Genomic DNA, 60948 nt, shown 5'->3' with positions numbered 1-60948 from the left:
TGCTCTACAGGACATGCAGCCTGCAGGAGGCCTTCCTTCCCCTACACCATCCTCCCTCCCCATGTGTGTACCCCACGTACCCAGAGGCAGCCTTGTGCCAACCCATCTGGCACAGGATCTGGCTTTCATTTCTCAGTGCAAGACAGAGGCCTCTCCCATATATTCCTCACCTTTAACAATCATTAGCTCCCGAGTTCTGAAGGTTTAATAAACTTCTCACCTGGAATATGCATTATTCCATTTGCTCTTCCATCTCTGGGCATGCAGGATCTGCTGCTGCTGGTTCTCCTGCTGTTGGGGTCTGCAGTCAGGGGACTTCTTGAGGCACTTCCCCCAAAGAAATTCCCCTGAAACAGCACAGACGAGGAAGAGGAAAGGAAGTTCTGTCCTTACCATGAGTCCCCACCTTGGGAAAGACCCTTATATCAGTGATCAACCTTGGTAGCAAAGTGATGGGCCCATCTCCCTCCATCCTAACCCTCCGTGGACAGGCTTTTTGGTAAAACCTCCAAGCCTCAGAACTCCCAGGGATCATCCTCCTTGGTGGCTCCTAAAAGTCATCAAAACCATTAGGAGACACGTGCTGCCCATTGCTACTCTTACGAAACAACCAGACCGATGGTGCTTCCCAAGTGAAAACAAGAGCAGGCCCAGTACCCCAAGTCCTGCTTTAATCTTGATTTGCTTCACTTTTGTCATTCTGAATGGGATGTTTGGTATGAACCACGGGTTAAGTTTTGGAGACTTTCATCGCTTAGTTGCTGGGTCAAGTGAGCTTTGCTAGAGAAGCAGCTTACCAGCCCTTCACAGCCAGCATTCACTGTACATAAATGGCATTACTTACTAGAGGGTACATATTTGTCAAAGCCTTACATTTTCTGGTATAATTGCTATTCTTGAATGCCTCCATTTTTTGACAAGGGGTGTTTTTATCCTTTTTAAAGTCCTTGCTTGAACCCTGGTTGATGTTTGTACTGCAAAAGCAAGCATGCTGTGTACTCCCCTAGTGCTGTTCTGACTGCATTGCAGCAGCTGTGTGAGATGGTGGTTTCTGGACCGTACTCATGGGTAGGAAACCAGCACAGTTCCTCGCTTGTGCTCCTCTGCTTTCTCCCTCGCAGCAGCCAAGAAGTCATTGATTGTGATGAGCTCTGCAGTTGTGCCTCTGTAAAGAAGGGGAGTGCTCTCTAAATGAGAAAAGACCTCATCTTAGGTTTCAGCAGCCCGTGTGTGTGAAGCCGAGGAGGAGGTTATGAGATCATAGTCTGTACAGAACACCACATAATGTGGCTGTGAGAAAAGTCTTTATTAATTTTTAAAGCTGCACTCCAGCAGGACAGCTCCCAGCACACACTGGAACTTCACACTGGAATAACAAAGCTGCTCTGCACTGTGAAGCTCCTCTCCCCCAGCCTGTTGTTGAAACAAGTCCTTTGGCCAAATTAATCCTAGGATAGCACCGCTGTCTGCTTGCAGGTTACAGCCAGGCCAGGATGAGGCCCGTTAATTCCACATTCCTTCCTCTTCTCCCTTAGGATTATTTTCAGTAGTTAAAAAAATGTGGAATGGGACCAAGCCTCCTGCCATACACTTCCATGTGCCCAGGAGAGGCATCACCCAAACCAGTGAGTTGTCAGTGGGGAGGAGTGAGAAGCCCATCATGCCTCTGGTTCAGGCATACAGAAGTGGCCCTGATTCAGCTAAGCCCCATACTAAAGCAGTTTCCTTAAATCAGAAACACCCGTTCAATCAGTTTAATCTGATTTGGGAATTTACTCTGTTTCTGTATCATGCTAAAATGATGAGAGACTTAAATCCATTGCAGAACCAGAAGCAGCTCCTTTGACGGAAATGGATTACAATCCCTTTTGGTCAACCTGAGGCAGTTTTGATGTGCACACGAGCTGTGGGATCAGGCACTTTTCCCTGCTGCCTTGTAAGATGAAACTGTTTGGTCCTGCAGGCTGAGCAGGCAGAGGAGGATCACACAGGTGACAGGGGAATGGCAAATGGGGAAGCCCAACTGAAGGAGATCTTTCCCTTCTGCACAGCTGCACTGCCATGTACACAATGGTGAGGACAGAACAGGGCTTCTACCTTAACATTCAATGTTAATTTTCCTGCACGTGGTTTTAAAACATCTGTGATCTTGGCGGACATCTAAGATACGTGCAACAAACTGCCTGTGGCTCCACATTAATCCCAGACCCATGTTTTTTTGTCCATGTCAAAACCTGGCTATATCCTACCTCCACACAGGTGACCAGGATCATCACATCTTCCCTTAGAGCAGATTTGCATTCTATGAAAACACGGGGGTGTCAGCTGGTCTGCGTGGAGGAGAAGAGTCCTCATGCGCTGCTCCTACCTTGGCCTTCTAGTTCTGCCCTGGTCAGAAGGTGCAAGCCCTTTCACTCCAAAGGCCCTCTCTGCTCTGTACAGGTGTATATCCCTGTTCCCAGCAGGAGACGCTTTGGTGCTTCTTCCCTCTGCCAGACCCACTGGCTTGACTCACGCTCCATCTGTGTAACGTGGATCTCAGTCAGCACATACCCCAGTGCACTCCCTCACTTGGGCCTTCCAAACCACAGCTCTGCCTGTGGCAGTGTGACTGTTCCAGGCAAAGCTGCAGGATTTCCACTCCCCATCTGCAAAAGAAAGTTATAAAACACAAAACAAGTGATTTTCTTCCCCCCAATAATATTTATTTGAATCCAAGAGTGAATTTTGGTGTTATTCCCATCAGAGTCCTTCAGAGTTCACCCTACTCAATACTTGAGGAATTCAACAGGTTTTTCTAATATTTACAGAAAGTGACTTTGGAGCTTGATAAATATTCACTGAAAGCATCTGGGTATTGAACTGCAATTACTAGTTACAGCTATTAGCTTCAGATGCCACCCAAGTAGAGAGCAAGGCCAACTGCAGTGGGATTTGGTTTTCATGGGTATTCACATTTCCCATCAATGTGAAGTCCAAACTTGATCACAAGAAAACAATGTTCCCCTCACCTCTGGTCCACAGGATGTTGGCAGAGTCTCCAGCCTGCAGCCAGGCTCCAGGAGGTGAAGTGCAGTGAACACACAATACTTTGAGCATGGCTGGTTTGGATTTAAACCCTGGCAGAGTCACTGTGCACGTTTCCACCCTTACCAAAGCAAGAGCAAAGCGAAGCTCACTGCTGAGCCGAGTTCAGGAAGGCTCCTCTTTGTGATTGGATGGGGCTTCTCTCTTTTGTAAAAGGAATTTCTTATGCTGAGACTCTTTGTACATATTTATAATGACTTTATTAAAAAAAAAAAAAACAAAAGAAAAATGACTGTTCAATGGTGAAAAAGGCTCCGGGTTTTCATTTCCTCTCTGAAACTGGACAGAATAATTCCTTTCTGCAGCCATGGAACTCTACTGTGGTTCCTCATCAGCTGTTGCTAGAGCTGAAGCTTCCCCTGGATGTTCTCTGGTCCAAATGTCCTATTTGAGGGTGGAAGCATCCTGCCTCCCAAAGCCACCACATAACAGGCCATGAGCAGCACCAGCTGTTCCCTCCCCAGAACAGGGACTGAAGGGGGTTGTTACAATTTAATAGCTCTATAATAGCGGTCTGTGGTAAATTCCTCATCTTGCAGGAATTAAGGTGATCTCTGTAATGCTTCCAGTAGAATAAACATCCACCATATAAAATTTCACCTTCTATTTAGCACTAATTCACCTTAATTCACTTTAGGGAAGTGGAGCACTGGGTGGCCCAGCACCCGAACCTGGTCAGAGGGAGGCACCTCCTGGAATGAAGGTCACCCATCGGATCGTAGTGCTCCATCTTGTCACTGAGGTACCTGAACAGCAACTCTGCTGCCAACTGGTAAAGAACATTCAATAACATAAGAAAAAAGACTGTAAGAGTGCAAAAACTATTCCTCACCTGTCCCTTTGATCGCCTTCATTATCACCAAAGGAAAACAAAAACTACTGGAAATGGGATCAACCGCTATCTGTCGTGTTAGGCTCATACCGACCTTTCCATACACTCATCCAAATACATTTTCCAGGAGCACGTAGGAAAAAGATCAGAGTTAGAAGTGGCTTTTCAAACATTTTCAGGGCAGGTATCACCAGCCCTGTAACAAATGGGCATTGCCCTGCAAACTGGTGCTCAAACCTTTGTAAATCCCTTGCTAGAGAACCAGTCATTTTCCCTTTTCCCAGTGACCATACCTCACTACCACACTATCATACACAACGTTTCTGTGCCCACTGAAAACCTTCCTTCCTGAAATCTTTTCCCCATCCCAAAAAAGGCTGTTCCCATTAGAGACGGCCACTGGATTGCTTGGCTTGATTCCCCACTTTCATGGGATCCATTTGACAACAATCAACTCACTCTCTTTTGGCAAGTGAAGCTTTTCCTCGTCTACTTTCCTGTACCTCTCAAGCCAGATCTGGACCATCTTCCCCACTCAAGCTCTGTCTCTCCTGTTTCTCCTCTGGCTGTACTGAACTACTATTTCCATAGAAATGTTGAGCCCTAATCCTGTTACCATTAGCTCCTGTTTGCTTTAATTCTCCCTGGGGAGTTTCACAGCAGGAGGGGAAGGCAGCAGCCTGTACACACACAGAGGCTCATTTCCCTCAGGTACAGCTCTTCGTGATGATCCACTCAAGTGGATTGTAACCTTACAGCCATTTCCATAGTAATGAGCAGGGAAGATGCCACAGTTGCCTAATGAGGAGCTTTCTCTGGGCATGCAGCACAAAGCAGAGGTTGTTCAGTGAATGAGAAAGCTCCATCCCACGAACAACAACTCCATTTGTGTGGCAATGCCACTGCAGCAGCCTCAGCAGAGATGGGAACTGCAAAGACATGAAATGCGGTCATTCTCCTGTTAACAGCACAAGGTATCCCCTCAAAGAGCTTCTCCTTTCCACCACCACAGGTGGATTATCCAGCTTGTGTTTAAACCAGGCTGGCTCCTGAAGCTGCTGTGTAATTCTGCCCTCAGGGCAGGAAGTCTCAGGAAACTCAGCCTCCCTGATGCCCCAGTGCTTGTGGTACCACTGGTGCTGTCATGCTTCCTGGGTTTGGACCCAGGCAGACTCTGGATGAAGCCACTGAGCCTTCCTCAGGGGCTGCACTGAGAAGCATGTTGCAGAGATCTGGATCTATGAGATGCTCTGGGTTAGGAGCTTGACTTTAACCTCTCTCTGCCTCCCTCTGTTCTCCACATATGCTAAGAAACCAGAAAGTCTGATCATGAAAAGTAAAGAGGAAAAACATTCCAAGTGTCATTTCCAGTGTCACTGGCATGGTCTTTCCCAAGTTCCTTGAGATTTCCAACCCATACCATTTGTGGAATCAATTCCAAAACGTGGCTGCTGGGAAAGACAACACGAAATGAAGTTGAGGCAGGAGGTTCTGAAGAACTTATTTGGAGGAGTTCTCAAGGGAAGTGTAACAGCAACAGTATAATTCTATGAGGTCAAAGATTCAGGGATGCTAGAGCCAATTCATGTGAAAAATCTCACAGTGGTTTGAGCCAGAGGGCAGCTTTTTCTCCGTATATCAGTTATACACATGCAATTCACAGCACTCTTGCCTTATACATGCAATATTTAGCTACACTAAAAGGAGAGAAATAAAGGAAACATCCTAGGCAGTTTACAACCACTTAAGTTCAAGACAAAATCTTGGCTGTAGCTTAGCCATGGAGTTTGCCATAACACAAACCACCTCTTCCTTGCCTAAGAGGATAAAGCTTCTGGATAGTAACAGTTGTTCTGTGGCTCCTGGAGAAACAGAGCTGGAAGAAAGACTAAGATAAATCCATGGGCTACTAAACAGGGGCCTTGGGATCACCAGATTTTCCAGCTTTGTCTTCTCTCCACACGTTATTCCATTTGTAATGGTTTTAATACACCTGGAAATGAGCAGAGGTGGTGCCATCCTTCCAGCAACGCAGGGTTTCAACTGTGACAGAACGACAAAGAGGACAGGTCTTCTCCCGGTCAAACCAGAGGCAGAGGCATTCTTCACAGAACACATGCTGTGGAGACAAAAGGGCATTGTCAGGATGAGGCCAGGAGGTCCAGTCTTGTCACACTCAATAGGACAGCCACAGGAGAAAGGAAAATTCAGGTTCAAGTGGACAGTGGAGCTGGTTAGCAGCACTCACATGATAAGAAATATAAATCCAAGCATTACTACTATTTCAGTTGGCCAAAGCTAGTGATATATTTACTGTTTCTTACTATAGCAGTAGAAACATTAAAAAGGCAAACATTAAAACAACATCTGGGCTAACAAAGCGGTTGAGAAGGGTTTTCTCTACCATTTTTCCATCCTCAGTTCCCTGTCTGTACTTAGCTCAAGCAACTCCTTCCCTCCCCCTACTCATTGCATTTGCTTTTTTGTACTCACATAGAATGATAGAATGGTTTGGGCTGGAAAGGACCTTAAGATCATCCAGTTCCAACCCCCTACCGCAAGGCAGGGATGCCTCACACTAGACCATGTTGCCCAAGGCTCTGTCCAACCTGGCTTTGAACGCTGCCAGGGATGGGGCAGCCGCAGCTTCTCTGGGCACCCTGTGCCAGCGCCTCAGCACCCTCAGTTCCAGTTTCCCCTTCTCTATAAATGTAATTTTTCACTCCTCCTCTCATTTTAACACTGATCCACAACAGGACTCTCCCTCCAGCCTGCCTTGGGTACAAACAGGGATCAGGAGGGATGGCTGCCCAGCACACACCACCATCTAGCCCCAGGCTGTAAGAGCAGGAACAAGGCAAGAAGAGAGCACTGAGAAGCTGTAAGAAGCTGAGACCTCCTCAGCACATGTGGAGCCAGCAGAAATGTTACTCATTGGAATCTCAACTCTGATAAACACGTACCAAGACAGAATCTCTGGGGCTGACAGCTTGATAACATCTGCACAGATGTTCACACGAATAGTAAGAGGCACTTTTGATTCACTGTGACCTACTTGCTTTAATTTGATAAGCCTGTTACAAAGCAGATAAAAATGTCTTGTAGTCTAGATCCAAGATCTGTACTGCCAACAGCAGTCTCTGGACTACAAGGCCAGCCTTTTCCATCTCAATAGCTGTGATCAGCCCCTAAAGAGTGGCTCAGCAATCTCCAATCACTGCCTGTCTGGAAGAGGGCAATAAATATCCACAAAGACGTAGATTGAGTCCCAGTAAATTACTTTAGAAGTACCCAGGCTGACTGTGTCTCTCCCCAGCTGCAGAAGGTGAATGCCAATGGGGAAACCTGGCATGGGAAGTTGGGGTCTTACCTGGCATATCAGGATCAAAGGCTCCCTGAATTCTGCTTGGCAAATGGCACAGATGTCACCGGCCTCAGTGCACTGCTGGCTGGTGGCACGAACTCCATAGGTCTGTTACAGAGAGGTGGGAAAAAATTCCAGTGTCAAAGGGTTTGAAGATAATCTGGGTTTGGCTGCATATATATATAGACACTGTTTTTCACACCCAGACTCTCTGCATGACCTGGGCAAGACACCTGTGTTACATCACTGTGTATGAGGAAGAGAGATTTGGGCACCAGCACACGGGACAGAAGGAGTCTGGAGCTCTGTGTTCCCTGTTTTGTTTTCCCCTCGAGCTGACTCCATCTTTTAGTGCCTCCACTTGGAGCAATGATAATGGAATGTAATGAGCTCAACAGGGAGCTGAAAGGATTAATTCAGCATCATTTACAGAGGTGTTTAGATAGTAGGAGGTATTATTATTAGCAAGTTAAACAATAGAGGAAAGAACAACAGTAGCAGCACCCACAGGCTTCCCACTTGTCTTTCTAAATAAGGGGAAGGTATATGTTGCTTCTCCTATTGGAACAGTAACAGGGGAAATGGAAATATGCTCAGGAAAACTGCCCAGCCCAAGCCCACAGAATAAGCAAGGCAGCTCCAACAAACATCAGTGATGTTCTATGTTCCTTTCCTCTACAGTCTTTGATTTTACCACTTTAAAATATGCCACAGTATTTCACTGCACGGATCTAAATATCAGGACTGTATAATGTGAAACTTAAACAGGGGAAGTTTAGATTGGATCTAAGGAAGAAATTCTTTACTGAGAGGGTGGTGAGGCACTGGAATGGGTTGCCCAGGGAGGTTGTGAATGCTCCATCCTTGGCGGTGTTCAAGGCCAGGTTGGACAGAGCCTTGGGTGACATGGTTTAGTGTGGGGTGTCCCTGCCCATGGCAGGGGGGTTGGAACTGGATGATCTTAAGGTCCTTTCCAACCCTGACTATTCTGTGATTCTATGATTCTATGCCTGGGATCATTTCTGTGCACTGTAGCATCTCTTTTAAAGTCACTGCACATCAGGAGCTACATCCTCCTATTTGAAGTCTTTCTCACACTCTGCACTGCAAAGTTTTGTCAGCTTCTTGCACTTTTGGCCTCAAAAAATCCGTGTTTCACAGTGTTTCCAATCAAACAGGCCAGACTAGCAACAATCTCTTACCATAGCTGGGACAGGGCAGATACCAGAAAAGGCCCCTAACACCCCTCACAAGAGATACAGCTTATCCAGCCATGGGACAACAAATGACTTCATTCTGTGATCCTGATACACTGAGCAATTTTCAACTCCATCATTCAACAGTAACAAAGTTCCACCTATGAAACTGCTCTAATGTGTGTGACTACTTACCTGTGGGGTGCAGAGGACCTTCAGTGCCTTCCTGACGCTTCCCAGACGACCACAGATGTCAAAAGACTGCAATAAAGACATTCCAGTTTAGATACTTTTCACAGTGTGTGTGTGCACTTGTGTGGGCAGTCCAGAAACTCGGGAAACAGTGGCTCCAAATGGATACTCAAAGGGAACAAACATCTTAAGTAACAATGGGGCCAAAAAAGATCTCATGGTGATCATGAAATATGTGATAAATGTGAATTGACTGTGGAGAACGGTGGCCAAAAAAGCTCTAGTAACAATGGACAGCAGAGCAGAGACTTTACCAACAGAAAGAGGAGCAGACACCAGGGGGTTGTGGTGGGGTAAACTGTCCAGCCCTACTAAGTAGGAAAGAGCTAAAATGGACCCATTCCCACCATGAGAACTGAGGACCTGAGAAGCCCAGAAGTGAGGTTAGAAAACACTGCAGCTAGCTTGGGAAAGAGGAAAGGGAAAGCAGCCTTTTCACATGGAAGAAGAAGAAAGCAGCTTTCCTCAGCCTCTTGGAAAAGGGAACTGCCACACAGCTTGACACTTGAGGGCTCAGATGGTACTCTGCCTGTCCTGCTGCTGAGAGTGATTTAGGGGAGAGCAGCAATTAGATGCTATGAAGAGAAGAATGACCTGAGGAATGAGGAGCAGGACTGAGGCTGGGTTGCTCCCACCCACCTAAAGAGTGAGAAACTTCAATTGCCAGGAAGGCGGTGAGTGTCCAGCACGTTGGTACTTTGCAGATGCCCAAAGATGGCCAAAAGCAGGGGCAACACCAGGCCCTGTTCTTTCCCCGTCCCTCCATTGCCCAGCAAACATGATGTAACTACATGTGGTAAGCAGCCTTCATTCTGGGCTCCTCATTAAACACTGAAAGCAGTTCAGAGAAGGGCAGAAAATGAGTCTGCAGAAAATGATTGCTGAAGAGACTAAAGGACATAAATATGTACAGCTTGGCAGAATACAAAAGTGGGGGGAGAAGATGATAAACTGCCTGCAAGTATCAAGGGGCTGAGCAAGAGAGGAGACACTCAACATTCCTAAAGTGAAGACATGGTGAGAAGCTTCAGCTTCCCTATCTGCTGGCAGAACACAGGGAAGAAGACACTATGAACTAGAGAAGATAAGAAGAAATGACTGCAAGGAACAGCCCTGCATTAATCGGGAGAAGGGACAGATGATATAACAGGACCTTTCCATTTCGAACCTGCCTTTGTGAGAAGCAGGTATAAGGGCAGCGCTGATGTGAAGCAGCTGGTGCAGCTCTGCATGTACAAAGGCTCACCAGTACAAAGGCACCAGAATGCCTTGAGTTGGCTTTCTATTGTTTTCCCTTTTTGGTCAGCATGATTAAGTGGGCTCACTGCAGGGAATGCCAATGAGATCATCAGGCAAGAGATGTGGAATCAAATGAAGGCACCAATAATGCTTCCAGTCAGCACGTAAAAAGGCTCCCATGGTCCTTGTAGTAATGCTTCCAGTCAGCAACTAGCACTTGAGGCTGCCCACTACTACATTTTGTATCATCTAACAAGGCTAAGGATCAGCTCTTCTCTACAGTCCAATTCAGAGCTTTTTCTGGTTGCTTTGCTTACAGCATGGCTTCTAACATCCCTGCTCTGGCTCTGATGTCTCCTCCCAGCCCATTTATCTCCCTTCAGTTTCTTTTCCTCTCGAGTTTTCTGTAACCCCAAAAGATGCATCTTGCAGTTGTCTAACATCCATTTTTCACGCCATGCACTGAAGCTGCATCAGTCACCTTTCTAGCAATACGATTGCAGCAATTGGGTTCACAAGCAGTGAGTGTTTCTGTACAGGACAGGGAAGAAATAAGACCTGATGTCCCTCCTGATGAACATCTGGGATTTCCTTGTCAAAATCACAGATCCATGTTTATACAGTCCAGACAGGGACACCAAGGCAGCTCTCATCAGCTGTGCTATATACACCCTTCTCCAAGTTGAGCCTGCCCTTTGTGTAGGGAAAGGGGATGCTGAGCCCTGGATTTCTGCCAGCAGCACAGAAGCTCTGAGTGCCAAATTGGCTTCTGTGGTTTTTCTAATGTGGTTTGTGGCTTTGCTAATGTGGACTCCTTTGGGTATACTTTCAGTGTCTCAGACAAAGAATTAGACCTGCAACTCCTGTGATTGTAGATGGGATGCACACACCTAACGTTTCATGATCCGTATGGGAAGCATGCTCCCACTTTTCTTCCACTTCCAAGCAAAGTCTCTTATGTGCAGAGGTCTAATCCTAACCTGGACACTCAGCAGCTGCAACGTAATGACCTGGGACATGTTCCTGGACCTATCACCTTCAGCTGGCCTATGCTTCCATGGACATCTTTGATGAACTAGATGAATTAAAGGAAAAAACCATGAATGTCAAAGGCACAGGCTGTAGCCAAAGCACTTTCACAAAGTGTGCACCTCAGTCCTATCCTAAGGTGTAGCCAAGGCTGGTAAACAGCTGCCCTCTTCTAAACAACTGATCAGCAAGACTTTCCAAAATGGGGTTGCTTTTTCAATCTCGATTATCACACCACCACCTGTAAAGGCTTCATAGCACAGAAACATCAAGTTAAACCATAAAGAACTGCTGGCACCTATGTGTCAGGGCCCTGAGTGCATTAATAGGCCTGCATGGCCCTGACAAGCCTCACCTGGGCGCCCACCCACAATCCCTGCCCATGGGGGAAGGAGCTCTATTTAAGCTCAGCCTGGAGGAAGCAGCTCATGTTTGAGCTATGCTATGCAAGTGTTGGTTTCCAGTTCAGTCACAGCCATACTACATAGCTACATACTACATAGCCTAGCTACAGATTCCACTGATCTGGACACCCCAGCATGTGGACTGACTTCCTACCCTCACCTTGAGCCAAGGAACTGATGGCCCCAACTGCTTCTTCACACTGTAAGGGCTTCTCCAAATATCAGAAATGGCATGCAGAACTGCAGGTAAGAATCTCTTTTCCAGGTGTTGAGTAACTCTTGCAAGAAGGGACACCAGATCTGTCTTTGTAATTGTCATCTGTGTACCTGACCTCGCAAGCTGGAAGGACTGGATATTGTCCAAAATGGAGCCAGGCAATGACATCTATGAAAGGGGCAACTAAAATCTCCAGAAGGACAGAGTAAAGAGCAGGAAATATACAGCTGAGAGAATGAATGGGTGTGTAGGGAATTCCACTGGTCTTAGGTTCTTTTTGTTCTGGCATAGTTTGCTGTGCTCCTGGCTTAATCACAGACCTGCTGTGACCAAATCACTTCACTTCTCACAACTTCCTCTGCCTATCTTGCTTACAAAAACTGTATGTTTCTTGGCAGCAGGGCTTGCAATGCTCCATTCCTATACAACATATAGCTGCAACTGCAGGCACATCTTGCATAAGATCTCTTTTATGGTTTTGTTATGACTCAGCAATCCATTAGCCCCTTTGAGCTGTTTTCAGCTCAGCTGTCTTCTGTTCTTCAGTCTGCTTCTGCAAAGCCATAGTCCCTTTTTCCTAGGCATAAACAAGTATCAGGGCTGCAGCAAGCTTGAATTGCTTGGCCTTTCTCAGAGATGGACAACACAGAGATATATCCTTTATTCAGCTACTGCTTTGCCTTTAGGCAGGGTTCAATGCACACAATTAGACATACAACTATTTCTAGACCTCAGACTTGGGACTCTAAGTAAGTCACACCTATTAATTTCCAATTGTACAGAGAGACTTTGTGCTCTTAACTCTTGTAAGGAAACATTACTCTTGTCCACTGCTGAGATCCTGGACTTGTATCAGCCAGAACGGGGCCAGAACTGGTTTACTTCATCAGGATTTGGATGACTGTGATACTGTGACTCTTTCTCTCCCTACTCCATTGAGTATTGAGTATTGTGACTAACAGAGTACCTACCCTGCCTTGAAAGGCTTTGAGAGAAACATTTAACTGCCTGCAATCTTCCTTCTGATGTTGTATCTAGAAGTTTAGTGACAGTTAACATCTCTTCCAGTCCTGGTCCCCAAGACTCCACTCCCATTCTCTTCTAGCTTTTACAGAAGGGCATTAGAAAGCAGCAATGACTTCATCAGTCTGATGCAATGCTACATGAGGACTCACAGATTTTCCTCTAGCTCATCAATGCCCACATACTGGTGAAGCAAAAGGCTTTTGGCAACTAAAGCACATGGTGTTCCCATCTGCTGCAGCTTCCCTTCCTGCATAGTGCTAGCAACAATCAAGAGGTACATTTGCTCCCTTCAGCTGTGCTTCTCTCTCTGCTCTTGCTACAGCTCCCATAGAGGTTATTAGGGAGGTGGTACTTACCTTGCAGAGGCTGTACAGGATAATCAGGATCCCACCAAGGAAGTAGCTGCTGGATGGATCATCTCCCATGATGTATTTATACCATAGCTGGATGGGGACAAGGGAGCGGAAGAGCTGGCTTAGCTCCTCTATAATCAGGTAAAACTTCCCCTGTAAAACCCAACCAAACAAGGGGCACATCATTACTATCAGCAAGGCAAAACAGCATCCCTTAGTTGATGTAGGGCTTATATTCACTGTCCACCTGCACACTGCTAAATGGTGGAGAGACCAGTATTCATGACATGCAGCTTTCTTTGCAGCCATTTAACTTGGGGCATAGAAAGGATAACTCACTTCATTGTTTCATAGTGTTCTTGCTCTGCCACTTACCCAGCTATTCTACACTGTTGCATCTTAAACTCTTAGAGCAAGTTATGGATAGAAGCCTTATTGCTGATCTGGACAATGCTAAAGAATGCTAAAAGCAGGGGCTAAGACTTACAGAAATTATTACGGCATAAGCTGTAGATACTGTTAATGATGAGAAAAGGAATGCAAGGTAGGTGTCTCTGATCCTGTATTCCTTCTGAAGCTACAGCGTTTAAGTGGAAGGTGGCACGGCTCTTCCTGACAACTTTCTAGATCATCCCAAAGAATCAAGTTCATTATCTATTTGCCGGCATCCTTCCACTCAGGTGTGTGTTGGCTCTTGTGTATTGTACAGTACACAGATAAGACTGGTGCTGAAAGAAAACCCAAAGACAAACCCTCAATGCATTTTAAACTGAAAGATAACAAACCTGCCTGAGGGCGTTAAGGAAGAAAAGGGGGGGGAGGGGGAGTTGAACCACTTATCTCTCAAAAGAGACTCAAAGAACGGGCGCCGTCCTTTGTAAACCTGTGCCAAAGCTGTCCTTGCCCTTCTGGTGTTTACTCCAATAGAAAGCTTTCCTTTCTTGAAGGACACCTCCAGGGTAACAAACTCCCTCCTGGCTTACACAGCCATGAGATGCAGCAACTGAAATGGCTCTTTCTTACCACATAATTTCTATTAAAAGCACATACGATTAGGAAAGCTGGCTAAGTAAGGTTCTAATTCAAACTCACTCCAACCCCCTACTCCTTCCTCAGTCTTAATGAGGACCCTTTATGTTCTGTCCCACACTGTTTAAATGGGAGAACTGGTGACAGGGCCCCAGGTCAGGGCAAGCTGTGAACACAGAACTAGGCTTAACCTCCACTGACATTATCAGGACTGAAAGATTTGGTTTTAACATGTCCAAATTCTCTTCTTTAAGATCATGGAGCAGGGGAAATTCCCCTGGAATTCTGCTGCGCTGTTCCAGTCAGCTCTGTCATCAGTGATGTCATCACAGGGCAGTTGTTAACTGGGGAGATTTGGAGTGGGGATTAAATCCTGTGCAGCCCCTAAGCAGCAGCGAGTGCTCTTCCCCAGGGGCTCAGAGATGAGCTCACTCCTCAGGCTGTCCTGCTGCACTGAGCAAATCGAATCCTTCAGAGGGCTCTGGCATGCTCATGATCTCATATCCCCCTGGGGACAGGGAGTGAGGTCACACCAGCGGTTGCTAACGGACCTGGGCTGCTTTCTTCTTCTCCCCCGTCCAATCCCCTCCTCCTTGTTAATCCCAGGTGGCATCACATAGCAAAAATGGAATAGCAACAATCTGGAGTCCTAAATGCAAGCAATTTATTAAATTAGCACAGAGGTCTCTATCCAGCCTCATGCTTCAATGCAATCATCGTTTATTTCGGGTGCCCTTGTGACAGAGGGTCGCAGTTTGCTAATGACTATGCTGTCACTTCCTTCCCTTCACACAGGCAGTTCTCTGCCTGCCCCTCCTCAGCCAGCTCTGATGAAAGCTACAGCAAGCTAAAGGCAGCAAACTGCTTTCTCTGACTTGTTCCTCCCATCAGGCTTGCACTCATCTGCTTTTATTCAGCCTTGCTTCCCTGGCAGGCTGGGCTGGGACAGGTCACTGCTTACTTTCTCATTGCATCAGACAGAGCTTCTGGATCCACCATTTGGGGCATCAAAGCTGAAATTCTTCTACAACAGAAGCTTTTGAGGCAAGTAAACACCAGAACCCACAGCAAAGCATAAGGAAAGATGGGTCACAGGCAGCCCTAGAGGTCCGGACAAGCTGCACAATTGGAAATGGCAGTGTGGCTCTAAAATGAACATGCAACAAGTGACACACTTCAATTTTCTAACCACAAAATCTCCACCCTTTACAATGCTTTCAAAATCCCTTTATCTAATGCAAGCCTGCAGTTCTCAGTGGTAACTGCAGGGTATCAGGATTTTTTGGCAGCTAGGTACTTATTTACACTGTCACAAGAGTGAAGTCAAGCTTTAAATGGGTGCATCTCTCCATCCAGCCCCTTAACATCAGCCACCTGACCATTGATAAACTTGGAGTGATTACACCTAGGAGGAGGGAAGTAGTACAAGGGAGCTGAGCATCATTTAGAGAAGCAGTGCTACAGTAAATACTTACAGAAATGTACTGTCCTGCATCTCAGTCCTCAGGGCAACACACCAGCCCTTTTTAAACTAGGAAAGGTGCCTAGAAAATCAGCATTAATTCTACAAAGGACTGCAGCAGAAATGGAGTTTTCCTTCTGAACCTGAAGCTTAGAGAACAGGGATTGTCCCCTACAATTCCAGCAGTAAAATCTAGCCTTCTGATAGCAATAACTTAAAGCAGATGGCACCCATCACTGGGTGTAAGCACACCCAATCTACTGTTATATCTTGGATATCTAGGTTGAAGCTTTCAAAGTCAAATCTTTGTCTCAAGCTGGTTTTTGTCTGAAAACCTCAGCTAGAAGTACTTCAGCTATTTCTCATTAAGATTAGGAAGAGCTGTCTATTATATTAAGCAGAAATACAACTATTCCTCCCATGCATCTGACTGTGAATGAAGCTTGAAATAAGGCAAGGCCTGCTTCTGCTAGCTGACTTCCTATTTCATAAAAAAATCCATGTAAATTTGGGAATCTTCTCTTGAATACACCCTGGAGAGGTTGAACAGCTCTCCAAGATCAGGAAAAGCTCTTTGGTGAGCCTGTGAACCAGCCCCAGTGCATGACTGGGCTGTGCAGGAGCACACCTACCTTGCTGGACTACAGAGATTAAATAGGATGTTACCTGGAAGTATACCTGGATAGAGTAAAGCCATGTACCAGAGAAGTCTCTGTTCTGCTCTCATCAAGCTCTTGCAATGGGCTGGAGTTAAGCCTGGCTAAAAAGGTAGTACACTTCTTACCCTGCTTCCTGAGTTACTATAAAAGCTGACAGTCATCTGCTACTGTTAGCAAACACTTCATTAGCACAAGTGGCAAAGGACTGTACTTTGGATCCAGTTACAGCAACTCTGATGGGCCTTATGATACCATGTGGTGAAACGGATTTCTCTTTTTTCCCCCATTACAAACTAAGCCAACGACTTCTGTACAACCCTCTATTTTTCTCTATATCCTTCAGCACATAAAGACCATTTCTAGCCTTTAAAGCAAGCACTTATTTTGAGAGCAGAATTCAGGATTTTCATACAATTGTGATTTTTCTCTCTGTACAGGCAATACATTATGGTCTGTAAGGATGTGATCACTCTATTTTTTCAGAGAGGGTGAGTGGTACTAATTAAACATGTAACTTGTGAGTATGGTTTCCTCACTACTTGAAGGCAGATCTGCATCCTATCACTTCATGCTATCTGAGCATTACTCAGAGTAGCCTATCACTAAAATGTCTTCACTCTCTTTATGATACCACTACAGTAAAAGATGTTTTAAACCCCCATTACTTTCACATTGTTGGCTGACATAAGGAACAGCTATTTTCTCTATTTTTCTAAATGAGAGCTCAAGACACAAAGACTAAGGTTAAGGTAAGTTTTTTTTGGTGTCTAAGTTGAGATGTCTGGGAGTAGACTTTTTATAAAGCACTTAATTTTATAGCTCACATTACCATTAAAAGCTAAAGCACTGACTTCAGTTTGCAGCTGTACACGACTCTTCTAGAATCACACAGGAATTATTTGGCAAAGGAAGGATGGAATTGAATTCTCCAGTGTAGCACTCAACTTTAGCTTGTAGAATATTCCTCTTCTTCCAATGGTCTCTTTGTTCTCTATGCTTTCCAGTTTCTACAACAGCTTCTTTCAATACCTCACCTTGCTTTCACTGGTGATGGATGGAAGAAGTCTTACAGAAAAATAACATGGAATCACATAACTAAAACTTGAATCACAATTTAGAAACATCAAAGGGGGCAAATTACAGCTGCAGAAGCAATGCTAATTCCCACATAGTCTGAGCACTGACTTAGTGGTCCCTTTTGACATAAGGCTTTGCATACATGTGCTCCACAGAAGGAAACAGGCATGCTAAGGTTTTACACAGCGGAATTAAAATGGGATGTAAGAGAAGTGAGAGAAGTTGCAATGAGGCAACTGTAAGTTGTGATTAGCACTCAAGGGAAGTTCCAAGTCTCACTTGTTCTGTTGCCAGCAGCATTAGGACATATTCTGAAACAGGAAGATGCTAGAAAAACAACTTTTGAGACCTGCTGGCAATTTGGATGAGAGGAAAGCAGGCTCTGCTGAGATTTCAGGTCATATTGCCAATATAAGGAAGTGTTTGGTAGGAGCAGTAAACAGGATTGTGGCACAGAGGATGCTGGTGAAAATCCATGCAAGACTAATGAGGAGTAATTCCAAGGTGGGATTAGAGGAGAAAATGAGATTTTTACGTGGTGTACAGCATGTCTGAAAGTCACATCTTGGCTATCTTAAACTGGAAAGTCAAACTTGGCACATAGGAGCAATGATTCCTTTAGAAACTTAGTAGCAGTGACTTTCAAAGCATGTCAGGGAGAGGGACAGAAAAGAGTCCCAGTTCCCCAGTACCTAATCCTATGCTTTAGTTAGTATTTTTCTTTCAGAAGTAATAAATTTCCCACTTCTGACTCTGAGACATCACATCTGTCCCAGGCTGCAATAGGGAAAAGTCTCTTCAGAACCATCACATAGTTCCTGAGGCTCCAGAGGATCAAAGCTCAGGTTGTTGCCCAAGAAGAGGGAATCTATTTGAGTGAGTTCCCCTAAGTAGCATCCAAGATCACCAAGAAGAGGGTACAGAGAGGACAGACATTGCCTAGCTGGAAATGCCACTTTAGCCACACTATTAGAGAAGACTAGGATTAATTTGCATATCACTCGATACAAGAGAGAACAGACATGGAGCAGGAAGATCTTTACCCAGATATTCTGTAGTACATCTATGTGCCTGCTCCCATTGCTTGTTTTAATATTTCTGGGTTTTTTGATCAGCATCTACAGGACTCCAATGCTTCAAGAGACCTTGTTTTTCTCAGGATGGAACAGAAGTACACAAACTTCATGTAAAATGAGTGGTAACTATCTGGCTGCATGATGAAAGAGGCTGCAGGGACATTAGAAGGCTGCTGCCATCATCGCAGTTAATATAACTTTCCTCTGGCACCTTCATTCCTCATGTGAGCCGCCTGTAGCAGGCTGTGGCCTAGAGAAAATGCTTTGGCAGGAGCAAACTGCTCCAACTTGCTCTTCTTGTGATGCAGAACAATCATACAGAATCATAGGAAGGCTTGGGTTGGAAGGGACCTTAAAGCTTCTCCAGCTCCAACCCCTGCCATGGGCAGGGACACCTTCCACTGGAGCAGCTTGCTCCAAGCCTCTGTGTCCAACCTGGCCTTGAACACTGCCAGGGATGGGGCAGCCACAGCTTCTCTGGGCACCCTGTGCCAGCGCCTCAGCACCCTCACAGGGAAGAGCTTCTGCCTAAGAGCTCATCTCAGTCTCCCCTCGGGCAAAACTATCTATGCTAGGGAACATGGTACGCACCTAGAGAAGGTGTCTGGTCCAAAGTCCAAGTGCAAAGCCATATAAAGAATGGGTGCCTCATATAAATAAGTTTTCTCCCACTAGACTTGATGAGATGGTACTTTAAAGAAAAAAGCATCAAGAACACCCAATCAACCAAGAGTCAGTCTTTTCAAAGAGGCAGTGAGGAGTCCACAGTGCTAGTGTGGATGAGTATTTGTACATTGCCACTATTTATATAGCACCAAAAAATCTTCACATGAGTAATGCCAGTCTTGCCACAAAGAAACCTCATTTGTTATGTCTAGATCCAGCTTTCAAACACAACTGACAAGTCAAAATACTGCAGGATATGCTTGGGAGGAGTCTCTGCCAGATCTCAGAGGAAAGATGTTTCTCCAAAGGAAAAAAATCATGTCATGTAGTTTCCTTGGAGGAGTCTGGGGCTGCTTCCCTGGATCTCAGGTCCCTAAACCAGACATCAGAAGACTCCAGGATCCCACAGCAGAGAGCTTCTGTCATAGGAAAAAAACATTTTGGGTACCTTCCTTGGAGGAGTCTGGGGCTGCTATTTGGGGTCTGGGTTCCCTATAGTAATTTCTTGCTGTGTTTTCAACCAACAAATGCTAGTGTTTTCCTTTTGAATTTTCCATCTTCTGGAAATGCAGCTCCTTGTAACTTGGCTGCACATCTGCACTGAGCGTGCAAAGAAAACACTTACATATCAGCTACTAAGGCTGTTGGAAAAAAGTGTGTCCTTAGTTATCTTTCTCTCCTGTAGAAATAGGGAGATATAGAGATATAAAACAGAACCTGGGGTACCATTTTCCTTCAATTCTTTGGGTTTGGTTTTCCTTCTCCCCTTTCCCCCTTCATGCTTCACTCCATTCTCCAGGATTAGACTGTTGACAACAGCATGAGGAGGGGATGGGAGACTTGCAAGCACCCGGGATTTCCTAAAGGGAATCTTTGGCAACTGTGTCTTTTTTATTATTTATTTCCTTATTTTCAATTCCACCCCCCTCAAGCTGTCATTCCTTAGCAGTGCAAATGAAAAGCTGCTGTTTATGTGTGTACAACAATGGAGGCCTCTGCAGGCCACATGGCTCCTGCAGTTTAATTTACTTTAATTCATTTTCTATTGAACCAAATGATCTTATTTGCCTTTCTTAATGGAGAGCCTTCAGCATGCAGGGTGGGAGCCAAACCCCCTTTCCAAAGAAATGATGAGCCCAGCTGCTATTAAAACTTGTCCTCAGCTGGATGTGCCCCTCAGCTCATGGGGATGAAGGGACAGCTTTAGGCACAGGTATGCTCCTTCTCCCACAACCTCTGATTGCAGAGGTGTAAGGTTGGAATCTGATGTTGGGATTCCCTTCCTTTTTCTACTTTTGTCTCCTATTTGCAGGTTCTTTCCCTGCTTTCCAGCCTGACTGTAGTCTCACAGCCTTTCTTTGGCACCTCTGTTTTCTGAGCTGGTTTGGAACCTGGGAAAGTCTGAGATTAAATAGTCAGATTTCCAACCTTCCTTCACTCTTTGGAGGGGTTGCTTGCAAAGATATTCCATTTCTGAGTAATTCAAGCTTGGAGAACTCTGGCTAGTTGTATCCTCATAATACAGCAGTACTCATGCTTCACATTTCAAGCACTCACGATCACATTTACTGTTCTCTGTATTCTGATTGCAAAGACAGACTTTTTCTGCCTCTCAGATCATAAATCCTATGCTATAAATCCAGGATGGTCCTTGATGCCACCTGAAATCAAATGCCCTTCCTGTGATGGTGTTACACTACAAATACATGACCCAGTACTTTAGATTGGGAGAACTGAGTGCTTTAGCCCAAATTCCCAGTGTTTAGTATCAAAATGAAAAGATGGATCTAACTGAGGTAAAAGTGGAGTACTACTCACTATTTTCATTAGTGTCTTCGTGCAACAGAGTAGGCTTATCAATGTACAGCTGACACTAAAGTGGGAAAGGCTGTAAACACTGGGAAGAAGGATTATAATCCAAACTCATCTTTATAGGCTGAAGAAATGGTCTCGAAAATGGGGGGGACTGAAGAAAGTCCAGAAGAGAATAAGATCTAGAATGAATGATCTCAGAGAAAAGACTCAAAACTGGTGGTGTTCAGTCTACAGAGAAGCTGAGGGGACATGTGAAGACTTTGAGGTGTAAAAGAAAGAATCTGATCTTGCTTCATTCACAATGGATATGGAGAGGTAAGAGTCTTAAAGAAGGACATTCAGAGGGCATGCCTTGTACTAGAAAGGCTATGAAAGCACCGGTGAAAACCACATGATATTCAGAGCAGACCAGAATCTCAACCAGCAGCATGAAAAGCCAGATTGGCTTTGGAATGCCTTTGAACTTCCAAAATGAGGAGCGTGCCCAGAGGTTGAGTGCAGAATGATCAAAGTACTGCAAGGAAGCTCAGGATAAAATACCTCTATCCCATGCTAAGCTATGCTGAACTCTATCCCTGACAGTGCAGCCACCTCCACTTAAGACTCTGTGTTATGGGCAGCTAGAAACTGCAGTTCTGGCTGGTTACATCAGCAAAATTCTCTATGTCTACCATGGAAAAATCTTCTAACTCTATTCTGAGTGTAATTTATTTCTCCAGCAGCTTGCTATCTGCTATGATTATGTGTCAGACAACCAGAAGTTCATAAACTACAAACTAGGCTTCAAGCAGGAACATTACTACAAGCATATGGGGAGGAAGAGAAAAACTTTGTATCTGGCAAGTATTAAGATAGCAGATAGTAAATAAGTTGCTAAGAATTTGGTCAAAGATAATGTGCTTAAAGTGCAATAGAACTGTTCTGAGAAAAAGCTTAAAACTCATCTGGAACTAAGATGTGTAGCACTGTACTGGCCTTAAGAGGTAATCTGGGTCACCCAGGTCAGGGAAAGAGCTCAGCTATGTGGTTACCAATTACAATTTCTACAGCATCCTGTGGTTTTCTTGGAGCATTCCCATCCCAGTTTGATCTTGCTTAATTTGTTACACCAGATCTCATCCCTGGTTGGCTTAATGGATGCCTTGTAGAGAGAGGGATAAAAATAAATCCAGACCCATAGTGGTAGGTAACAGCAGTCTCAGATGTCAAGGGACAAGAAGACCATCAACAACATCCTAAGACAAAAAGAGACTTTAAAAAAGTGAGAAATATTGCTATCCAGAAAAAGGTATTAAAAATGAAGCATCTGTGCTCTGAGTCATTATAGGCCCATGACAGATGTGATCTTACCAGCCTCCCACTGTAGCTGCAAATAAAGCCCCCTTCTCTTTCTTCTCTCCCGACAAGGATTAATGAGTACTTGGGATAGCTCTCAGACAAGCAAGCAAAGGCTGTGAACCTTTTCCAACACTGCAATTTATCTTGGGAAGACTATTCACATTGCTTTTCCCTCCCTCCCCAGGCTGGATTATGCTCTGACCTAGCACATTAATCTCCCAAAATATAATAATAATAATAGAAGAAGGAAAAAGAGCTGGACAATTGCCAGAAATAAATTAATAAGCATCTCATAGCCCTGCTGTGCAGGAACAAACTGCTCAACTCCCCTGCCACCCATGTCATTTCTAAGCAAAACTATTCCCAGTTTAGACACCCCCTTAAGTGCCCTGCCTGAGACTTTCAGCGATGAATGATGGTATCTGGCATCTCCATCCTGCCTTTCATCCCAACAGCTGCCAGGAAGTTTCTTTACCAAATGCAAACACTACACATTGCTACATTTGCCACTGAAATGTAGTTACCACCAAGTGGAGGAAGAAGCACTTCATGTGCATGTCAAATAACAGTATGAAAAGGACTTTCAAGAGAAAATGTGGCGAGAAAGTTTCAAGAGTTAGGCCTAATCTGTATACGCTTTCCTAAATATTTGTTAGCTATTTAGTTAAAGTGTTTCTCTGGCCATGGTTACAACTGGTGCTGTCTTCTGTGGCATCAGAAGCTTCCATTTAATGCTGTTACTTCTTCGACCCAAGTAGAAAGCCAAAGGGACAAGTACTTGCAATTTCCTTCCATTAAATGAAGCGATTGGTGCTTCAGAAATACTTCTTTGCCGAGATTACTCAAAAAAACAAGATTTAGAACAATATCAACCAGAAAAGCCTTTATCTCATTGCTAGTAACTATTCCCTCTCAAGCAATGTTTACCTGTCTGGAGTTGAATTACTTGCTGGGATTACCAAACCCTTGCTCAGGTCTGTGATGGCTCAAAAGCCAAAAAGGTGACTCTCCAGGTGACTTTCTGCCCAAGTTTTATCAGAGGTTTTATTATTTTTATTCTTCCACCCATGTTTCATGCTGCAAAGGTGTTGCAAAGGTATCAGATTATCAAAGATAAACATCCGTATAGCAAGAAGAAAAGAGGCTCCTACCTTTGACTTGACAGCAAGGATGATCTTTGGCAGGGCAACAATTAGGCATTTCAGTGCAATGGTGAGGTACTTGAGTACAAAGTCTGCGATGCCCACAATCCACATCAGGTCGAAGAAGTCCAGCCTCTCCAGGTTAGGTTTCAGAAATATAAGGCTGAAAAGCATGAGACCAAGGCTCAGATAGCAGCAAGGAGAACATCACTTAAGCTTCTTGATGAGCAGCTCTATCCACTGCAGGCTAGAGAAAGCCTAGGAACTCCACTGAACTTCAGTTCCCAAGGGCAATAGGAATAAGACATGCAGATTAGTCCCATGGTTCTTCTGGGCCTCTCCTGACTTTGGTCTTGCCCATTCCTTCTGAGGTCAGCAGGCTCAACCACTATCACAAAACAGGACCCAAATATGTATGAAACCTATTTTGGAAGACTGCAATCCACACTGTGAGCTTTGGTCTAATGGCAAAGCCTTTAGTCCACAGGCTTGCTTTATCAGATCTGACTGTAAAAGTGTATCCTTTGAAGTCAGCAGTAGTTATGATTCCTTGGGAAAGTCAAGACCACTATGTCCTCTGAGACTGGCTTACTGCAGGTAGAACTCCTGCAGGGGCAGCAGTCTCTAAAGCTACTTGTGCATGTGAAACATGCTGGTGACAAAGGAAGCACTGTTAGTGTGGCAAAGAGATCAGGAATTGAGGTGTGTCATGCTCTGATGGTGGCTTGCTACTGTCTGAAGCAGAAGAAAAGCTGGACTGTGTTAAGTAGCAACTCTTACCAGAAAGAAAAATCCAGAAAGGTTGTTCCCTTGACATGTTATTGACTGGGCTGAACACTTGCCCTTCAAAGAGGGGATTCCAGGACAACAGAACTTCATATAGCAATGGGCAGGAGCTACCGACCTGAGCAGCAATGAGACTGAAACACCAGGATTCCTCTTCAGGAATTTACTTACCAAATCCTCATCATAGAAAGCAAAAACTTAAAATGAAACAAACCAAAAAGTAAAAGGAAAATAACCAACCCAGAATGAAAAGCCTGAACATGAATTTAAAATACTCACAACACTGGCACAGCACAACAGGTAAAATTACACCCTAAAAACAGAAACAGAATCAGAGACTTTACTACTATTGATGCACTAGGAAAAAAAAAAACCAAAAAAACCCCAAAAAGTAAATAAATCAGGAAATTAAAAATATGCCAGAAAGAAACAAAACCAAAGCAGCTATTTCTGATTTCTCAAGCCTGCCTTGTGAATAGTCACAGGTCCTCACACAGCAAGCAATAGAGATACACCAGCCCAAGCATGACCCACAGCAGGTACCACCACAACACTGGGAGGAACAGGGCTTGCTAGTGAAGCTGTTGCCCAGTCTGTTCCTTGTTAATAAATGGCCTAACCAGTGTGTAGGATGGCCCCAATTTGCTGAAACCCTTTTATTTTAGATGATCTAGCCTTCATTTCAGACTAGTCCCATTCATGCTGTTAACCTTAACCACCTTCTTAGAGACACAAGTTTCCCTGTGGTGCAGGCAAATTTCTTCTTAGTGCTTTCACACCTTTCTGCCATACTTGTTTCTTCTCTTCCCTCCCACAAGACCTATACAGAGTATCCCATGGTTTGCCATCTCACATTTGGACCCACACATACACCTCATCTCTCCTCCTTCCTAGAAGCACTTACATACACAGCTTCCCAATGATCAAAACCAAATACATTAGGGGCAATTCCAAAGGATACCAGGGTTGTGGGCAGACCTTGACTCTTCCACTTCCTAGACAGTGTCAGTGGGAAGAAGCAGGGAAGCAATGAAATAAATGACAGAAAAAGCATAGCCAAGAGCCGTGTAGTCACAATCCAACTGATGCATGTGACACACATTGTATTTTCAGTCTGAAGTTCTAAGTGGTCTTCAGTGGGACAAATAAATTTTTCAGTGGGAAGATAATTCCTATCTTTTTAGCTACAAATATAAAAACCTTTTTCTCACATAACTAGGTTTGACATTGTGCCATTCCTTCCTATTTATTCTACTAGCACTCCCTTGCTTAAGTTCTGTATCTTTGCTTCCTATATGTCATTTAATCCCTGCTTTATAACAGGCAGGGATAGTGCTGAACCAAATCCCTGCGTACTAACTTGTCTGTATATGAGAACTGCTTCAGTCACAATCTGAAAGCGGAGGCTATCTTAGTTACCTCAGATCCAAATGCCTCCAGGCCCAGAGGACACAGGAGTAAAACCACTATTATTTCATCTCCAGTTTATCTCCTGTAATAGACTCAAAGCTTGATGGACTGAAAAGAAAACATTAGAGGAAGTGGAAAATCGGTGGGACAATCTCTTGCCTGCTTCCAACACCTTCTCTTTATGTTCAGTCACAGTGGTCAAAATTCAGAAGCCCCAGCATAAAAAAGTATCCACCCTGCTTTGATATGTAAGACAACAGCAAGTGTACATGTTTCAAGCAGCAACACGGCAGTGCATCATCACACCCTGACCCATTCAGACCCTGGTTATGTCATTCATTGGTAGGAGCATAGTCCACTGGTGGGAGTAACACACACACTCTTTTCCTCCATTGAAAGGTGTTACAATGATATTAACAAAGACAGCAGATACCTTCAGTATGCACATTTCCTCTCAAAGTGTGGAGGAAAGTGGGTTTCCCTCTTTTCCTCCCTGGCAATTATCACTTCCTTCTATCATTAACAATGGAAATGTTGCCCACCTGTTGTAGAGCTGCTGAGAGCTGAATGTGTAGAGCAAGTACAAGGTGTTTCCAGTGAGAAAGGCCAGGATCCACAAGACAACCAACACTGATCTCTTCTCCTGAGCAAGAAGAAAGAAGCAGAGAGGATAAATTCAAAGTCTCAATGACTGTGCTGAGTCTTCGACTGCTGAAAAATGCAAGACCAATCCAGGGGATATAAATATGCCACTAAGTGTTCAGTAGTTAGTTTATTTACACAGGACTAAGGCTCAGAAATAGACTGTAGGTAAAGATATACAGAAAGACAAGCAGAAATGGCTCTCACTCAGCTAACACTTTAACATAAAGTAACTTCAGAGAAATCAAGCAAATACACCAGTGCCAACAACAGCCTTACTTGCAGAATTCAGTTTTCAAAGTTGGGATCTTTCTTGGGACATTTAAATTCTCCTGATATTCAAAATGCAGTTTGACAAGAGGTTAAAACAAAAAGAAAGAAAAAAGTCCATATCTTGTCCTATAATCCTGAGCTGTCACCTGTTTGAAAGAACGCTTCGTCAAAGAGGTGTTTTACAAATAGACCTGAAGTGGCACAAAAGGCTTAGCTAAATCAAACATAACATAACCCACCACTGCATGCAGCACCTGTGAATATGATCTGGAGGCATGGAGGTTCTAGAACATGCATTTTTGATTGAAGAAATAATTAAAGGTCAAACGAAGTGTAAATTTTCATTTTCAAAAGACATGGAACGTTACAGATGGAAGCGGATGGCAGAAGATCTTGTCCTGGGTCTTGGCCTGGTGTAATATCAGAGTAAATTTTACTCCTGGGAGGAAAAATCCCAGCATTTTTCTTGGGAGCTGATTTATTAAGAAAACAGCCCTTTGTAGCTACTCAACAGCCAGGGATGTTAGGGTGAGATTTAAAGCAGGTGGATTAAGGGGCACACTGCCTGAAAGACAAAGGTGCAAAGGGCAAGGCAACAGCAATTTATTACATGATTGTGCAATTTATCTGTTCATTCAGCACTGTATCACATTTATTCCACTCCTGCTGGTAGACAGAAATATACACTTGTGCCACCCATGTAATTTTTATCAAAAAGAGCAATTCTAGTCTTGTGCTTTCAGTGCTGTTGAAGTATTCTGCTGACACTGATTATAAGGCCTGAAAAGATCTCCTGGTTTCTTTATATTCTAAGCATATTATCACCAGAGCATTATCAAGATACTAACAAGAAATACAGCTACAAAATCCTTCAGCTGAATGTTTCAAAACAGTCTCTAAATGCTAATAAATTAAATCTCATCATTAACTAGTGATTAGGTCTCAGCACTTCTGTGGTACATAATGGAAAACTGAGGTGCAGAGGAGTGCTTGAAGACGCACTGACAGCAGTGGCAGAGCCAAGAGCACATTACGATATCCCTGACCTTTCCTTTCTTGTGAAAGTGTAGCATAATAAAACAAAAAGAGCAGGATATAAACTGTGGGAAAGCATCAATGGGGAGAAGTACGAAGAGGAAGTGAGGATTACAGCACAGTACTCTTCATCTGACAGATCTGTATGCATGTAACAGCATTCAGCCCTACATTGCAAAAGAAGGTTCAACAGAGACACTGTTCTGTGTACAGAGTGATGTTGCCTGGGATCATAGAAGAGTAAGAGGCTGTACTCACCTTCAGAGCGACCTGTTCCCGGAGTGTTGAGTTGGCATATGCAAATGTGCTGGCCATACCAATGCACACAGCAATCCCTGCAGGGAAAGACACTGTCAGAGTACACAGGGCTGAGCAGGAGGATCTTTAGTCTTAAACCATTTGATGTCAGCATCTTAAGCTTAGGGAAAAAAATACTGGGTGATATTCTGGTTGCATTGAATAAAACAGTGATTAAACCAGGTCAGTGTGGACTCTATAAAGTTAAAATTCAGTCCAAATGAAAATGAAGCTACTGCATTTGCCACCCGGTCCAATACAGACACTCCATCCAAATGTCAGGTTCTGTGCTGAAGAAGAAGTGTTGCAAGTTGTGGCTGTGTTGTGCAAACAGAACTCAGCTAGATGACAGTGTTACAGTATCAGTTCAGCAGCTTGCAGAAGACAAGGCACACTATCACAACCAGGAGATCAAATTCAACGCGCAAGATATTTCAGACATGAATCAATATCTGGTTTGGGGAATACTGGCAGAACTGTAAGGTGGACTAAACTCAAGCATTATTGGCTTCCCTGTGATGATAATCTCAGCATATTACTCCCAGAGTGAGTAAGGATCCCCAGACAGGCCACACATATAATTTCATGTAAGAGGAGGATTAGAAGAATGGATTTGACATGAGCACTGAGGGGCTGAAAGACTCACCTCCTATTAAAGAAACCTATATAGACACATCGGTTAGGGACCTCTGACGATCCCAACTGTAAGGCATAACTGCTGATGCTGTTCGGCTTGATTTCACATCTTCCATCCTTCCAGCTAGAAAAGTGTCTCGTCCCTCTGAACCCTTCTGTGTTACACAGCAGCCTTTGCTAGTCACTAATGTAAGCTTTCCCCACCTCTCCTGAAGAGAGGTCTGAGGGAGAAGCCTTGGTAACATTCTCAGCCTCTACAGAAATTTCAAGGAGAGATTAGGAAAAGGAACAGAACTGGTCTCCCACAGGCCAGGACAGGAAACAGATGGGACTGACACAGATGAAAACAGCTTGGACTGAAAGTAGAGTGAATTTATCAGCTGCATTAATGCATGTGTTTAAATATGTCCCCTTCATGCTAGACTACCTCTAGACACTGTTATGCAGATAAATGTCTCAGACACAACAGTATGCTAAAGCTCCCTAACCACTCTCTAATACACTTACAATCCAGAAAGGATAGATGCTTACCAAGCTTGTGCTGGAAACAAACTTTAGCCAGGAGGATCAAGATGAAGGGAAGTCCCTTCTGCAGCCATCCAATCACAGCTTTTAACTCTGAAAGAGCTGGGGCTGGAGTTCCAGCTTGTTCATCACTGCCTTCCTCAGTGTGCCCATGGCGGTCCCCTCCAGCCATGTGCAGCAGAGATGAACCCCGGTGATGGCCATGGTGGAAATGATGGGACGACTGCCGGTGGTGGAAAGGGGCTCCCTCTGTGCGACTGCTCCCTTCCTCTCTTGGGGCTGGCATCTGAATGAATACTTCCCCACCTCCTGCTGAAGAGCCCAGGACCAAACCTGACTGGAACGGGGTGGCTGTGATGGTGCCTGAGGGGATGCTTGCCAAGCCTGAGAACAACTGTTGTGGTGAGGAAGCTTCAGCCTTCAGACTTTCAAAGACTCCACTTTCATCCACGCTGGTCTCAGAACTCACTGTCTGGCTCCGGTTTCTGCAGTGGACGGAGATGAAAGTGATTAAACCAAAATGAGTGCTACAGAACTTCTCAGTCTTACAGCCCAGTCCTAACTGTCATCTACTAAGAGTTCCTCACACACTATCAGAACATGAAGGTCTCCAGATGACAGATGTTTTTCCCTCTATTTGCTGTTGGAAAGTCGGAGTTGCAGAATTAGAGGCCAGTAACCAGATTATAAGACCAGGGCACTTGGAAAGAACTGATCACAATGCCACAGTTCCTTCATAGAATCATAAAATGGTTTGGGTTGGAAAGGACCTTAAGATCATCCAGTTCCAAATCGCTGCCAAAGGCAGGGACACCTCAGTCTAGACCATGTCACCCAAGGCTCTGTCCAACCTGTCCGTGAACACTGCCAGGGATGGAGTATTTACCACTTCTCTGAGCAACCTGTGCCAGGGCCTCACCACCCTCACAGTAAAGAACTTCTTCCTTATATCTAACCTGAACTCCTCCTAAGTTCATCTAAGGAATAGAGTTCCCAGATACTCCTTTTACTTTTGGAGGAACCAAAGAAATAACACATCTGATACCAAAATCTTCTATAATGATCTTAATTTTTCATGCAAAAGGTACAAAGCCCCATGTAAACTGACACAGCACAACCAAGACAGGTCACATTAATCAAGCTAACTCAAAGAAATGGCCTATCCCCCAAATCTTCTGATTTTATTGAGGGATGATCACTACTTGCCCACTGATGAGTAACACCAACAAGACACAGAGTCAGCTGGGGAAGAGAAACATTGAGACCTGCTTGTGTGTCCCTGACCCAACAAGTATTTTAAGTGAAGGACATGCTCTTGGGTCAAGAGAACTTGTTTTATTTTTATATTCTTGGCAAATTGGACATGGATGTACCCAAATTACTGAGCACTGGACAGAATTCGATCTGGCACTGATTCTTTCCTGAGCTTGTTGGATTATAGCCAGATTCCCAAGAGAGGCTTAAATATCTTCATCCTAACGCCAGAAGAAAATAGGCTTTCTTCACCTGAACTCAGTGGTACTGAAATGAATACACGTGAAGTTTATATCACAGGGAACAATACAGGTAACCATAGAACAATCACTAGGCAGACGGCAAACACCTCTCTAACTTGCAAAAGGAGAGGAAAGGATAAATAAAGCTCAGCAAGAGGCAAAGCCTACAAATAAGGCATGTTGCAGAGCTTCAGTCTCTCTTGATTTTAGTCCTGGGAGATCTCTAACTTAGAAATAGTGGTCCCAAGCTGAGATAGCACATGCAGGGCCCTTAGCCCTCTCTCTCCCATGGGTTCCAAAGCCTCCCTAGGCATCTTACAGGGCACAGAGCACTGCCTTTCACCTCACTCTGGAGATTGTTTCAAACCTCTCTGGACATTCCTCCCACTAAGTAAACTCCTAATAAGGCTTTTTATAGTGACACCCCATTCCCAGTGTCTCTCCACAGGCTCCAGCAAGGAATCAAGTCAACAAGACATCACACACCTCATTTTGGTTTAAAATATTCCTCAATCAGACCTTGGATTTTACACCTAACATTACAATTGAGGGATGTATACACAAGACAGGGACACAATGTGATAGGACTTATGTCTGGGAACATAACAAGTTGGGTGGGACCCTGTGTCACAGATAAAGACACAATTGTTGTTTGGAACAATACTTCCAGGATACATGACTCCACTTTCAACAGGAAACAATTCATCAGGGGCATATTTAAAAAGAAATAAACAAGGATGAAATAGTGAATCTGTTGAAGTTAAGAGAAGTGAAGACCAGTGGCAACACCCTTTCATTCGACAGTTAGGAAACCTCCAGCTTATGGTACTGACAAGATGCATTTACCTTGTTAAGAAACAGAAGCATTTATAAAAACCAATTGAGATTACTCTGCTTTTCCTTTGCACTCAGCAATAGACACCTATCCTGAATATATCTGAACCATTCAAACAATCCTGAAGCGCCTTACAAGTTTGCACAGACTCAGAAAGCTCTATGTTACAGATGAGAGGGCCCATACAACCTTATGCGCCTCTCAAGCCCCAGCCTTGCCTGCTGACATAAAACCCACAGCCTGCACTGAGGCTTGGGCAGCATCATGCTGAAAAAGTTGAAGATGGCTTTCTTTTCCCCTGAAATTCAGAATGGGGACTAGAAGTGGTCATGACATCAAGCTTCACCTCTACTTGCAAAGCCAGTATGAAATACTCATCTTTCACTTAAAATCTAAGCTCAGCCAGAGCAACGAAATTCATTAGTTCCATCTTTGTCTTAGAGCAATTAGATTAGTTTCTTCTCAGAAAAAAAAACCAAAACCAAACTAGAAGTCAAGCTCTAACCCTGGGAAAGCACAAGGGAATATTTAGTACCAGAACAATAACAGTGGCAAGCCTCCCTTGCTGATATTATAATTACAGAAGTGGATTAGAGGTATTTGTATTCTACTCCTAAATATTCATATACACGAAGCTAGATACAGATTCTGGGATGATGTAAAGGATCACCCACGTTCTTTATAAAATACTAAGTCATAGTAGCTGGGAGTTACAGAACAGCAGACTTTTAAAATACCTTAATAACAGTATAAAAAGCCTCTGTTTACACAGATGGATCTTTTTGGATTGATAGCACTCAGGATCCCCACAGGACCATGCCATGAATCACTGTTCTAGTGCCCCCAAACATCCTGCCTATGCTAAGCCAACTGCCTCCATATGTGCCTCACTGCACCATGAAATCTGAAACACTGCAGGTGGTAGCAGTCAATAAGTGAAATGTAGGAGAAAAGTGAATCTGTCTCTAAACTCAAGCAGAAAGCCTGGCCACACTACATGCACAGGACATATATGCTTTCCTTAATTTTGAGCTTTCATTCTCTAAACCACAGCATACATTTAAATCAGAACATTTCTCTCTGGAGAGGAAAATGAACGGAAAAAGGAGGAAAAAGATATACCTTTCAGGAGGAACGTTGTCAGTGTTGCTGCTATGCCGTCTCTGCATTTTCCTCAAAACCTTAAAGCACAGCACACTCAACATTAATGTTGGAGGTCAACAGATCCCAGCGTGACTCCTAACAAAGGCCCACAGAGTCAAACGGTTGTGAGACCCATTCAGCTAGTGACATGGCTGGCATAAATCATTGGCTTCTCTGAAAGGCACCTCAAGCTCACATTTGTTTCTTAGCACACTTGCAAAGGAACAGCATTCAACTGGCAAATGGAAGCACATACAGAGGTCTCCAAGCAGGGCAGGAACTAGTCACATCCCCTTCTGCAGCCCATGGCAGTCATCAGAAGGAGTGTGCAGGTTTGTGACGAGATGTTCTGATAGAGAACTTGAGGACAACAGAGAAGCTCTTGATGTGACATGGAAACAATTCCACTCTGGAAGTGAAATCTCTTCTTCCTCTTCTGAAGAAACTTGCTTTGTAAGGCAAAACTGAGAGGGAGGGAAAAAAGAAAACATATAAACATTTTAAAGGAAAAAATACAGTCAGGTCAGGACAACATTGTTTCAAATAAGCAACCCATTCCTTTTAAACCACAGAAATGCCATTAGCAAACTCTGCACAATGGTCATAAGTAATATGCACATATGCAAAAGTTCACATGTTCCTGCTCCATTCATTCTGGAACTGTCAGCATAAAGTAAGGCCTGGAGTGGGAAATCAAAAGGCATTGGAATTGTATTAACTTCAGAAACTTTTTCTAGAACAAGGAGAGAAGTTCTTCATTTTGTTACCTCAATCTCTGCTTTCAAGTGTCTAATTTTAAGGGAACAACCTCAAACACATTCCACCTTTTAAAACTAAAGTTAATTCAAAAGCAAAGAACACAGAATCGTCATCAAGGCACAGCACAGAGTAACTGGCAAATACTTAGACTGCTTAATATTATATTAGTTACACAAAACCTAAGGAATGGGCTGGTTTTGCAAGTGATTTGTCCAGACTTACACAGGCATTTCATTGAAGATTGAGAGAGACATCCTTTAAACACTGAAGTTTGATCCCACACAGCCCCAGACTACAATAGCTACTGAATAAAATGTAAAAGGCTCTAAATACTTCTGAATATCAAAAGTTGTGACATTACTTATTTCATACTGCATGACTATATGTAAATAAACATATAGCCATATATCTGTATTCTGAAAAGGCACAATGGCTCTGAGAACATTTCCTACCTGTCTGTAAGCAGAGCTATGGAAGCTGAGACACAGAAAACACAGAATATTTATTTCTGGCCCCCTATCTTCACACCCCCCCCCCATATTTTCACCTTTTCATTCATATTCTTTACTTTCAGTGACCCACTAGCCCATGGAAAATTGCATTAAATTCCATTTTCATGCTTTGACAAAGCCCAAACCATGCAGCTCACAGCTGATAAAGAGACAGTTGTGCTCACCATGTACACCTGCAATAAAAGCATATGGAGTTTGTCCAGCCCTGAAGATAAGCTACAAATCAGTGACAGAAGAAAGTGTATTTCAGTTAAATGACAGAAGTAACTGCATCAAAGTTGTAAAAAGATGAAGATAAAAATGTTAACATTTACAAAAAAGAGAAAGACTCTTGGTTTGTAACATCCAGTCTTGCAGAAACCCATGAATGAAGTGGGTGGAACTGAGACAACAGTGGATTTGATTCATCACTGACAGAGAACACAGAGGTTTTAATATAAGCTGCCAACTTTGCACATCCCCTTGACAGTTAATACAAATACACAGCCCTATATAAATAACATTCTGCATCATCATATGTCACAGGAAAAAGACAGCTTTCAACACATTTTAGGGAAAGGACACCCTAAGTTACCGACACTGTCCTTACTACAGATTTTGAACTCCCAGCAGTTTTTTAATCTCTAGCTGTATGCTTCAATTCGTGTTGTGTTTTCAGGACCAAAATTCATTCTTTAAGGATCTGTTTTATACAGTAAAAGCATACATTAAAGATTTTCTTTTCTCCAGATTTTTCAAAGCTGCATTTGTAGTAACAAGACTTACTACTGCCTTCCCTGGGGTAATTGCTATTTACTCCTAGCCTGACAGTATCTCTGTCAACTTAATATATAATATTATCCCTTTTTAACCAAAATGGTAATTAAGACATGATGAAAAGGCCAAGCCAGGCTGACCCATGCAGGCAGAGCTGTCCTACCTGTGAACAACTTTGGGGTCACTGCTTATAAAGAAATCTGTCCATCTTCTTGTGCTATATGACAAGAGTTAGAGTCAGTGTGGAGATACCTCTGCAACCTGGAAAATCCTCCACTCTCTTCTAGGCCATCAGAAGTCTACCAGACTGTAATGTGGGGTGAAATCATGTTCCCAAATGATGTCTCTCTCTCTATGGAGAAACAAATCTTTTGGCATCGGCCATTAAGGGGACAGTGACATGAATGCCAAGTGCTGAAGACTCAGGACTTCATGAGATGTATTTGTTCTGCCCAGAGACCTACAGATTTAAGAGGATTTAAACAGACTTTGTTCCAAAAGGCACTCGGCTTCTATACCAACTGCTCCTGCCTTTCCTGGATTAGGGGTTTTCATCTTGCAACACTTGAACATCTTTTAACAGTACCTGCAGTACAGGTTTAACCAGAGGTGCAAGGTGTCACGATGGGAGAGAGGGAAGCTCAAGAGGATGCAGACATCTCACGCATGGAGTGCGTCAGATAATCCAAGATGGTCCAAATTTCAAAGTCATCACAGTCCTTCAAGCTGGGTGATTGTAAGGCACCTGACCACAGTGCTCAAAACAGGCGCATCTGTAAGAACCACATGCATAGAGTCATTTTCGCCATAGCAGAGTGAGTTTCACCTCTCCATCTCCTTGGGAAAGACAGAGAGAAGCAGGAACCCCTGGTGCTTCAACTACAACAAGGCCATTTCCCTCTGAGATCGGGACCTGCAGCCCTGCTCACCGCACAGACACCCCCTGGGTGCCTGCTGGGCTTTCCTCTGCCTTCATTGTGTATAACACACGCTCACTCATGTCCATGTGTGTAATCATAGACTAGTTTGGGTTGGAAAGGACCTTAAGATAACCCAGTTCCAACCCCCTGCCACAGGCAGGGACACCTTCCACTAGAGCAGCTTGCTCCAATCCCGTGTCCAACCTGGCCTTGAACACTGCCAGGGATGGGGCAGCCACAGCTTCCCTGGGCACCCTGTGCCTCGCCACCCTCACCGTAAAGAACTTTTTCCTTATATATAACCTGAATCTCCCGTTTAAGGTTAAACCTATTACCCTTATCACTGCAATCCCTGATGGAGAACATTATATATATACACAGACATACAAATATAGGTTTACAAATGCAATAACATACATACATATATATATATATGTACACACAGAGAAAGGCATAGGCAAGGCCTTTTTTTTTCCAGTTCGGTGGGGTAAGGAGATTCCCGCTGGAGTTTATAGCTAAATGCCCACCGGGGCCGGGAACAGCCGGGCCTAGAGACCAGCACACCCATCCCAGGAGGCCGCAGCCCCGTACCTACCCGTGCTGGCCGCGGTGCCGGCACCGCCCTCGCCCGGCGCGGCCGCCCCCCCTCAGCGTACGCACATCCGCGGCTTCCGCCTACCCCGCCCCGCGGCTGGCGGAAGCGGCTGGGCCTCGCTTCCCGGGAGGGAGGCAGCGCACGCAGTGGCTCGGCACGGCTCGGCTCTCTGCCGGAGCCGGTGATGCCGGTCCTGGATCAGCGCTGCCCCCGCCGTTCCTCTCCGTCCCTGCGGCGGGCGAGCGCGGCGGCGGGGGGCTGAAGGTCCAGCCCGCGGCCTGCCCGCCGCTATGGTGCCCTGGGGAGCGGTGCTGTGGCGGCGGCTGCTGAGGAAGCGCTGGGTCCTTGGCGTCGTCTTCGGGCTATCCCTCGTCTACTTCCTCTCCAGCACCTTCAAGCAGGTCAGTGCCCGCCCCGGAGTCCTCTCCCGCCGGTGGGATTCTGCCCCGGCCCGCTGCGGGCGGGTAAAACATCCCTGTCCCGGAGTAACTCTTGTTCCTCAGGTGCGGAACTTGCAGAAGAGGAGTATGTGTACCTAGGGTTATGTAATAGAACACGTGCTGCTTTTCTGGTGGCAGTGACTGAATCCAGCTGTGTTAGCTGAGCCTTTGGTGAACCTGTATCGCCCAGTTTTACTGGATTGTGCTGCTTTCTGTCATGCAAAAAGTAACCTACTGCAAGTAGTATGTTACTTATGCCACTGACACTGTAGTTTCCTGTTCTGCAGAGTTTAATGCCACTAGACATTTCTAACTGTGGGAAAAGCACATTGATTGGAATGGCAGAAGGAATTGTATGTTTGGACGTCTGTCTGCATTACTGTCTTTCCTTGCAGGAAGAGAGGATGATGAGAGATCGGAATCTCCTCCAAGTGCAGGAACACGAGCAGCCGATCATGTGGAAGGTGAAGTTCAGTTCGGGAAACAGCAGTCAGCTGAGTAACCAGTGCAGGAATTCTGTGCAGGGGAAGCTCCTCATTACAGATGAACTGGGTATACTTGATACTAAGAATTTATTCTGCATATTGCAGTGTTCAGTGCTGCTTTGTCTGTCCAATTGTTGATGGCCCTTTCAAGTAGCAATTGCTCCTTCTTGAGACATTTGTACTGCATCATTTCAGCTGCTGGTTCTATCCACAGACTGGATTCATGTTGCTGGTTTGACTGTGCAGCAGGTGTGGGTCCAAGGGGCTCAGCATGCCATGGGTGCAGCTCTGCTGGTCCCAGACCCACCTCAGTTTCAAAGCATTCCAGTTACCTCTGCACAGAACTTACACATTGAGACTTGTTCACTTTAGCGTGGTTGCCTGCAGAACTGTTTGTAGCTCCCTGTTCATTTCCACAGTCAGCTATATTAAGGAGGGTAATAGGGGAAACCTGACTGTCTTTGCTTTGGAGGGAGCTCAGTCACAGTTAAGGAGCTCATCTGACCCTTGTAAACCCAAGCACCTTAGCCACTTGTTCTCTTTCCTGCCCAGTGAGCTTGCTGGTCAGGCACCAGAGCTTTCTCAACCAGAAATCAAGGCTGTAGAAAACCAGCCTCATCTTGTGTGATTTGCATTGATTTAAATTTAGCACCACCTCAGTTATACTTACTGCCAATTCACTGAGGTCTCTAACATCACAGACAGCTCTCACAGTCTAACACTGGTAGTACAGTTCCTGTAAGGACATATGCTGTGGTTCTAAACTAGTAAGGATTCTGATGAATAATTGCCTATTACAGCTGTCCTGTGTGGATAAATCTAAGTCTCTTCATACTGAACTAAACGGAGTTATCTCGACATAGGCCAGTTGAAAGAACATATCATAGTTTTTTTCCAGTACAGTCATCACCAATCACCTTTTCCAATCACACCAATGAATCATGATAAAAAGAAATCTGAGCTTGCATGTTCTGCATTTAAATACTTAAAATGTACATACAACGTGTTAGGTACGTAGCAGTTGTGCCTATTATTTCACAACCAGGCTGTTGTGAAACTCGTCCCTGTGTCTGAGTGTTATTGCTAGTTAGGACTTGAGTCAAATTGAGGGCGATCATAATCTACTAAATGATAAATAAACCTCCTCTCAAGTAATGTGATTACTATAAATTTCTATAGAGCATACAAAGGGGTACGTCTTGCCAGTTGTTACTACTACTTTTGTTTTTCAGGCTACATCTGTGAGAGGAAGGACCTACTGGTAAATGGCTGTTGTAATGTCAATGTGCCCAGTACGAAGCTGTACAGCTGTGAGAGCTGCCTTCCCAACGGCTGCTGCAGTGTCTATGAGTACTGTGTTTCCTGTTGCCTGCAGCCCAGCAAGGTGCAGAGATGTTCTCCTGCTTTTCAGGTGTTCTCAGCTGCTTGGGTTCCTCTGTGGCTTAAAGTGCTTGTTTGTGAGGGACTTTTTCCTTAGAGGGGACAGTTCCTTTTCTCAGAAGGATGAGGAAAACCTGCATATGGCAAGCTATAAATAAAGCTTTAAAAAAAGTTCATCCTTCCCACCACTGAGAGGAAATATTGGGAGCCTTGCAAGATGTTTCAGCTCCAGGGGGATTGTGTTTGTTGGAGGGAATTGATTGCAGAAAAGCTATTCCAGACAGTATTAGTTTTGCAATTGGTACTCCCCTGTGTTCTGTTAGCTCCTCTAGACTTGCTTCCTACTGATGGTTCTGTGATGTGTTAACCTTTCAGTGCTTGCTAGAAGTTCTAAGTGGAGTTGCTTACTATTCCTCTGAGACTTGAGCTGTGTAGGTTAAGATGGGCTTTGGTTACTCCTTGTTGAAATACAGTTTTTTGTTTTGTTGCCTTTTTTGCTGACCACTTCAGCAACATCTTCTGGAACGTTTCTTGAACCGGGCAGCTATTGCTTTCCAAAACCTCTTCATGGCAGTGGAAGATCACTTTGAGCTGTGTCTGGCAAAATGTAGGACTTCATCACAGGTAAGACACAAATACATGTCCAGTGCTCAAAAATGGAAAAATACCCTTTGAAAATGGGGCTTACTCCTGTGACTGGCTGGTCAGTTGTGCTTGTGTGCACACGGGCACTTTCATAAACGCTGAAGCTATGGCTTGAGAGCTAATGTGAGGTAATATCCTTTGATTTGTAAGGTGAAATACAGTAAATGAAGGGCAAAGAGCATATTCAGAGCAGAGTGAGTTGCGCTCTCTTTAGAAAAGAGGTACTTAACTGAAAAGAGACTAGCTGAGTTCAGTGACTAGTGAAGATCTTGGATGAGTTCTGGGGAAGCTCTCATAAGGATGAGAGCAGTGAGAATTGTTCCCAGTAGCTAAAGGATGCTATATACTTTATGGTACAGTTCTAGACTTACCATACACTGACAATCATCTGCACAGGAACTCAAAAAGTATGTTTTAATTTTAGTTTATTTTTAAGAACAGATGAACTTCTGTTACCTGTGGGGTTTTATTGGAGGCTTTGGTCTAAGCAGGCACTCAGCTCAGCTGGAGATGTCATACAGATTGAGTATTTAGTGTATTAATAGGGATGGATTGCAAACAAAGGACATAGTTCCAAATTTCTCCAAAGTTGTTGTATTTTTATCCATAATATCTGAACTCTAGCTTTGTCAAGAAAAAATGCACGCATCTCAAACAGCAACTGTATTAAGTCTTGCTTGCTTAGGACATTTGAAAATACTGTCGAAGGATATTTAATACTGTCTAAGTATATTTTAATCGTGAAGCTGTTCCCAAGTGCTTGGGTAGCCTTCTGAAAAGGAAGTTCTGGGTGTGGTTTAACATTAAAGCACTGTAATAAAGAACCTGTCTTTTACATGTTAGGAGTGCAGTGTTGTTTGACTCCAGATAACTGTACTGTGTAGGATGCGTATAAATGCTCTGGGTCTGCCCTCAGTGAAGGGTTGTGTTGTTTCAGTATTTATGTTCTGATAAAGCTTCTCCTCCTCTTCCCGACAGAGCGTGCAACATGAGAACACCTACAGAGATCCAATTGCAAAATACTGCTATGGTGAATATCCCCCAGAGCTTCTGCCTGTTTGAAAGCTGCATGATCTATGCAACAAAGGGGAGGAACTGGAGACTAGAATCCAAAAGAGCAAGACAACGGCTCTTGCTTTACAGAAGCCTCAGTGTAAATGGCTAATGTTTTTTCTGGGGATAAATCCAGGGGTGTACAGTGTAAGCAAGGGACTCCAGGATTGAATCTTGTTTTCTTTAGTTTGTTATGCACCTGCTTTAGGTACTAGTATTGTACTAGTGCTATTTTTGAATACTTCCTGTACATTTTAGAATGCACAGAGTCAATCCAGGCCATAAAACATCATGAGAAAAATACCTAATGTAGCTTTGCAGCTGGACATGGAGGTTCAGTTGTGTATCTGCAGTCCAGAGGCTTCCCAGCGTGACAGTAATAATGGGAGGATTTTTGCTTTAGAGAGTAAAGCATGTTTGTTGTGCTTCTCTCTCTGGAGCATTCCTTGACCTGCATCGTGTACACTACATATGTAATTATGAATTATTTATTCATTTTCTATGGATTACTAGCTGAAAGTATTGATGCTTTGCATAGCTAGTTGTTGATGCCTTTCAGTCCCTGTTTTATTATGTCAGGTAGAAAGGTTATTTTAGATCCTGGATAAAATTGTCTTTTTCCCTCCTTAGTCTAAAGGAATTGTATTGGGATTTGTCACTAGAGTGGTTATGTTCCTCTTAGTGAGTTTAAAGTATTAAGAACTCCAATGGAGTTGTTACTCTGTCAAAGTCCCATAGCACGAGAGAAGAGCAGGGATCTGCCTAGGGTGGGATGTTTATTGTCTTTAAACATTTTCCTTGTTACTCTGCAACAGTTTCCTCAAAGAGGAGTCTTACTTTTGTAAACAGCTCTCTGCTAATCCACTTGCTGACAGGGAGCACTGAAGATTTGTCTGCTTGAACTTGTTCAGGCCTTGGTAGTTTAAATGTACTTCACTCCTGGTTGTGCAGGAGGCAAAAGGGTGGAGTTCTAGGATTTCAGTTTAATGATGTCCTTGTGCATGGAGTAATTGGAATGTCAGAACATGGAGCAAGCCCTCCTCTGAGGACAACTGTGTTGCATGAGTTCAGTTAAATAGCAGTGATGGCTTTGATTTGCTGTTTGACGTGTTTGCTACTCTGGGATTTCAGTCTGATCAGAATGGCCCTAGAACGGGTGGTTCTCTCACAATCTCTCCTAGCTCTCTACGGTTGCAGTTGAAACTGTCTCCCTCTTAAGGGAACACAGAGAAGATGAGTAGAGAGCCTGTAAAATGCTGACTAAATTTGTGCTCCCCCTGCAAGTCACTGCAAAGTCCAACTGCCAGACAAAATTGGGCTGTTCTTTTCTATATGCAGAGCCTCATTTCTTTTGTTTTCACCCTATCTCCTCTGTGATTTTCACTTTGTGGCTGTGTGTTTGTTTAAACTGGTAGTTCGCATTCCCTAACTGAAATAAAACAATATACAGAAGCTTAAACCAAACGAACCCAAACCAAACACACACACAAGCCCCCAAAAAAATCGAACAAAAAACCAAACACAGTGGTGCAAAAAGATCTGTAGAATAATATTGCAAGTACATAAGATACAAACAAGTAGTGTTACAGCCATCTGATAAAAATCTACTTGCATTGTTTTCTTTGTTCTTTCCCAGAAGTAATCAAGTGAGATAATGGTTCCATCAGCAGATTCTCTTGAAAATCTTGTTTTTCCAAAAGCTTAAAAGCTTTAGCATTAGCAGTTTATCCAGCTGAAACTATCTCCCCTTGGCTGCCACCCTATGGCAACTTGCTGCAGCAGACACGATACGGTGTGAAGATGCAGTGTGAAATGCTGTCTTCAGAGGGTAGCAGAGGTTACTTCTCTTCAGTGTTAAACATTCTTCACCCCTGTTCCAGCACTTCCTAACTGTTTTCCTCAGGGAAGGCCATCAGGTTGGTCTATTCTATTATTCCTGCTGAGATGTATCACAGCACTTCATGTTTTTGCACGACTACTAATGAGATCAAGATACTGACTGCTTGTTCTTGCTTTCTTTTCCAACTTGGTATTAATTCCTTAGCAGGTGATACCACTGCTTGAAGCAGTAATTGTAATAAATCATAAGAACCAACCTAATTCAGATGTTAGTGGGAATTCCTGCCCTAGAAAAACAGGATGTGATCAGAAGTGTATTGTGATCATTGTTCATTCAATGGAACAGAAACTGCATCTTCCCTCCCTGGTTGTTGAGCTGTTCAACTAGTGTCTGTTATATGTTGAATCATTAAAAATGTATCTGTGTTTCCAGACTACTGTCTGTTCTCACATCTTTCCTTGAACTAAAAGGCAACTGTACCAAACTGCAAGTCTGAAGAATGCAGTGGAGCAGAGAGGGCCACTAACTTGAATATGTGTAATAAAGACAAGCAAGTAGATGCAAAGAGGAAATCTGTTTCATTTCAATCTAAGGAAAGAGCACGCTTCTCTCAATGGTGCACAGAAAGATCTGGCCCTTTGCAAAAGTGGATCAAGCAGGGAAAGGAACACAAATGATTGCTTCATGTTGTGAAGATAGGGTGGGAAATGTCAAATCTGTGCTGCCTGGTAAGACTTCTGAGTGGTTTAAGTGATGTCCATCCCTCTTGAAAAAAGGCCTGGTGATTTTGTGGTTGTCAGATAAGAGATTCAGGTTGTTGACTTGGTTTGGCAGCAGATTTAATGAGAACACTTTATCTGCAGAGGTCAATGCTGGGGTTCTTTAGCAGTACAGAATGGGTTCTGTGCTCCTTGATTCCTGTAGTTTACAGAAATATTAATGCTAGTGAAAAATGGTAGCAGCTGGTATCTGATAAGGAACAAGTATCATATTTATCTGTACCAATTTGGAAACTAATCTATGGCAGAAGAGCAAAGCAGTAGCTGCAATCCTTGCTGAGTTTAAACTTGAGCCACTGGCCTTGAAAGAATCTGTTGTACTGCTCCTTTGGGATGGTACATGGAGAATTGGATAAAAATTCTTACTGTGATGGGCTGGAGTTCTAAAAAGGTAAAAGCAGACTTCTGGCTTGAGGCCAGCACTAAACAGTTGATGAGTTGAGATCACTGTTTCTGCAGTCTTAGAATCCCACTCATTGTAGTGGCAATTCTTCACTGTCCTGTATGTGTTCGGGCCCTAATTGCTTGGAGAACTTTCTAACAAACTATATTAGGAATCAATTTCTGAATGTAACACTAAGCACAGCAAATCCTAAACATAAGCCTCTGTTCTGATATGCTTTTAAAAAGCAAATGCTTTTTTTCCTTGTCAATTAGCTGGACAGGCTTTAGGATTTGTTCTGTCTTGTGCTAGTCACTTAAACTGCAAACACACTAGAGCCTTTTACCTAGCACCATAATGTGATATTTGTTCTTCAGTTATTCTAATCAAGCAGAGGTGGGGGAGGAGGTGAAAAGGAATTTTCTAACTCAGCAAGTTCCACAAAAAATGTTGTTCAGCAAATTACTGGTGCTTTAATAACAGCCCTCTGCATTTCTTTACAACCCAAGGCAAACAAGTAACTATATGCAGAGGGGGAAAAATGCCAACTTCAAAACCTGCAGGGAGTGATGGGAAAGTACTTAGTTCTTCATTTTTGATCCGTGTCTAATTAAACAGACAGTTCTATCTACTATTTTTGCTCAAATAAGATCTGACATGTAGCAACATGCATATTGTCTGCATGGTGTTTTCCATTTTGAAGGCAGTCATATAGCCACAGATTTTTCCTCAGAAATCAAGGTTTAGTACCTTAGTTGTCTTAAACAAGTGTTCTCAGGATGCATTCAGACTGAAGCATGTCTGTTGCTGTGCTCTGCTGTTTCACCTATGGTAAAATAACACAAGGTTGCAGCATAGAGAAAATGAAGAAATTAATTCTGGCTGAAAAGCTTGCCTTGTGGAAGCTGTTCTGATACGTATTTCAATTAAGGGGATAGAAGACCACAGGGTATAGTTGCAAATGGAACAGTAGGCAAGTGTTAGGTTTTCTATAGAGGAGATGACAATTAAATTTGTTTCTACTGTTAATGGTTGAAATAAGGTCTAGCACCTGATTTCTTGCTAAGTTAATGAAAACCAGCTCTCATTTATCCTGTATGTTTTCTGTCTCTCTGCATGCACCCACAGAGTAAGGCACACTAATAGGCATCAAGGTGAATGGGAATCACGTCAGTTGTCTGCATTCTGTTCCTACCCTGCACAAAATCTGTTTAGATTTAATCTCCTTAGAGCAAAAAGATAACTTTACTTTTGTAGTTCGTATGGCATCTGACTGTGGCCTCATGTGGAGTCTTTAATGTACCTATTGATATGAATCACACCTCTTACACAGATATGAAATGTAGCCATTTGAAGAAGTGGGATAAGGTTGGGTCTGGGTCCAGGTGTGACATGCTTGTTTTAACACACAAAAAAAGTAGCATCCTAAGCTATTTACCTTGTCCTATGCATAAAAACGCATCCATCAGGTGTGTAAGATGACACTGGGTATGCATGTACACATCTTCCAACTGGAAAATGTACATTAGTTGCAAACTACAGTTACAAACCTGCTTAGTAATAAAAGTCATGCTATCTGAGGAAGTAAACATGTTCAGACATGGAGGATCAGGGTCCTAATTTATCTGAATTGCTACTGATTTAATAATACACGTTAAAGTATAAAATCCTAATCATCTGTAGTAGCAAATATATACAGAAGTATGAGTAAGCAAAGGAAAAATACCTCTTCCGATGTGTTTTTGTCTGCTCAACTTGGCCAGCCTACAAGCTTACCCCTGACACGTCTCAACCGGTGTAACAGCGAGGCTCAGCCAGCAGAGGTTACCACAGCATGTGGATAGAAGCCGGTTTCCTCCCTGGCAGATGGCCCTTAGAGCTGCATTTCACTTGGCCAAAGGCGGGTAAACCTGCAAGGACAGAGCATAACTCATTGCATTGCTCTAGGAAAACCTGTGGAGAGTCTGGAATTACTGGTGCACCTTTGGACGGGCCGCCCAAACCCACGGAATAAACTCACGTTTGAGGGCTGCCTGGGTTTTAAACCTGTCAGGCAGTCGTGGGTGCTAACGTGGGAAAACAGCCGTGGCATTGGGGCAGCCTGATTGACAACTGTTATACTAAAATAATAAAACAGGATAAAAAAACCCGTTCTGACCCTCATAGGACGGGGAGAAATAGGAAAGCTCTGCCCACCTGCTGCTGTGCTTGTCTGTCATGGCGGCCCTCCTCATGCCACAGGGAAGCTGCGCTCTGACAGCGCGGTGATAAAGGCTCCTCACCCCCCAGCCAGGCTCCGGAGGTGCGAAGAGACGGCTCCGCGGTCGAGGCCGGGGCTGCCCCGGAGCCGATGCCCGCTGAGGAGCGCTGCCGCAGGCTGACCCTGCCACCTCCCGTTCGGCGCCGTTTCCCGCCTTTTTCTCCTCACGCCACGCCGCGCCCTCCATTAACCGCCCGGGCCGCGCCAAGGGGAGCCCTGCGCTGAGGCGGCCGCTGAGGTAACGGAGCGGGCCCCGGCCGAGGCTTGTGGCTCTCAGAGCGGTCTCCTGCCGTTCACGGAGCTCCATAACCGCGGCCTTCAGCTGTAGCGCCCTTTCTTCGCCGTGTTCCCCGATGGCTGCTCTGGCAGGATAAAACGAGGTGAGGCAGCGTCGCGATGTCTGCTCCGTGTTGCTGCTTTATGTCAGCTTTGCCTTCTCCCTTCGGCTGTTTTGCCTTGGGCCTTGTCTGTAGTTACTGGAGGTTGAAACAGGGGAGTGGAAATTCTCCCTTCTTGTGGAAACTTTGGTTTTCTAAGTAGAGAGAGGTAGTGCTTTTGAGATGGGAGGGCATCTCACTATGCTTGCCTTTCAGTTTCTCTTCGCCTCCACTTTGGTGCTGGCTGCAGCTTTCCAGTGTCTCAGTCCACCATTGCTTTGGGTATTGATGCAAAATTCCATACTATTGTGGTTGCAGCGTGTGTTAAAAGTCAAAGCCGTCTGACGTTTCGGGAGAGAAAACTAGTGTTTCTCAGCATGAGCTTTTAGATTAGAGATTGGGTGAGTTCTTTTGCAGCAATAAGAGTTGCTGTACCTATTTGAAAGTTATTGAAACCCCTTAGCTTACTGAAGAAAACATTTGTCCTAGCTTGCTGCCAACAGCAGAGGAGGCTTGCTTGCGGGAGAAATAGGATTTACAAAGAAGAAAGATGTAGGTTGTATCAATCTTCATTGTAAAAACATTACGCTTTTGCTGTAATACTAAAAATAGCACCAAGATCGATTAATTTTTTGAGTAGTTAATGTAAATTTTATTTTGAAATGAGCTTAAATGGGTTGTACCCGTGACCCTTCATCTTCACTGTATGGAGTGCAGCCCTATGCTGGAAAGTAATTCTAAGGAAATATATGAGCAGTGATCTCCTTTGCCAAGTGACACGTGGGAAGACTCAGTGCTCAACATGCCCTGTCCTGCTAGTTTGTAAACTCAACCTGGGTTCTATCTGTATCATGCATGTTTCTATTTATAATAGCTTTGCAGTTGGAAGCGAGATGATTTACTGGTGATACATGAACCTGAACAGTGGTGTTGAATGCTGAGAGTTCTGTAGCTCTTAAATGTTCAGCAATCACAAGCCAGGTCCACTCACACAATACATTAGTGAGAACTGCTCTTGTTTATCACCTGAAGGCAGAATAATGAAGTTTCAAAGGTCTGGGTTTCACTCTACAACAGTAAAGGTTTCATTTCTCTTTCTTGTGTAAAATCTGAGGTTTCTATGTGGCCACCTTCATTCAGCGGCTGCAACTGGAAAAAGAGCGACCAGTATCATAAGGCCCATGAAAACATTGTGGGAGTTGGTGACCGACAGCGCTGTGCTTTTCTGCAAGATGAGTGAAATAAAACCTCACCTTACAGTGTCTTTGTTGCTCCCATATATAAAATAGACATTAATTCAGCCAACTACAGAAGATCTGTTAAGGAGCTATACTTTTTGTAAAGTCACTTTCTGATCCCAAATCCTACAGCTAAAAAAAAATGGCAGTGGTGGTTAGAGGAATTCCTTTGGAATTTATTGAGTGCTGTAAGTTGGGTAAGGAGGGAAAACTTTGTACCTCATCAGGATTCTCCCTGGCTTCCCGCCAGCTGGCTTTCAGGTAGGTTCTGTTGAAAGAGTTGATATTTTCTGTCCTCAAAACCAGAGGAAATGCTGCAAGGTATCAGGCTATTAAGACAAATTAAGCTATTTATTTGTGAGCATCAGTGAAATATTTTGTGATGTTACACTATATGCGCTTGTCACAGTCCTGCCACATCAAGGTTAGAGCAAGAAGGTGACTGGCTGGCAGTCACTTAGTCAGATGGAGATGTTGATTTCTCAGGTAACCCAGGCAGGGTGAGGCTTGCATGCTCTGTTGCTTTGAACAGCCAGATAATGAATATGCTTTCCAGAATTCGTGTTTCTTATGGTGGAAGCAGCAGCCGTGTGTGATCTGTGTTGCTGTCAAAGGAAAGTGAGATGTAGTTAATTCAAGTCTACCCAACAAAGACGTATTGATCAAGGCTCTTCTTGCTATGGTTGGGTATCTGCAATAACAATGACTAGGACAATGCAGCAAGCCAGGATGGCAAAACCAAATATGCTTTGTCTTAATCCAGCGAGTGAGAGAATTTACCACCTAGACTCACTGCTGAGCATCAGCAGTTTTGCAGCAATTCTGCTCCAGTCTGCAAAGGGTCGGTAAGATACTGAAATCAAATGGAAAGGGCACATCTTGTTCATATCATTATAAATACTCTTCTTTTGTAGCTATAAGGTTAAAATCATGGATTCAATACAAACATCTTGCAATGGATCAGCTCCACATGATTAAAAAACCCCTTGTGTTTATGGTATCTGGATAAAGTTATACTGAGCTGCTTACAGAGGTACTGAATGTTGCAAGAATTATATGGAGTGCATGTACACGTTGTTTCCTCTGTTCTTTCTCTACTAATAGTACTTGCATGTGGATGATTATGTGCTATATATTTAGTAGAGTATCACAGTATATATTTTTTAGTGCAAAGCTAAAATTCCTCATATACTGGTTTTGTAATAAAAAAAGTAATTATTACTTTTATTTCTGCAGAGGTACCAAATTCAGTATCTGTCTTCCTGCTTTTCCTTCCTGACAGTTTCTTTTTACAGCTCTGTCTGCTTTTCTTTTGTTGTGCCAAAGAAAAATAGGTGCTAGCAGGTTTGCTAATTACTATAAAACTCTTCCCAGCCCTGTTCTGTTAGGATCATTCTATTAGCTAAAGTAATGGAGTGCAATGGCATGATGGCTCTCACACTTCTCATTTATATGAGGTCTTTCTGGAGCAGTATGTTACTGGGATTGTCTTCTGGTGCTGTCACCAATTGCTTTGGATTTCCTACACCTGCCATTTTCTTTTATTGCAACATTTCTTTTTTGCTACTACGTTAATCTTCCTTATCCTTCCTAAATGACTTTTAAGGGCACAGGACTGTTAGCCCTCTGCTTCCTCAATTTTTTGCTAGGGAGTAGCAAAGCTGAGTGTTGGCATACTCAGTATCTTGCCAGACAGTCCTCTGACCAGTGTCAGTACATTCACATCAGTGTAACAGTTCCTGTCAGTTTGAAGTTTTACTACTGTAGCTAAAGGCAAGGTCTTTGCCCTCACTGCATCATTTTGCTGCTGACACCTATTTTTCCTTACCTATCGGTATTGTCAATGTCATCTTCTTCAGCAGTATTTTATGGCAGCAGACTTTTGTCTCATCACTCTGATTATATTAGCTTCAGTGATTGTACTTTCACCTCATTACTGAAATAAAGTTAACATTAATGAGAGTCATGCAGCTAAACCTCTGCTCACCCCTCTGGAAATTTATTCTAATGATGAAAAGGAGATGCATGTGGATCTATTTAAAAACAAGCTGGCTTTTTTTCTCCACCCCCGCCTAGCTACATACTAAATTCAGCGTTAAATAAAGTCTCTTGTTATTAAGAGCTGATGATGCAGAAGACTCCAAATACATTATGCAACATTAATAGGGACAAATGATATTGGTTAAACACTTACCTATGTGCTGGTCTGCTACAGAGTTCTTTTATGATCCAAATTTCTCTGTTGCTGCTGCTTCTGGAAAAGGTTTCTTGTGCCTGACTCTCACAATAAATTAGTCATAAAGCACTTGGGGGGTCCTAGGGGATATGCTAGGAAAGTTCAAAATATTATCAAGTGTAACAGTAATCACACCTATAAATGAGATAAAGCACAGAGAGAGGTGGAAATTGTTTACTGAATACACAGCAAGGCTTTGAGCTGAAAGAAGTAATACAATTTAGATAAGCAAAGTTAATGAGATAAAATAAATGTACAAGATGCATGTGCCTAGCAAAGAGGCTCATGCGATCTTCTGATCAGAATTTGGATTTGCAGTAAGAGCAGTTATTTTGCTGGTCACTGTTAGGGAAGCCTTATCAGTAGAGGTGGTTTGTTTTGTTTGTTAGTGAAAGGTTGGAGAATAAGAATTCACTTTTTATTTAATCTTCTTACAAGCAGCTACCATGACATGGCCTCAGACAGGATTGAGGCTACTGTCTGCTGTAGCAACACAGGTTGCCACATCCTCTAAACCAACCTTACTGTCTGATGTTTTTCTTAAGTGTTACCACTTCATCTATGAAACTAGACTGAACCTGGTGTAGTTTAAGAGGTCTAAAATGATTCTTGCTAAAAGTTTGCGTATTTTTTAAAGATCTCTTATTTAAATAAAGTTCACCCCACAAAATGTTGTTAGCAAACAAACCTGCTCTGTGTTCAAAGATATAAAGGTATGACTTACTAAAAATCCCGCTGGCCTGTGCAGCAAGTGGAGTGTTTTAGACCTTAAGTGTTCTAAAATGCTTGCTTTAGGCTTTCAAAGAAAAAGTAGTTGAAGGATTACCAAAGTGTGGTTGACTCAGAAGTGGGAGTGATATATTACTGTAATGATAATCATGCTTTGACCTATTTTGGATTCCAGGGTGTAGAAGTATTTTTCTCCCTTGAGCAGGTTGTAATTTTAACCACAGAGTTCCCAAGGTAGAATATGTTGACTTGTCACTAAAAGAGAAGCTTTCTAATAGGAAGACTGTTTTTAAGTTAATCTTTTCAAATGTCAAAATCCTAACTGAAATAGATCAAGTTGGATAAAGGTAACCCTTTACAGAGGCTGGTGAAATAATGTTATCGTCCTGTGGTGGTGGGAGAAATTGAAACACAGTGTTTAGGAGGCAGCTTCTTGTCAGATGCAGCAGGAGTGGGCTGGGCTAAGCATCTAAAACTGGCCCCTGGACTGCTGCCCTGTGCTGCCTTCTGGAGATTTCTACCTTCTCCTTCTGAGACTGCTGTTGTGCCCAGAGATGGCACTGACTCATGTCTGTAGTCACAAACTGAGTATGCCAGGTTGAAATGTGCCTTATGAAATAATTCATGTTACGTTTCATTTGAGAGGTTTATACAGAAGTCTGTCCTAAAACAGCTTTTGTTATAGATGCAGCCCAAATTAAATACTTTATAAGCAATGTGAATTAAATAATTTTCAGCTCACATTTTATGGTCATTCCTACTGCTTCTGCAAGCACGCTTGTTCAGAAATAGTCTCTCTCAGCTGCAGGTATGTACATCAGTTTCTTCTTTTTCCTTCATGTGCATGTCCCCTCTTCTCCCACCTGCTTCCCAGCTTGGCTTTTCCTCATCTTGGTGCCCAGGAAATGCCAGTGTCTAGTTGAATGAGCTCCGCTATAAATCAAAGTGTCATCACTTAGCTGGTAGAAGTGATTTAATTAATGCGTCATGCCATCCCCAGAGCCTCTCTCCACCTGACTGCTAATCAACCTTCAGCAGCAGGAGGAAAGCATAGCCCTTCTTGGAGTGTGCAGGAGAGGCTGGAGGAAAGACAGTTAATTGCAGCTGCATGATCAGCATTGTCACTTGTCTCTAATCTCTTGTCTGCTTCTTGAAATACTGCTGTCCTGGTCTCTTACAAGCCATGCTTAACTCCATTCAGACAGAAATGATCTAGTATCATATCAGCAATCACTTTCTGTCAGAAAATGTATTTGGCAGGTGACATTTTTGAAAGCACCCTATTGTGCATATGAATATTGCAGCAACTTTCACAGCCCAAGTACTCTTTTAGCTGGAATGAGCAGTTTATGCATGAACATTCCAGCGCCCTGTGGACACACTTCATAGGTGGTGCTGTGCAGTTAACCCTGCAGATCACTGAGCCAAAACTGGTTGTGCCAGTGTGGAATTACAGGGCACATATTGGCAAGTGGTACCCTTTGTCAGCTGCTGAATAAATAATTGATGATTTTACCTTGGGCATATATGTATCGGAGTAATTTCTATGCAAGCTGGAGCACTTTGTCCATTTCAGTTCAGTGGCTTCCACCACTTAGGGCAGGATTCGTGGCAAGGGAAGTCTCAGCCTCCATCTATTGAATAACATGAGCGTAAGAAGAATTTAAGGAGTGTTGCATTTGTGACTATTCATAGTTATATAGGTATCAAGATAAATATGGAAAATAGCGCTTATGGGAAACTGTGTTTTCTAGTAGCTAGAGTTGAAAACTAAGTCAGGACTCCTGCTTTCTAGGCTTGACTACTCCATCTGGCACAAAGTTGCCAGATGACCATGAGAAAGACAGCTAGATTTTGTCTAGGTTTGCCTCAACTATAATGTTTGCTAGAGAAGGATATATTGTACTTACAGGAAACACTCTCCTCTCTCTTTACATAACCACTGCTACTGAGGCAGATGAGCCTGCACCAGTTTCTCTGGAGATGAATGAGACTCACCAGTAAGATGAAAAGCACTGTACCCAGGGTTGCTTCAAGGTCCACAGACTGTTGGGATAATAATTTCAGCCTTAATACTACAGGTATTAGGGACAGGTATACAGGTACCTGGCTGCTTTTGGAGCCTAAGATGATGTTTTTGTGTGGCTTTTGGGTGAGCTTAAGTGGGCAGTGGGAGAAGAACTTGACCCCACTAACTTTCAGGGTGGGCTAGAAACTGCCACAAGCTGTAGGGTGTGTGAGCTGGGCCGCATCATGTTGCATCCCACAGCATCTTATGATGATGTCACATGGCCTGTATCCAGTGCACTCCCAGCCTTTAGTCCTTCCTGGAAGAGCCTGCTACACAGTCAAGCCAAACACACTGCTCTGTCCTGTTCCTCAACCTGTCTTGTGACAAACAATACAGATGAGTCAGCCACAAGCTCTGTGCAATGACACTAATTCAGTTCTATCTCTGCGTCTCTGGGTGTTATAGGAGATGGGTGCCCTGAGCCGCAGCCTCAAGGTTGGGTGCTCTGTGATCTGACCAGGGTAATTACCATTATGGTTAAGCAGCTGTTTCCTTTGTAAGTCCCTAGTTTTGAGGGTTCATTACATGGGCATAAAAGTCCTCTCCAGGCAGAGATTTGGCAGACAGAGAGCAGCCAGGAGCTGTTTAATCATTTGTTAGTTTGTTTATTTTTGCATCTGTTGGGCAATTCTGGTATTTTGTATACAAGGCAGCAAAAGATATTGCTTATGATTTATTTGAAGAAATAAATGTATATCACTCTATTAAAAGTGTTTACTATGCAGTATTAAAATACCAGCTTTTCTGACACTTCACTGATGTCCTTGTTTAATCCATGTGCTTTGTTTTACTCAATTTCCACAAACTCTGCTGCTCTTATGCTGTTTCTATTGGTTTATACTAGAGTACTCTGTAGAGAAGTAGACAAAGACTGCGTTCACTGCATAGCTTTGCTGCTATTTTTATTTTTTCCCCATCTTTTGTTTGACAGAACTGAAAATCTGCAACCAAGCTTCATAAATCTCTCTCTTTTTGGTGATTTAAATGGAGAAGAACTTTTAAGGTAGTGAAATTACTGTATTTTTATCCCAATGCAATTAGTAACAGAGTTTGTGCCTACTGAGGAATTATTTTTCTAGGAAATGCTGTTAAATATAACATCTGTAAATTTGATCCCTGAAGGAAACTGTGTCCTCAGGCTTTCTAAAATTCCACAACATCCCTTATTCCTACTGTTTAAACCACACCTGAGCTAATTTAAAAACAAGATGCACTGATACCCATAGCAACCGATGCCAAATAAAACTGGCTGCTTTGTAGGATTTTGCTTAGGGCACAAGAGTGAATAGCTGGCCTTGTTGTAAGGATTATGCTGCAGGTGAGTGAATAGAGCCATTCTTTAGTAGACAGTTGGATACTAGTGAGTCTTGTTGCTGGCAAGATGCTGTGCTTATAAGTGCTACATCTGTGGTTTTTTCCTCTTAAGAAGCCTTGACAGTACCTGATGACTTCAATCTGAGTTGTCATCCAGCCAGTTTTTATCCTGCATTGAAAAATATTTTAATGAATTCCTTCACAGAGGGAAAAGGAGCAATGAGTATGTTTTAATCTTGCACTTCTAGTCATTTTAGCACTTTTAACAGTCATGTCTGTGCACCAAGCAGGTCACAGAATCAGGAAATATATATTGTATTAGCTGTGCCTCTTTTGTGAGCCTGGACAATGTCCTAAGACAAGATTATACTTTCTTTCCAAGTGCTAGGTGCTGGGAAGAGGGCAAGTTAGTAATTCTTGTACATCATTACCCTCACTCACTGCCTTGTAGACAGGAACAGCGAGACTGGACTTGTGTGACCAGAAGACAGCATCTGAGGGAGTGCAGTTGTGGGGATGTGTGCCTCGGCCTCCTGCACGCTGCCAGACCTCTTCAGCTGTGTCTGGTCCTCCTCTGCTAACACCTCCTGAAAATTGGCTGTTCCATGGGAGAGCGAAGCGTGTGCTTTTAGAACAGACCAACTAAATTCTGTTATTGCTAGTGTGACAAATACAGTGTTAGCCAGGAAGTTCAGAAGGACTTAGCAATTCATTTGTTTTCTGGAAAAATGTCTCATCAAAAGCTTTCTATCGTTTGTTTTTTTTTTCCCTCCCCAAAGAAGTTGCTTTTTGATGATATGAAAATGCTAAGAGAAAAAGTAAGTTTTGGTTTAAGAAACTAATTTCTGGGAGTAAAAAAAAATGGTAGCCTCAACTGAATTAAAACCTAAACCTTTAGACTATTTGGCGTTTTTTTCTTAACATTTGTATGTGATAAATTTTTTCACTTACTCTGAATAAAACCCAAACATAACAGAGTAAGTCCTTTCCAATGAAAAAAAGTCAGATGAATGAATAATGTGCAATTGGCTGGGGATTGGACTGGGAGCCTGGTGGAAAAGCTGCCTTTTTTGTGGGGAAAGAAGGACAAGAGGATTGTAATTTCCAAAGGTATCAGAAATGCAGGTTTTTTTATTCTCTTCAGTGTTCCGCCTCTCATTCTCATTTTGGTGTGTGTGTATTAAGTGGCTCTTGCTGAGCTCTGCATTGAGATGTGTCATTATGATAAATCACTTTTACTGGAGATTATATTTTTCCTCCAAATGAAGCTGCCAGCAAGACACATTTTAGCAGCTGAAAGTAACTGCAGCATTTTCTGTCACCTTTTCCCTCTCTCTCCTCAAAATATTATTCAATGAATTCTGACTCAATTCTTTGAAGACCATGTTTTCTAATGGGAAAAAGTAACAGAGGTGGCAATTAACAACTGTCAGCACTAGTCAAGGTTCTTCATACATGTAAGTAAATCTGGTTTTCTCCCACCTTGCTTATATTTGAGGAGTCCTAGCCTGCTTATAGCATTATCCAATGAACCTCTTCAATATCCCTGTGAAACAGGGAACCACACAGAGGTTGAGTTGCCTAGAATCAAATACTGGACTCATGGTGTGGCTGCAAAGAAAAATCATCAGGTGCTTTTTTCTCTAGCCGTGTGAACTTGTGCCATCAAGTTCAGGTACCTGATGTTAAGGTCATACAGTACCTTTAGTAAATCTACTATCTTTTAACAAATAGTTGTGCCATTTTGTCATCACTGCAAAATCATAGAATCAAAGAATGGTTTGGGTTGGAAGGGACCTTAAAGCTCATCCAGTTCCAAGTCCCTACCACCTTCCACTAGAGCAGCTTGCTCCAAGCCCCTGTGTCCAACCTGGCCTTGAACACTGCCAGGGATGGGGCAGCCACAGCTTCTCTGGGCACCCTGTGCCAGCACCTCAGCACCCTCACAGGGAAGAGCTTCTTCATCTCCATCTCTCCTCTGGCAGGTTAAAGCCGTTCCCCTTGTCGTGTCCCTACAGGCCGTTGTCCAAAGCCCCTCTCCAGGTTTCCTGTAGCCCCTTTAGGCACTGGAGCTGCTCTAAGGTCTCCCCTTAAGGAGCCTTCTCTTCTCCAGTCTGAACCAGCCCAGCTCTCTCAGCCTGTCTCCAAAGCAGAGCTGCTCCAGCCCTTGTAGTATCTCCGTGGCCTCCTCTGGACTCACTTGAGCAGTTCCACGTCCATCTTGCTTTGGGGGCCTCAGAGCTGAATGCAATACTCCTGCAGAACTGGAAAGCTGTTAGAGAACCTCATCTGTCTGATGGCTAGGGAACCTTTCCCTAATTTCTCTCTAAATTATTCTTGGGTGGTTCCTGCTTACTTGTTACACTGATGTCACTTTTGTTACCCCCTAAAAAAAATTCAAAACAAAGAAAGAAATAGTGTGTCATATTTTTCATAAAAATGAGTAAAATAACTTCCTTAGAACATAAAGAAAGTCTTGATCTTTGTTATTTTAAAGTGCCAGCAACTGGGAGGCAGTTTATCTGGAGAATGTGGACCGTAATGGCTTCTTGAAGCCTTATCAGGGTTACCAAAAACATTGCTAAAATTATTTGATTTTGGCAACTTGTTTAATAGGTTTTGATGTTTTTTGAGAAAATAATATGAATTTCAGAGTTGCCAGTTTGAATGCAGTTCTGAGTCACAAATAATGTTTTACACTCTTTTTGGTGTGTTTGACAGTCACTTGGTAGGTTGGTTATATTCCCCAGGAAACAGCTGGTTAAATCCCAGCCGGGACCTTAAGGCTAGTCAAAGAAATGGGAATTAGCTCTTCATAGAGATGTAAGGTAAACATCACCTCCTTCCAAAAGTGTCTGGTTACTCAGGTGTAAGATTAAGTCCCATGGTTGGTGGAATGGATGGTGTTACTGCTCGTGCTTCACAGGCAATATGGATAAATGGGAGCCGAGTTCTCCAGTTTTCCCAGCTCGTCTCCCTTCTCTCAGGACCTGCTTTGGTTTCTTTCTGCTGAACTTTTCTGAACCCACTCTCATTTTTGTTTTCTTTCCAATTTTTTCCTTTCAGATGAATTCCACATCATTTTCCCCTTCAATTTCATTTATAGAAAGTGGTTGTGGGTGAAAAACCTCTGCTGTGGTATATTCCTGTGTGAAAGTCAAATAATTTCAGTTTTAGTACGTCATTCTATTCTCCCTTCCTTTTAAGCTTTAGATTGTTGATGGATACTCAGAAGCTGTCTTATGATTTTCTGTGGGGTTTTGTATTTTTTTCTTTAAAGAGATCTGAGAAAACACCAAGATTAAAACAGGTCCCATAGAAACTTCTTTTCTGCATAGGACCTGGACATTCACACCCTTTTATTTACCAGCTGAAGCTCTCACCTTTCAAAAGCAAATTTCTTAGAAAAGGAGGGAGAAATAAGCTGGATTGTCAAAGCTCATCTCTAAATGTTAAATCCCAACTCGCCAGTGCCAGACCTCTTATTTGTCAGTGTCCTACAATAGTCATAATGCAGAAAAATACTGACTGTAAACCAGTGTCTTGGATAGGTACTAAGACAGTTATAGCAAAGATAAGAGGTAGGCACAATATATAGTCCCATAATGATGCAGACTGTGGTTTGGTCATGGAGGAGAGCCGTGTTCCTCTGTGGTTACTTGATAAACACTTTTAATTATCAGCATTGCCATTTGCATAATGGAATTGTACAGCTGGCCACATGCAGCGAGTGGAATTCCCACATGCTCTGTCAGTACTCCTGCACAGGAAGGACTGCTGGAAGGATGCTGGCTCTGAGCATGGGGAAGTAAATGTGGCATGTCACAAACGTAGGGACTGCCTGCGGGGGAGGAAGGGGTTAACAGTGAGATTATGGAACTCCTTGGCAGCTCAAGCAGTACCCAGAAAGGCAGCAGTTTGCTGGCCTGTATCAAGAACTACTTTCTGTTGGTTGCAGGAAGCTGCTTTAGGGTAAATTGTCTTTGTGTTTTTATTTTCTTTTGTCATGGTTCAAAGCTGTAAGTTTAGGGAATGGCTTTTTGACAGAGGTCCAGGCATCTCCCTGTAATGGTCAGCTGCACTTTGATATACTGTAGTTTTGGCTTTGGCTTTTGCTTGACTGTAGCATAGCTGAGTAGACACTGCATTTCATATTCTCATGTACCAGGATGCACTGAAATAAGAGCAGGCTGTGAGGAAAGATGGATGGCTGCTTTACCTTGCAGGCTACAAACACAGCTGCGCAGATCAGCAGATGGCAGACTACTGCTAGCAATGGGCCACAAACAGTGTGAACTGTTCCTCTGCTCTGTGCTGTTCCAGATGGGAGGCCTCTAAAGGGAAAATGAAATATGCTTGTTTTGCAGTGGTCTTTCCAGTTCTGTCTTCCATACTCTTGGTTTGCTCTTCCCTTCTGAGGGATACTTTTACCACAGTGGCACATGATTCAAGATGAGCACAGCCAGCCTTGTTTATTATATTGGTTTATGACTTTCTTTGACCTTGTAACATACACCCTACTCTTTAAGCTATCACCAGTCTTAACTGTAGAATGAGATTTAATAAATACCAGCATTTCTGACACTTGATAGAGTTATGACTGAAGATTTTGGAGTATAGAATGAATGACATTCAGAGAGGAGGAATGCATCATAATTAATCTGCTCCATCTGGGGCAGTTGCAGCTTGGCTGCCAGTGCAGTGAGAGTAAACAGGATTGCATCGTTCAGAATGACATAGTATTTTGGCATAAATGAGTTTTAATTTCATCCTGTTGCTGACGTAGTTAGCTCTGTCCGTCAGCAAAAACTGTACCCCAGGTGCTGCTCTTCTGTGTGAGTGGGTGGTAGTGAAGTTCCTGTGCACGGGAAGGCATTGGCAGCTTAGGATGATGGAGTATAAGAGAAATAAATGGATTTTTTTAGTTATAAAACTTTATTGTTCACTTGTGTCTTCATAGAATCATAGAATAGTTAGGGTTGGAAAGGACCTTAAGATCATCTGGTTCCAGCCCCCCTTCCATGGACAGGGACACCTCACACTAAACCAGGCCACTCAAGGCTTCGTCCAACCTGGCCTTGAATACCGCCAGGGATAGAGCATTCACAACTTCCCTGGGCAACCCATTCCAGTGCCTCACCACCCTTACAGTAAAGAACTTCTTCCTTATATCCAATCTAAACTTCCCCTGTTTCAGTTTGAACCCGTTACCCCTTGTCCTGTCACTACAGTCCCCGATGAATAGTCCATCCCCAGCATCCTTGTAGGCCCCCTTCAGATACTGGAAGGCTGCTATGAGGTCTCCACGCAGCCTTCTCTTCTCCATCAGGTATCAAGAGTTTCTCAGTGGTAATCTCTGTGATATGAAGAAAGAGGAATGAAGTACTGTTTGTCAGCCTGTGCTAATATCTGCCATCAACAGACCAGGAGTGCTCCATGAAGCACCTTGCTAATATCCTGCCAGTGGTGTGCTGGTAACATAATGAGTTGCCTGATTGTCTTCAGGTTCTGACTGAGGGCTCACAGATCTGAATCATGAACTCTGAGGAAGGATTTGGGAAGTCGGTCATCTTACCTGCAAAACCCTTTCCCAAAGAGTTGTTATTTTCCAGATAGAACTATCACAGCATTCTACAGAAAATTTTTCCTCTCTTACACATGAAATATTAGGAATTGGGTTTGGTTTACATTTTTTCTGTGCTTCCCAAGTGCTTCATAAATGAAACAAGAAGCAGAGGGTGAATACTCTCATCAATCATCTTTTGTTTGTATATGCTAGTCAAGACCTAAAAATCCACTTGGAAAAGAAGAGGGGAAAACACTGGAGGCTTTCTTTCATGTTGCTTCAAAAGAAAATGCTTCCAGTTAAAGCCCCAAACCCCATAAAGTAACTTTGTCAGCTGGCTGCATAGTGGCATAAAACCAAAAGAGACTGCCAGTCTGGAAAGTTGTCTGCTCCATGGCTAACAGGGCTCGTAATTCTGACTTGACACACGGCTGACCCCTGATTCAGTTCAGGGCTCCCTTACAAGTTTGGGAGGGAATGTGAAGCAGCCACCAAGGGTTGTTTAGAGTTTTCATGTCACATAAGCAATTGCAAACATCCTATTTCTGACCACAGCCAGTGAAGATGCTCTGAAGTAAAAATGCTATAGTAAACCACTCAAAATGCTGTTCTCCATAGAAAACTTCCTGCTAGATTAAAACCCCAGTGTAGCAGGGTTTTCTTTTTCTAGAATGATTTCCAAGTTTGACCAAGTTGTGAACACATCTTCAGAGGAACTCTTGAAGCCAGAACCTCAAAAAATACTGAGGAGGACTCTCTAATATGAATTTGTGTGTTGTCTGGAATCTTCACTGTTTTGAAACAAAAATAACACCTGTATGACAGTACTTGGAACAGGAAGTTAGATGTGTGATTTCCACACAAAATGCAGTATGAAGGCAAATAGTTGTTAGGAGTGACTGCATCTTGCCATGAAACAAAGATAATAATTGAGAATTCTAGGGCTTGCTATTGAGATCGACATATGAAGTTTATTAATGATCTGGGAAAAAATGGACCATAAGTGTTCAAAACTTATGGATAAAAGCTATGGAGCTTGTAATGTCCATGCAAAGATGAGTAATCACTGGGACAATTATTATTACAGTAGATGACATTTTGTTTGGCTATGTGTCAAGTACCACATTCAGGCAAGAATACTCTGGGCATTTTCAGTGTTGTATGCTGATGGACTTCAAGCTTCCCCTGACTTATAATTTACTTCAGAAAGATGCCTACCCATTGAGCAGAACCTGCAGCAAAGCAGTTAGGGCTCCTGGGAGCATGGTACATGGGACAGGGTGAAAAGGAACAGGTAGATATACTGTATTGCCAGATCAAGTGTTCATTTTCATCTTCTGTGACCTATTGCTGCCCATAAATCTGGGGTTTGCTCTGTCTTACTCAAGCTGTGTATTAGAGTATTAGTGCTCTGTCTACAGTCTCATCTTTTACATTACCAGTGCTCTTGACACCTGAGTAGCTATAAATGCTACAAAAATGGAAGTTGCAAGTAGGCAAGAGGATGTTATCACAACAAATAGAGGTTTGACATGTGCATTTGTGATTTTCAGTTTTAGCTTGTGTATAAAAAACAGCTGTTTATCTACCGACAGCATCTCGCAGCTTCCCAATGTTAGTTTCCCAGGTTCACTAGCAGAGCTCGCACTCTCTTCCTCATATTCAGCAGGGCTCATGTTATGCCTTAGCCGCTGGGCATCACCTTTATAGGATCACAGAATCTCACTGTCCCAGTGGCATACAGCTGCTCTAGGATTAGACACGAAAACAAGCTTTCCAAGGAGCTGGGGGAAACAGATTTGTGCCTGGTGAGATGATGACTCTGAGCTTTCAGGTTTTTAGAACATGGTAAACAACTGGTTTGCATTGCTCAATTTGTCATCAGTTGCTCATCCATGCTGCCACATCCACACTTGCTTTTTTTCTTTTTCCCTTGTATGCTGCTGAAACCCTGGCATTTGATCCTTTTAGAGACATGAGAATTGCACAAGAACAACCTTAAATCAGTTAGCACTGCATTAAATACAAGCTTGCGTCATCCTACATGTTCCATTGACAGTTTGCATGAAACTTCTAGTGAGCACAGAGGTTTCCTTTCATTTATATACTGACTTCTTTGGTTTTTTTCTGTGGTGTTATTCTTAGGCTATTTTGTCATGGATGTTGAATGGTATGTTTCAAAGAGTTTATTTGTGTACCAATATCACAAACCAGTAAGGCTTCATAACTAGCGATCTGTGTCTTGTGAACAAGTACTAGGCAAAGCTCTC

At 43.4% G+C, this 60948-nt stretch overlaps 2 protein-coding genes across 3 annotated transcripts; one reads left to right on the top strand and one right to left on the bottom strand.

Moving 5' to 3' along the window:
* Positions 1 to 5784: 5784 nt before the first annotated feature.
* On the bottom strand, positions 5785 to 35935 carry RNFT2 (ring finger protein, transmembrane 2). The gene is made up of 11 exons (XM_080628400.1): positions 35884 to 35935; positions 34955 to 35141; positions 32321 to 32805; positions 28874 to 29352; positions 27668 to 27744; positions 26002 to 26102; positions 23273 to 23426; positions 13003 to 13152; positions 8675 to 8740; positions 7290 to 7391; positions 5785 to 6038 (listed from the first exon to the last, which is right to left on the bottom strand). Exons 3-11 carry the CDS (start codon positions 32401 to 32403, stop codon positions 5904 to 5906), a joined length of 1347 nt encoding a protein of 448 aa, XP_080484526.1. The 5' UTR covers positions 32404 to 32805; positions 34955 to 35141; positions 35884 to 35935; the 3' UTR covers positions 5785 to 5903.
* A 53-nt stretch (positions 35936 to 35988) lies between these two features.
* Positions 35989 to 42129, top strand: SPRING1 (SREBF pathway regulator in golgi 1). Of its 2 annotated transcripts, none has more exons than XM_080628872.1 (5): positions 35989 to 36284; positions 36719 to 36875; positions 38041 to 38192; positions 38699 to 38812; positions 39812 to 42129. In XM_080628872.1, the coding sequence occupies exons 1-5, from the start codon at positions 36174 to 36176 to the stop codon at positions 39893 to 39895; spliced, it is 618 nt and encodes a 205-aa protein (XP_080484998.1). In that variant the 5' UTR covers positions 35989 to 36173; the 3' UTR covers positions 39896 to 42129. The 2 variants fall into 2 exon arrangements, with proteins under 2 accessions (XP_080484998.1, XP_080484999.1); XM_080628873.1 differs by having other exon boundaries at positions 38662 to 38812.
* The last annotated feature ends 18819 nt before the right edge of the window (positions 42130 to 60948 follow it).

Source organism: Psittacula echo, assembly GCF_963264785.1.
Source record: "Psittacula echo genome assembly, chromosome: 13".
NCBI lineage: Eukaryota > Metazoa > Chordata > Aves > Psittaciformes > Psittacidae > Psittacula > Psittacula echo.
The sequence above is the reverse complement of the archived record's forward strand: the minus strand, read 5'-3'. Positions and strand labels throughout refer to the sequence as shown.

Coding starts and splice junctions, on each gene's coding strand:
- RNFT2 (XM_080628400.1), bottom strand. CDS start 32,403: ATGTTGAGTGTGCTGTGCTTTAAGGTTTTGAGGAAAATGCAGAGACGG. Junction 29,353..32,320: donor GACAACGTTCCTCCTGAAAG/GTATATCTTTTT, acceptor CGTCCACTGCAG/AAACCGGAGCCAGACAGTGA. Junction 27,745..28,873: donor TTGTTTCCAGCACAAGCTTG/GTAAGCATCTAT, acceptor CTTTCCCTGCAG/GGATTGCTGTGTGCATTGGT.
- SPRING1 (XM_080628872.1), top strand. CDS start 36,174: ATGGTGCCCTGGGGAGCGGTGCTGTGGCGGCGGCTGCTGAGGAAGCGC. Junction 36,285..36,718: donor TCTCCAGCACCTTCAAGCAG/GTCAGTGCCCGC, acceptor CTTTCCTTGCAG/GAAGAGAGGATGATGAGAGA. Junction 36,876..38,040: donor CCTCATTACAGATGAACTGG/GTATACTTGATA, acceptor TTTGTTTTTCAG/GCTACATCTGTGAGAGGAAG.